The 72089-nt window shown below is 39.7% G+C and overlaps 2 protein-coding genes across 2 annotated transcripts in view; one reads left to right on the forward strand and one right to left on the reverse strand.

Moving 5' to 3' along the window:
* The first annotated feature begins 10827 nt into the window (after positions 1 to 10827).
* On the forward strand, positions 10828 to 45754 carry DCBLD1 (discoidin, CUB and LCCL domain containing 1). The gene is made up of 15 exons (XM_010005242.1): positions 10828 to 10849; positions 12600 to 12812; positions 24067 to 24204; positions 24779 to 24830; positions 25574 to 25646; positions 27360 to 27493; positions 32076 to 32116; positions 33395 to 33610; positions 34713 to 34843; positions 36613 to 36760; positions 36842 to 36958; positions 38696 to 38786; positions 41053 to 41102; positions 42592 to 42711; positions 45237 to 45754. Exons 1-15 carry the CDS (start codon positions 10828 to 10830, stop codon positions 45752 to 45754), a joined length of 2064 nt encoding a protein of 687 aa, XP_010003544.1.
* A 14499-nt stretch (positions 45755 to 60253) lies between these two features.
* Positions 60254 to 72089, reverse strand: part of GOPC (golgi-associated PDZ and coiled-coil motif containing) — a 20509-nt gene continuing 8673 nt past the window's right edge. The window contains exons 3-10 of the mRNA XM_010005253.1: positions 70865 to 71029; positions 68128 to 68151; positions 64876 to 65051; positions 64417 to 64582; positions 63011 to 63106; positions 62064 to 62228; positions 61221 to 61401; positions 60254 to 60700 (exon numbers count right to left, since the gene is read on the reverse strand). Coding sequence (XP_010003555.1) covers positions 60582 to 60700; positions 61221 to 61401; positions 62064 to 62228; positions 63011 to 63106; positions 64417 to 64582; positions 64876 to 65051; positions 68128 to 68151; positions 70865 to 71029 — 1092 coding nt within the window. The 3' untranslated portion in view covers positions 60254 to 60581. The remainder of the gene's footprint in view (positions 60701 to 61220; positions 61402 to 62063; positions 62229 to 63010; positions 63107 to 64416; positions 64583 to 64875; positions 65052 to 68127; positions 68152 to 70864; positions 71030 to 72089) is intronic.

Raw genomic sequence — 72089 nt, forward strand, 5'->3', positions numbered from 1 at the left:
TGGGATTTCTGCTGCTTTTAGTGCATAAAGTGACATTAAGCAGTAAGTGTGAATCCTATACCTTGTCTGTGTTCCCAAAGCACTTCTGTTGTATTTATATTCAAAATATTTCTACCATTATACCAAGAGCATGGAAACAAAAAGGAATATTTTACCTGCTTCTCTTTGGACCAAATTAAAATTTACAAGATAGCCTGTCCAGCATCTAGAAGGCAGAAGAGATTTTGACTGACTTTTCTTTCTCCTTAGGGGGTAGTTATTATGTTTGTTTGTTTATTGATATCACCCTATAAATTAGGGGCTAAGTGTTCTAAAGTCACACCAGTCAAAAAAAGGAGATAAGGATAAGTGGATACCAACTTCCTGTCACACAAGCTTCTTGACTTAAAAGTTGCAATGGAGCACAAGAAGTGCCAGGACTAACTGGGCTGAGTTTCAACAAATTCTGTAGGTTGTAACTACTGGTGTCTCCCACCAGCTGGTTCAAAGAAAGATGTACTGGTTTAAATATATTATTTTTAAAAAGAAAGTGGTACATTTTCTTGGCTTCTCATGAACTGGCTTCATTACCTGCTTTTTTCATAACCAACTCACCTTCCTCTTTGGTTTTTTCCTGAGAGATGCTACAGAACAAGGATGAAGCTGCTGTTACAGCTTCTGTGCTCACAAGTTTTAAACTAAGGAAAGGCCTCTTTTTATTCACCGTGGTATGGTTACTGAATAACCTGGTTCATATGCAGAGCCCAGCTGTCAGCTCTTTTTCTGCTCTTGAAAATAGATTAAACATGTGTTATACGGGGGCATCTATTAAACACGGAATTTTGTTGTTCACAGAATGATGATGGGAAAGGTTGAGGTCTTGGGGAACTGATATTAATTAAAACATATTTACAAGCTTAGTAGGTCTCACCTGGGGACAAATATCACATCTATGACTGTGCATGAGTAATAAATAGCTTTGGGATTTATAATAAAAAGTTCTTCTTTTCCCCTTTTTATTTTGCTAATCTTAACTACTCTTGTGGTTTTTTGGTTGCTAGTTCTTTGCTGACAACTACAAAATATACTTTGTTCCCTACCTGCCAACCTCACACAACCGTGCCTGACCTGTTATCTCTTCTCAAAATCTCCTTCCAACTGTTCAAACCCAAGGCAGAAGGGAGGCAAACCTGGACACATTATCTTTGCCTGTCATCATTCTGTTTCTTCTTCTGGTCTCATTGAGCAAGACCTTGAACCATGTAATTGTGGGCAGCAGATACCTAAATTAGAGTTGAATCTGAGTCTTCTCAGAGTTTTGAGTCATCTTCTACTATGTTTCTGGCCAGTAGGATTTCAAACTGACACAAGTGTTGGTTGTTTGTAGAAGGCATATCAGAAATGGAGATTTAGCTCTATTAAGGACAAGTGAAGTGCAGCAATAAGACTAGTGTGGGATTTGCAGATCAGCATCCGAATGTGAACTTTGCTTGCAGTATTTCTGAGTCTGTTGTGTGTGGAAGAACTGATAGGCAGTAGAATTTTGAACATTTTGAGGTGAGGCTGTTATTTAATGTGACAATGGCATGTGCAGTAATTGTGAGAGATTATTCAGGCTCTCAGGGGCTTGTACAAAACCTCTACCAAAGAATAGTGGTGTGATCATGCTAATCCACTTTGAATGCCCATTTCCAGCAGTTTGAAATGTAGATAGAGATGGATGTTTCTTCTACTCGATCCCCCCTGGTTTCTGAATATAAGTGATTGGTAAATTTTCAGTTTGTTTGCATTTTGTCCTTATGTCTGCTTTTCCTTGGCTCCTTCTGTCTTGCCTTGTGAATGCTGACTAGAATCGCTAAAGAGGGAGGGAACAGTTTTCCAGTTGCAGTTCAAAAGCAACGAGTGCACCCACCACCATGAAAACAGCAATGTTTTCAGTCACACAGACTTAGCTATAAATAGCTCTAAGCCCTTTCTATGTACTTCTCTTTAGGTTATCAGGGGACATAATTCAAACAGAATCAGAGACAGGGAGGCCACTGGGAGTCACACTGACAGAGAAGGGAGAAAAAGATGCCTTGGGAAAGTTGTTACCAGCATATGCACATAACATGCATGGCTATTGATTAATATGTTATGCAAATTACTTGTTGATTTGCATACACATAATACATTATTTATATTTATCTAAACTGTGCCACCTTAGTCTACTGAAGCTACACGCGTAGCACAGCAAAAAATGGGTTTGAAAACACCAATTTCGAGGATGCTTTTGCTACGGTATAGAGATGCCTCAAAGCTGTTTTAGGTACCAAAAGCAGAATAGTTTTGAAAGCCCTTCTGAGCTAACACACCATGCTCTGAAGTGTGGTTGAGGGTGGTGGTGGGCACCAAAGTCCTCAGCATAGACATCACCATAGGTTTGGGGCTGGCTGTATCACACTGGATGCTCTCCTGTGACATGTACTCATCAACACATGGGTTTGCACCATCTGCTAAGAATAAAACAAGCCAGACAAAATCAAAATAAAATCCTTCTGACTGGATCCTATGGACTGGTGTTGGATCCCAACTACTTGCAATAAAAAAATGTTAATAGCAATGCATAAGAATGAGCACACAACTTCCCCAAAAGGTTTAATTAGCTTTACAGCTGAAAGCAGGAAACTTCAAACTGGGACAATCTAATAGTGATGTTTAAATAAAAAAGGATAGTGGTTTAACTAGTTTTAAAAGTATACAGATATCTTAATTTTTGCTTTCAGAATAAATTATGAACTATCTAATTAAACTGATTTCTGTCTGTGAAAATTGTCTGAGTGCTAAAGACACATTTTTGAGGTTGGCTGGATGCTTGCACATGGGAAGGCTGCCAGTGGTTATGGTTGGGGTTGTTGATCCTGTTTAATTAAGCCTGGGAGCTGAGTGTTACAAGGAGGAAACACTTTAGTCTTGCATTCCCTCTCTTCCTGTCTCTTCCTTCAACAGAACCAGGATCTGCCTCTCTGGAGCTTTCTTCCAACATGCAAGGGCTTAATTTGGTGGTGGTGGTACTTTGTCATCCTCCCTGAGCAGGCTTTCCAGTCCCAGTGTATCCTTACTTGTGATTTCTGTTCCTCTGATGGGACAGGGTTGCTGCCTGCAAAGCAACTCCTTGCTGCTTCTCCGTGTAGGTAGAAGGAAGGACAAGTGCATCCAGGCAGTGCTCTATCTTTGCCTGTCTCCAAGGACCTTCAGTAAAGGTGTTTTCAAGCACCATGAAGAGGGACAGGAGAATAAATAAGAAAAGCATAGCAGGGCAAGGCTAGAAATCTGGACCTAAGGCCTCCTACAAGACCAAGATCTTAATTTTAGTATTTGGTATCACACATTCAGGCTCAAGTTGCTACTGTAATTACAGTAATGTTTATCAGGCTTTTCCTAAAGCTCTAAAACATTGTCTCTTCCCTCAGCTGCTGCAGAAACCTTGTTTCCATTGCAGTTTGAATCTGTGATGTTCAAGTTTCTGGCACTTCCACCACAAATTGTTCAGCAATATTGGATTTCAGTCTAAGGCTTTGACATTAAAGTTGAAGTCATGTTGATGTCATCTTCCAGATGTTCGTGTCTACTGAATTAAAATTGTGTTTATTTGGTTTATTTCAAATTACAAAAACAGTTGGGGAATTCTGGATGCGGTCCCTCATGTTATACAAAGGCCCATGTGTCTTGTCAGAAATCAAACAAAACTTTTCTTCATGGTGTAGTAAGAGAGACCTCAAAACACTGGAAACGTAGGTGGGCTTCTTCACCCACCCAAACAGAATGGCTTTGTTACTTCCCTGAACCTTGCTGTTGCAGCTGCAGTAACTGTGAATAATGGGCATGTGTGGCTTCTGCCCCAAACTACTCGTATTTTGTTCTGGTGCCACACCAGCTCTGTCTTGGTGGGTTGCTTTGACTTAATAGTCAGCTACACTTCATTTGTAAAATGAGCTCATAGCAAAAAAAAATTTTTTAAAAATTCTTTTGTTCTTCAGGTATGAAAAAATAGATTTTAACCTGTAAAATATATTCAAGGATCTTTTGGGTCCCCCTCAACTGGGAAGCTTTGACATTAAGGTGCATTGCTTAACAATGGGGTTGTTGCCCTCCCTGTTGTCTCAGCTTGCTTCCAAAGCCAGAGGTCTGTACAATCCCATGTTTCTTTTGTCAGCGTGGTACAGAGGAATTGAAGTTGAAATGCCTGGGAGCCACAGAGCTGAAAGTTTTCGGAGTTGTAATAGATAAGCTGCAATATGAAGTATTGTGCTATTTGTAACAAGTGCTTGGGTGATCGTGTTAATTTTTTCAAATCCAGGAGGGATCAGCACTTCTGATCTGTTAGTGTTTTGTCATAGACAGAAGTGGCATAGTTAAACTCGTGGTCCTTAAAACAGGTACCTGAGAATATTCTGATTTTCAAGAAGTGCTGATGCTTTTGCTTTGAAAATGAACTTTCTGGGGTTTTTTTAGGTGAAATTCAGTCCCTGTGTTCTTTAGGCAGAAAGCTAGTAATATTGTATCAAAATTAATGTAACAGTTACACTGAGGTATTCATTCACACTTGAGTGAACAATTGTTCAGAACTTTCTGCTGTGCTGTTTCAAAACTTGAGAACTGCTAATGAAAAAATCCAGTCAAATAAAACAAAATTATGGAGTTTCAGTATAGGAGTACACAAGGTGGCATAAAAAGTTCTTTTCCGTGTTGTTTTTCGCATCCATTTGCAAATACTTTGTATGCAGCCTCATAACAGTGTGTCACAGAAGACACAGAAGTGGTGCTCTCGATCATACACGGCATCACAACCAACACTGTAGTACTTAAGTAATGATGTCACTGTGTTCCTTTCTATTTTTTGTTTTGTTTTGTTTTCATTTCAAAGATCTTTCACAGCAACTGAATGTAACTACAATGAACCATAGAAGTTGCAAAGCTTTCTGGTTTATGGAGCTTCTGAGCATAGTGTTCCAGTTAATACCTTGATGATGAGTATCAGGCAGGCCAGCAGTGTGAAAATATTGAAAAAAGGCATTTCTTGCACTCAGTACTGCAGGTCAGAAGCCTGATGTAGCTTTTTGACCATATTTTCATCTTCCTTTAGTTAGTTTTTTCTTCCATTTCTGTTGGAGTTGTAAGGAGCCACTTGTCAGATTGCAATAACTGTGGAGGAAATACCTGTTTTCCTTGAAGTTAGGTTGACCGAGTCAAAAAGCAAAAGAGAAAATTGAGTCTTGCTCATAAATGGCAATTATTATTATTTCCATCACAAAGAATTAATTTGCTCTTGAGGTATTTATTCCTTTATACCTTGGGCATAATGGGGGGAGGGAGGATGTGCATAGTTTGCTTTGAGAAAAGTGATGTGTTCTTTGTTGTTGTTTCTTAATAACAAATCACATATTCCATCTAGGCGTACACACACAAAAAAAGTGAATGTGTGATTTTTCAAGGAAGGTGGGACAGGTTTCATTTCAAGAAAGCAGACCACCCTTACTTGTTGGAAACTGCCAATCTTGCCTGACTTGTACCACACTAACAGGGGAATTGCCTATTTAAAAAAGAAGGCTGGTGGTTTCATTCTATCATGTTCAGCCATTTCCTCTTACCCGAATTTAAGCTATTTTGAAACCTTGCCTTCCCACCTGCTACTGTAACTGGAACAGCTCTACTTCAGCCTCTCCTTACCCTGATGTCTCTGAATTTCCTGTCCCGGTGGGTTTGTCAGTCCTTAGCACTGCTGTGAATATTCCTATTCCTGTGCAACCCAATATTTGAGTCTGGCCCTGAGCTTACAACATATGTTTCCCACACAGTCCAAATTCAGTGCTATATATTGTAAGTTAATCTCCAGTAAAGCAGAGCTAAGAGAAAAACCTAGGAAAAAAACAGATGGAGAAAGTAGAGCAAACAATTTGCATATATATATTATATGTCTCTCAGTTCAGATTAGCATTTCTTACTTTGCCTGAAAAGTCCTTAATAAAAATGCAACTGCATGTTTGCCCCAAATCAGCAGAATCAGAGCAGATGACCCAGTGACACAATGTCCCTCCAGCCCAGGAGAAGCCCACCAAGGGGTGGGAGTGGGCTTCATCTCCTGCTGTGGCTCCTCCACGTGCCTGCCACATTGCTGGGATGCTGTGGGCAGAGAGACAGGGAGGACACTCATATCTGTGGGGTATTTGTTCCCTCTAGCCTTAACAGCCTTGAAGCTTCACCAGGACCCTGCCTTTCCCTGCGTGGGTGGCTGGTGGAAGTGCTTGTCTGTCTTGCCATTTGTTTACAGTCCTTCAAGGCTCCTCTGAGTGCACAGTTACAAGCACTTAGGCAATGAACTTCTCAGTGCCTTCGCAGTACCTCAGCACTTGGGGTATGTAATGTGGATGAGCATCTAAAAGTAGGCACATGTTTGTTAGAAAACAAAAAATCAACTTTCTCTTTGCAAAAAGGGGACCCTAATCTTAAGATTCTTCTGAAAATTCCACAAATGTGTAATTCCAGTCGTGTTTCTGTTCCCAGAAGCACACAGGCTAATAAAATGTTGAGGTGGTCAATCACAGCAGTATTCTATCTCCATAAAAGAAAGCATTAACAAATATTAAATTCAGTTATGCAGGGAATAAATACATAAATACAAATCTCTTTTGTTGCAGCAGTTAAAAAGGCATAGAATTTTTCTCACACCCACAAGCTTGAGAGTACTGTATTTAGAGTGCTGAAAAATGAATTCCAGTGCTGAAACTTGCTTCTCTGGAGGACTACATTTGAGTATACTGCTTAAGTCCTGAAAGCAGTGACTAAAACATACTTATTTTTGACATGTACTCTGGTACCGTCTGTCTTTCACAGATTGTGATGGAACCAGAAAGTGATCCTGAAAAGCAAAGGCAAACCTAGTTTGCTACTATTTGTGTATTTAATACAAGCAAAGCAAGAAAATTGTATGATGCTATTTACATTTTTGAGTAAACCTTGTCCCTTATGTGTTCCAGGATTTTGTTCTTTACAGAAAGCAGCAACTTCTTTATCCTGTGTCCTCATAAATAATTCATAGAAAGGGACTAGCAAGCTGTAGCTGCCGTTTTCTCTTGCCACCGTGATTTCTGCAGTCATCTGGATCATCTTGTTAGTGAGGTCTCATGTAAATGTAGTGCTAGGCTTCATCGTGACACAATTCCTTGAGAGGCATGTACAGATGAGATGGTTGCTCTCCAGAAAATTATTTCATTAAGCAAAGAAGTTTATCAAGTCTTTATGGAAAAGTCTCAAGGTGAGAATTTCTGGTTCATGTTTGTATTAGTTGAAGTAAGACTTCCTCTAATACCTGTTTTCAAAACGGAATGCTGAATGCACTGTCCTCTCTTCAGCAGAATGTGGCTTTTTGTTGATGGAAGAAGTTGTTCATAGGGAGATTTCTCATTTCTTTTGACATTTTAACAGCTAAATAAATAAAATCTCAGGTCCCACCAGGTTTTTTGTCTTTGCAAACTTCTATAAGGATGAGATATTTCTGGACTAGTAAAGGCTGCCCAGGGTGTTCGTGGCAATCCAGCAAAGTCACTCCCATGTAGGTCAGAACAGCTGTAAATATTTCCCTGGCACATGGATGTGCCTGCAATTCCCAAAAAAACTCTTTAACTTTGAAAAACAATAGTGTAGTTGAAAGCTACATTCTAAGGCACTTAGGATGGTTGTCAGGGAATTTTTTCGTGTACTTGATGGTGACAAACCAACTGGTTACCAAAAAACTTGGTGTATGTTTGAGGTAGAGCATCTCCTGAGGGTGGCTGCAGGGGACACCTGGAGGAAAGCCAGCCCCCAGCTGCAGCCCCAACAGAGCAATTGCAGCTGGGCTTGTGGTGGGAATTTGTGATTTATGGAACCACTGCGGAACCAATTGGAGATCATTTGCTACCTCTCATTCCTACTTTAAGAGGGACATTACAGTAAATAATGGCTGTGAAGAGGGAGAAAACACACTGTGGTTTGTTTGACCTCCTTCTCCTTTTGCATCCCTTTGAAGTTGGTAAGTAAATAATTTGGGCAATGAAATCAGCACTCCACAATGTTCCTTTGTTTCTCCTGCTGCTCTACCTTCCCTTCCTTCTCTCAGCCCTCCTCCCAGCCACTTCTTGGTTAGCTTGGGCAGCAAAATGGGTGTCCTGAGGAATTGCTGCAGCACAGGGGTTCAATTGTTTCCTGAGAACCTAATGGAGTCAAATTAAGAGACAATTCAAAGAAGAAGTTTAACTGGAAATGTTTGATTTCTTTTTTAGATATGTATCTGTTCTTATGCATAACTTGAATCTTCTTTCAAACACAGACACAAGTCCTTCCTGACTCAGTTATTATTGTATCACTTAATAAGCCAGAGTTATTACTTCAGGGAAAGCAACATGGAAGATGAGACAAATCTCATTTCTCCTCATGGGGATTCTCATCAGAGCTTGCAAAGCCATACCCTCAACTCAGTGCTGTTTTCTTCCCTTTGGCTGTGTCTGTTTGCAGCTGTGGCTCTTCAGAAAACACTGATTTTTAGCTGAATCAAAAATTTAGGTATAAAACCTCAGTTTTCTGCTCTCTTCTATCAAGGGAAGAGGAGTGTGAAGGAAGAAGGACAGGCTGGCAGCCCGCTGCTGGCACTGCCCCCTGGCTGCCAGGTAAGTGTGGGGAGCACAACTTGTCACAAGCCCCACCATGAAGGTGGGCATCCAGAGGGATGTCAAACTAGGGGAGAAGAGGCAGCAGTGAAAATAAGATTACTTTGGGGTCTTTGTCCTGGTGGGAAGAGACCTGTTGGCAAGAGGTGGCAGGTAGCTAGAATCTGTAGCCAAAGAGGCTGAGAAAGAAATGCTGGTGCCTGAAGGAGCTCATGCAGTGGGTGGAAGAGGGCAGGGAGCCACTTGACTGTGTGCATGAGCATGCCTGAGTGTAACATGTATTTAGCACTGGAGTGAGTCCAAGTCGGTTATTATTTGCTTAGTGAGGGTGAATCAGAAGGATGAAAAAGGCAGCTGTTAGCTGCCAGGATATCGTAGCGATGCTTCTGAAGGTGCACTTTGATACCAAGCTATGTAACTGTTCTGTAGTTGGTGGAAGAAACATGTCCAGTGAAAGGTGCAGCACATGGAAAGCTTTTATATCAGTTATGTAAAAACCTGCAGCCTTTTTGCTAACTCATAGGGTGATATGCTGAATGCTTGGGTGAAGGTGCCACGCACATTCAGTCATGCATGTCAGCCAGGGGTGTAGAAGCTCAGGGAGTGCAGGAGTGAGAGGCCAGTGCTTGGCTTGTGCATTGGGCTTGGGAAGAGATGGGAGAAGAGAGCCCAGACAGGTGGGTTTGGGTGGCAGGAGGCTACCTCAGAGAACCAGCATATTTTTCAGAGATCTCCAACTCCGCTGCTTCTGGAACCACCATCGTTTTGCTAACGCCACAGTATCTGTCAGGGGCTGTGTCCAGAGCAGCTCATGGTATGGGGCCAGAGCTTGTTCGTGGGCATTGATTTTATGACCTACATCCTTCTTGGGCAGGTCAGATCCTGGAGTGAACCCATCTGCCCATGACCCAGCAGCTGTGGTCAGACCCAGCCCAGATGCAGCTGCCTGGAGATACTCCTTCGATTTGTCCCATGCACATCCATCACGCATGTGTCTGAGGATGGGGAGTGGTGCTACCTGCCAGCCATCTGGTCCCTCCTCTCGGCCTCTCCGCAGAGCCATGGCCTAGTGTCCTCCAGAGGGGTCTCGGGTTGTTCTTTCTGCTCTCAGTGAACACCACGCAAGAAAGGGCAAGGTGCAAGCACAGAGCCTGCTGCTGCAGCAGAAGGTGCTGATCATGTTTCTCACTTCTTGGAGAGTTATTTCCATCGTCTGCCACAGGAGACTATTTTTATCTGTGGTAAACAGCCTTAATTCCAGTGCTGTGTGATCTTTGGTACAACCTGAGTGCAGGGCAGTGGGCAGGTGCCTGCAATCCAGAGACCACAATCTTGATCTTGATTCAAATGCCTCTGGGAATTTGGATTACAAAGCATGTTTGATGTATTTTTAGTAACTCCTGGTGCTAAAGAGAGATTTTATTAAATCTAAGCTTGTTTACACTTTCTGGCTGCTGCGTATCTTGTGCTCAAATATTTTGCTTTGCTCCTGTCCAGTGAGAAATGCCCTGGATGTCTGAGGCAATGCTGCCAACTTCTTGCCAATTGGAGTGATATAAAGCAGTTCTCTGATAATGCTAAGTGATAATGTAGTATTAGCAAGAAGTCCAGTGTCAAACTGCTGGCTAGTTGAATACCCAGATTTCCACCCAGAAGAGCCTGTAGAAGGCCTGTAGAGAGCAACATATCAGGTATTTAAACCACAGTTTTAATAAGGACAAGCAGTTGTGATTTAATCTTGGTGTATTTGAGGTTTGGCCAAGATATTTCTGCTGAAAAATCAAAATTTCATGTGGAAAAAAATAACTTTTTTTTTTTTTAATGTGATCAGGGACACGTTTTGAATTCCTTACAAATTTGCTTCAATTTCTGAGCCCTCTGTGTACAGTGTGGTAATATTTATTCTTCATTTAACCATTAAATCACTCTTTGAATTAGTTAGATCCTGAGTTTTATTCTACCTTCACTATACCTTCAGTCTTCTTCCCTAGGATGCATTTTCCAGCAAATTTCAGTGTAAGATTTTTCTTTGGTCTTGTAATTTTGCTGAGAAACTCAAAACTTAGAGCTGCCTTTGGGCTTCTCTGTAAGAAGTGATAGTTACTAGGACTTGGTCTGATTTTTTGGACATTGCTTCGGTTCTTGTGGTGAACAAGCTTTTGTCATGACCTTTTCCTTTGAGGCAGGTGGGCAAGAACAGAGGCAGCAAGGGACATTACAGGTGCAGGGTGATGCTGTGCTTGCCTTCTATCAGCTGGAGTGTTTGAATGACCACGCTACACCATTGAAAAAGCTGGAAAATAGCATTATGCTTTCTTACCTCAGAAGATATTCAGGTGCTAATATGTTTCAATGCTCACTCAAAGGCAGATTTGAAAAAAAAGGATTTCCATGGGAACAAGACCTTGTATAACCTCAACAGAAGAGAATGGCAGGCTGAGGTCTTTGGTGCATAGTTTTGCCTGTACACTTTCTGCAGAAATATAGTGCTCTGTGGCTTGGACAGTTGTCAGGGCCTTACCACGTCTTTTCAGCTTTTTGAGGAGAGTTATGTACAACAAAGGATCTTTGGGATTGTACCAAGGTGACAAAAGCCAGAACATAGCTCAGAGAAATGAAGACTAGATAAACAGTCAACTTTCATTTTAAGGAGTTTATCCCTATGACATCTTGTTGTGGTTGTGTTTTTCTTTTGTTTTCCCTTTTCTTTTCCAATAAGGGAAAGTTGTAAACGAAGTTCCAGATTATAGTTACTACTTTAGAGTAGTTAAAGTGAACATTGTTGACTCCCAGCTCTGCAGGAGTCTTTATTTTATGAATACTTGTAGGATTAACTTCAATTTTACAGTGATAAATATGACAGTATACAAGACTCATAAATAAAGAGTGACAATGTCCTAGCTAACCTAAAAGTGAGGACTGCCTATTACATGCATCTACATAGGGCACTAGTTCCTCTATTGCAACAGCTGCTGTTATTTGGAAGATTCAGCAGAACAGAATAGCTTAAGCTTTAATATATAAATTTTAATTTACTAGTACACTTTTAAATAGTTCACTAAAAATTGCTTCCTTTAGTAGTCAAGGTCTCTTATCTGATACCTGCTTCCTTTCTCTTCATGGATGCTTCCTGTTTTCCATCTCAGTCCCCACATCCCCCCATGCATTTCCATGTGCCTTTTCCTGTTGTCACATATTCTGCTGCAGCTGCTCCTCAGATGCCTCTCCACCAAGGAAAGGCTCCAAAGGTGATCTGGTTCCTGCACAGTTCCATGAAAAAAAACACTTTATGTGTGCCTACCCTCCCCCCTTGAGCAAGGAGGTGGCAGCACTTCTGTCTCCAGGCATGCCACCATGAAGTAGCCTATGTACCCCTAGTGTTGCACATCCCACTTCTGAAGCTTCTCTTGTGTCATTATCTTGTCCCCTGAGCTTTTTGTGTTGTGTAAGTGGCACAAGAAAACCAGCAGGAAAGTAAGATGAGTCAGGTCTGTGATAGTAGTTAAATCATGTCTGTGCTTTCATGCATGATTCAGTTACCTTCTCTCTGGCAGCTCTTTCTATGGAAATAAAAGGTGGAGAGTTATTTGGGAGAAAAATGTTTAAGGAAGGATCATAACTATTACTTGTGGAATTGCATCTTCAGGCTTTCAGTAGGGTTTCACTGTAAAACAGAAAGCCAGAGAGACTCTGTTGCTACAGGACTGTCAAATACATCTTCATGGGTGTTTTCGACCCTTCTTTCTACTGATTTACGAGAGAAATGTGACTGCATTTATTTTAGTTACCTATGTTTCAGCAACAACATAACTGATGTGGAGTACTACAAAATACTTTTTTCAAGGGTGGAAGTGCACCTAAGACATGTGGCCAACACACAATTTTTTATTGAGGAATATATTTTGTTTCTCTTCCTTGTTTCTTCTCCTACTGCAGGGGATGGATGTGGGCACATGGTGATTTACCAAGACAGTGGGACCCTGGCATCCAAGAACTATCCTGGGACATACCCAAACTACACTCTTTGTGAAAAGAAAATCCAAGTGCCTCCAGGAAAACGTCTGATCTTAAAAATTGGAGACCTAGATATTGAATCACAGAAATGTGAATCCAGCTACCTTACCATCCAGAGCTCTTCAACATTTCATGGTATGTAAGAGATAAGACAATGGTCAATGCATGAACTGGTGAAAGTGTGGATAAAAGACAGCTCAGCAAAATGCAAGAAATATTAGCCTGTGTTCTTTCTTCTTCCTTTTTATAATCAAGCGTTTCAATTCTCAGTACAAGAGGCCATTGCCCCTTGCACTGGCTGTTGTTCTGTCAAGGCTGGGGCTGCTGCCACGCTGCAGAGGGGCCGTGGGGGCTTCTGAGCAGCTCTGGCACATCCACTGCAAGGGCTCTGCCCTCAGCCCGGTGGAGTTGTGCTGTCACAGCTTTGGTACAGAAACTATGCGGACCTGTATTGGCCCTGTACCCTTCTAAGGTAGGGGAAGAGCTACCTCACAAAATAGAGATGAGAAACTGGAGTCAATGATCCTGCATGTCTCTATTTCCTGGGTAGTTCAGGGCTCAGAGAGGAGATAATCGGTATTGTTGCGAGCTGTTAGTCACTGATAACCTTTTTTAATGGACAGGGCTTTAATACTTGCAGATATTAAATGTGTGCAGCCAGTCTGCATTCCTGTAAGAGTTTTGCATGGGAAGATAAGTGAGTAACAGGCTATAGACGTGTGCTTAAAACAATCATAACAACAACAGGATCCTCCCCAGGGAGAACCTGAGGCCTTCCTCAAATTGGTTTTCCCAACCAGTTGTTGCTGAAACTTTTGATCTGCTCTTTCTAGAAGAGGCAAACTGATTTTCGAGTCAGTGCATCTTCCTTTCAGAAGCCCAATTCAAATGTAGTGCTGCAAGGAGTTCCACAGTGCAGGAATAAACTCATGAATCAACGGTTCATAGAATTTTGCCCACTAGGAGTGGGCTGTAGCCCTCCAGTGAGCTGAGGCTGAAGGTGCTGTACTGAGCTTAACAGGCAGAATAGATGCAATGGGAAAAGATGATGAAGAGATGAGTTATGTGGTGCCTGTGCAGGTTTTTCAAGTCATCCAGCTCATTGCTTGGCTCAGTCAAGTGTGTGGTTCTTCTAAGCTGAGGACTCATGAGATATCTTAGTAGTTAGGAGGGAATGATTCCTTTAATTCATGAACATGCTAGGCCTGTCACTCCTCTGGTAAGATAAGATCAAGTGAGGTTTTAAAGCCTTGCTCAAAAATGAAGGGAAAGGCAAACATTGTTCTCCAAGGGGAGGTATTACATTTTGAAAGAGCCTTCACCAAGAGTGGGCAGTGACATGTTGATATCTAAGCCTTGTTTAGAGCTTGATTTGAGGCATAAGGAATGTTTCTGTTCATGTGTGCTGGGATTTTTTCATATTGTTTACCTTATTTCAGAACTATAACTAATGAGTTTGTTCACTTGCAGGAGTCTGTCTGTACTTGGACTTAAGAGATAGGTGTTTAGTATTACATTATCATATCTTTGAATAATTCTTATTGATGCTATCTTGACATTTCTAATCAAAGGGTTTTCTAAGAAACAAAGATAAATCAGTATCATGTTTTCTAAAGTGAAAATGAAGCTTAGATGTAGATTGAAATTCTGGCTCCTTACACATCAGCCTGAAGACATCTTCACATAGTCCTGCACTTATTCACCATATAGACACAAAATACCTGTGTTATGCAATCAAATCCATAGAATTAATTTCTTTAAAGTATTCCCACACCCATTTTCAGACCTGATTGGTAACATCTGATGCATATGGATTGTAATTTGCATTCTCACTAATAAACTGTACAATTAGCATATTTTGCTCATATCTGATTAAACAAGTTTTGTAGCTTAGGCACACATGCCATCTGTAATGGTTTTTGTGGTCTCCAGCTCTCTGTAGACTTTCCCACTAGTGCACCTCCAGAGTCTCTGCTCTACATTCAGGTAAATCAGTGCAGAACAACAGTGTTGACATAGTGCTATATGCATAAATTCTTTATTTTGCTTGTGGTTTAAAATGCATGGGAATTCATGGATGATATTAGAGCTTCTATAAGTCAGATATTTCAATAGCTTTACTATAGCTCTGGGTTTTAATATGCATTTGTGTAAACAAAAGAAGCTCTCTGAGAGGACACTGCTAAGTCAATTCGGTCTATTAGGCAGCTATTTCTGAACCCAGATTTCCTCTTCACAGCTCTCCCCACTTCATGAACATCTACAGTCAGGTCAACATCTTTGCTTTGGATGAGAAGGTACTGACTTTTGCCATCAAAATTCTTTCATATGCTGGTGGAGAGTTGAAAGGATTTTGTAGGCGTAGAAAATGTCTGAGCAATTAAAAATCAATCTTTGCACGTTTTGGGTATTTGGTCTGGGTTTAAAAAGAAAAATCTAAAAAGCTAAATGTGAATATTACTCATGTTTCAAATTAGCCCAGAAGCCTTTAAAAGATTTGCATTTATAAGACCATAAGGTCTGAAGGGCAATATGTTTTAAATGCCATGCAGATCTCCTCAGCTCTGCAGAAAACAACAGAATGAACGTCAGTATCTGTACAAATGTCTATTGAGGGGTATATCTGAAGCTTAGGAAATTGGTCAGGGGCAAAACACTTAAGTCTTCAGATGATTAAGTGTTATTTTCCTTTCCAGTTTCTCCCGGGTGGTATCTTTACATTTAACTGTAAGTCACTCATTGCTATAACCTTCTCCTGGGGTTCATGAAGTATTAGCTAGGAGTAACGCAAGTCATGTTTGGGGTACTTGTGTTTCAAACAGTAAGAGGAAGCTGTTATATACAAAGGACTGGATTCATCGATTTCTGTTAGCCTAACATTGATTTCTTAATTTTGTAAATCAGTGACTACAGATTAGATCACTTACATGCAAGTTCTAATTACATTCAGGGCATTCCTCAAGCTTTGTGGCTTTGCGTATTCCAATCGACTGGAGCCTCCCTGCTCAACTGGGACACGAACGTAATGTTACAGTTCTCACCTTTGATACTTGTCAGTTTTGATGGACCTATGAAGGGAGCAATTGTAGTTAGATTTCTCTAATATTGCCATCCAAAGGTCATCTTAATGAAGCTCTAAAATCAGAGACATAAAGTGTCTGAACACTATATGTCTGGGTTATTACTCTTCGCACTATTTTTTTTCTGTTTACTGTAGGAAGGATCCTGTAACAAGCCTTTTTTTTCAAACCATTAGCTTTGTATCCAGGCTTTGTGAAAATATCAATCATCAGTCAGCACAGGTAGTGTAACACCAGTTTTGGTGAAACTGAGTCACCTTTGACAAACCTTTAAATATTAGTACAGCTTTGCACATGTTGTATCTAGGAGAAATAAATAGAAGATCGTGTTCTGTTTCGAAGGCAAAGCTTTGCACTGGATGAAAATACACGGGGTCTTTTTGTGCCACAAAAAGAATCTAGAATAAAAATTAATATGAAGAATGATCTCACAGTGTAGGCAAGGTGCAGCTTTTACTGAAATGCTTTTCTTCTTAAGTTAATTGCATTATCTGAGCATATTAAAAATACTGAGCTCTGAATAAGAGCTTCTTTTTTTGATTAGTTAAAGGGGTATGTGAAAAAAAGATTAACCATGTGGTCCCTGTAGTTCTCAAGAACACATATTGCACTCCTTATGAAGGTGTAACATAAATGTTCTAAAAGTTGAACTGGAACTGCTTTTAGTCAGCTTCTTTTCAGGTCTTTTATCAGATTTCTGTACCACTTTTGACTTTTTTTTTTTTTTCTTCTTCTGTTATTTTCCCCTCTCTCCAACTAATGGCTTAGTATTTTTTCCCTTAATTTTGAGACGATCATTAGTCTTGACTGGAGAGAGATTCAGGAAGAGATAAGAGCCTACTTACTTCTCCATTCACTTGCAGTCAGTAGGAAGTTGATGTGTTCCTCTGGGGTGGATGTCAGATCTGCTGAGTGACTAGTAATAATTTGGGGAGTTAGTGCATTTAACTTGTTCTTGCATAATTTACAGCCAGTAACTAGTGTGAAATAGGTAGAGAAATTACTGAAAGTGCTCTTTCCTCCCCATGCTCCGTCACTAAGGGTTGTTAGACAAATGGAGCATTTACTGATGCACAAGTGTCTGATGGCTGTGGAGAGATGGGGCGTGCACGTGTGTGCACACCTACTCATGCGGGTGTGCAGGAGAATCCAGCACCTTTGGATGCCTCCTACCTGGCATTATGACTTGAGGGGATTCATCAAACCAGTCTCACCTTATTGTGTATTGTAATTAATATCTTGCTTGAATAAAGGGTGTGCCCAAGTTTCTTTTTTGCCCCTCAAAGGAAACTTGTTATTGCAGTATCGTTTCTGGTATTTCAGGAAATCCAGTGAAATGCCCAGACTAGTTCTCACTGAAGATCACGTTGAGCAGTCTCTTAAGAGTCAGAACTCTTCTAACAGTTGGGTTTCGCCTGAGTGGTTGTAGTATTCTGAGCTTTCAGCTCTAGACAGACATGCAATAAAGAATATCTGCTTCTGTTTTATCAAATTAACTCATTTTTTTCCCTCTTAGCTGCATGAAGTGTATTGTGTGTCTTCCTGTGGCTTTTGTTAAACAGCTACAGCTCTCTACTAATGATACTTTACGGTTGCTGCACTTCTGTCTTTGGGTTTGGCTGAAACCACAGATATGTTTGAAGTGGGGGAATCTCACCTGAGGTTAAGCAGGCAGACCTACAACCACTGCTGTTGGCCCTTTTAAAATTGTAATTACTTCTCCAACCTGACTCTGCTTGGATGCCTTTTTCTTTCCTTTATTACAGTTTTTGCCATTTCCCCTTTGGAAATGCTAACTAACAGTTGTATTTGGTTTTCCTAAAATGAGAAATGCTTACCAGTCAGACTTTGTTGCACAGAGTTAAATGTTGAATAACAGCTGTCTCATCCTGACTAACAAATGTGACTATTCTGTCAACTCTTGAGTTACTAAACACCACCTTCCCCATGTCCTGCAAAGACTGACACAGAGCAGCCCTTTTTTGTACCCTGCTGTATCCCTGCAGAGTGATGCTGGTTATCCCTGCACATGCGTGTGGCAGCATTTGAACAAAGAGGAGGCCTCTCTCCTCACTCCTTTGCTCCTTGGTAGGGGAAGAGGAGTTATTGCTTATGAAAATGGAGCATTTGTGTGAATGTGGGTTGGAGATGAATTTCAAGAATGCAGATGTTTTTATACAACAGATCCTTGCTGGTTTTGTGAGCTGTTAGTGAAAGACTTGCACTCTGGCTGGGTTTCTAGCTCTGAAGTGAAGCATCATCCATGTTCATCACAGCCCCTGTCCTTCCACAGCTATTGAGGTACTTCCAAACTTTATTTGAGAAGAGGCTTCTAAATATAAGGATCACAATTGAAACTGTTTTCCCCAAACAAACTCCTGAGGAAATTACAATCCTGGAGCGGCAGATCCATGGGATCATTGCTACGCATTGCTCACCAGCCATGCCCTACCCTGCCAGACAGACGCTAAAGAAAAGGGAGAAGATCCCCCACTGAAGAGGGGATGTTGTGAGCTAATATCTAAACTGGGTTTCTTAAAGACCTCTGCAGATGTCAAGCTCCAGACTTCAAAGTAAGTTGAGGAATTTGAGAGCAGAACAAGCAGAATGAACCGGACATGCAATAGCTAAAGGGGGCCAGAATTACATTTAAAAGGCAGTAATCTTACAGAAAAGGCAGAAAATATTAAGAACTACAGAAACAAACAGCCTGTAGAATTGCCAGCTGGTGTGAGAGAAGAGTCCTCTAGGCACAGCGCTTCATAAGGGAAGTAAGAAAAATAAAGAAGCATAATTCAACAAAGCAATCTCTGGAAGTATGCCAGAGCCTGGTTGACAGTAGCAGTAAACTAGACTTCATAAATCCAGACAATGCTGTAAAGATAATCAGATTTGCAAAACAACACTATTATGAGAAAGACAAAAGCAGCAGACTACTGCTAACATTTAAAAAATAAACAACATGTAAAAGAATATCTTCAGTCTCCAGAAGAGCCAGCCAAAGGATATCCATGAGACATTTTGCCATTTATCTTGCAGGATGTTAATACTGCTTAGGCACAGTGATTCCAAAATAAAAGTATTACATTTAAGCCACTTTAACCATTCAAATAGATCAGGAGTTCTGGACGAAGGTATTAAATGTTACCTTAATTATAGAGAATATAATATTAGGTATATTCAAAATCTCTAGGCCTACAAAAGTTCTCCTGCAGAATTAAAATAAAAATAAATTATAGATATCTATATCTCAAAGAATCTGGAGCAAACAGACGGAACCACAGCTAGGTCAACTGGTTAATGAGACACAGAAAGAAGAAAAGGCCCTGCATCTAGATGTAGTAATGCTGAAATATGGAGAACACCTACTCAGTTTCATGACATGTTATAGATCTGCTTATTAAATCAAGCTCTTTTCTTTGTTCTTAGTAAACAAACCAAACACTCCTACCTACTTACCCTAGCAGAGCTCTAGTCTAGTCACTTCAACAGGAAACAAGGAGAGAGATCAGCATTTATTACTAGTTTTTCAAGCCAAAATTGCAAAACAACTCACCTCATAGCTAAGATTAGAAGATGAAAAACTGATAACGTGATCTGGCAGTTCTCAAAAGGGATCTTAAAAAACTTTTGGCTTAGTCCCAAGTTTAGGAATTAAATATTTATCCAGAGTCAAGTCCAAATGCTGCAGTAAAAGTTAGTATGACTATAAACAAGTGTCTCCTTTTCATACCAGAAAAGAACCAAGGCTTTCTCCATCATCCTGCCTCTCCACTATGGTTGCACAGCATTTGTATAGACAGCCTGGAGAAATCAGTAAATCCTAGGTGGAATGAAGGCAGGAAGCACTTATGAGTTTTAAAAGTAAATTATAAAGTAGTATTTTTGCCACCTCAGTTGCAAGTGGAAAATACTGACTAATAAATACAGTTTTCAGATGAAGTCTAGTGTCTGAAGACGCCAATTGGTTTTAATCTTTTAATGTCTATAAAATCTCACAATGTATGTATTGAAGGTACAAGTCAATGAAGAGCAAATCTGCTGGGTGTTACTCTGTGTAGAAAAACTGCATCTAATTCAGGGGTACCACAAGGCGAAATGTAGGGAGCCTGGAAGACTATCCTTTTGCTTTTGCCTTTACAACATTAAAGTAAATGGAGGGTTGCTGTATGGAAGTGCATAGGAAGGAGTCTATAATCCATTATTTTTCTAAAGAAAGTTGGAAGACAGGTGAAAGCATAAAATTCCAGTCAAAACTGAAACCAGAAAAGTGTCTTGGCCCTGAATCAGTTTTATTTTCTAATAAAAAGTTCTCTCCCTGGGAAATTTCTTGGAAGACTGTCAGTGTAAAATAAATTGGTTAGGGGAAAATGAGAATCTGAAGTTAAAAGCGGAGGCAAGTGAGGAGCGGCGTTCCCCAGGGATCAGTACTGGGACCAGTGCTGTTCAACATCTTTGTTGGAGACATGAACAGTGGGATTGCGTGTATCCCCAGAAAGTTTGCTGATGATACCAAGCTGTGTGGAGTCATTGACACACTAGAGGGAAGGGACACCATCCAGAGGGAGCTTGAAAGGCTTGAGAAGTGGGACAATGCCAACCTTATGAAGTTCAAGAAGGCCAAGTGCAAGGTCCTGCACCTGGATTAGTTCAACCCCAGACAGAAATACAGGCTGGGGGGAGAATGGCTAGAGACCAGCCCTGAGGAGAAGGACTTGGGGGTGGTAGTAGATGAGAAGCTCGTCATGAGCCACCAGTGTGTGCTCAAAGCCCAGAGAGCAACTGCATCCTGGGCTGCATCAAAAGAAGTGTGGCCAGCAGGGCCAAGGAGGTGATTCTGCCCTTCTGCTCTACTCTGGTCAAACCCCACTGGGAGTGCTGTGGGCAGCTCTGGAAACAAGAAAGATATGGACCTGTTGGAGAGGGTCCAGAGAAGGTCCACTAAGATGATCAAAGGCCTGGAGCACCTCTTCTATGAAGACAGGCTGAGATAGTTGGAGCTGTTCAACCTGGAGAAGAGAAGGCTCTGGAGAGATCTTATAGCGGCCTTCCAGTACCTAAAGGGGCTACAGGAAAGATGGGAGGGGCTTTTCACCAGAGAAGGTAGTGATAGGACAGGGGGTAATGGTTTTAAACTGAAACAGAATAGATTTAGGTTAGACATCAGGAAGAAATTCTTCACAGTGAAGGTAGTAAGAAGCTGGAATAGGTTGCCCAGGGAGGTTGTTGATGCCCTTCCCTGGAGGTGTTCAGGGTCGGGTTGGATGGGTCTTGTGCAACCTGGTCCTAGTGGAAGGTGTCCCTGCTCGTATCAGGGAGATTGGAACTTGATTATCTTTAAGGTCACTTCCAACCTTAACCATTCTATGATTCTATGAAAAATTCCACTCTGCAAAAACTTGGCAAAATGGAGAGAGGTGTTGCCAAACATAAAACAGTATTATTAACAGCATCAGAAAGATGCTTGTATTGGTCACTTGAAACACAACAAACACTGAAAAGTGCAGAATAACACCTCTCTCTAAAAACAGACTGCAGGTATCTTTCAGGGAGTAAAGAACCCCTCAGCTAAACTGGTATCTGATCAGTTTCTGTACAGACAGCAATAGAGGACTGAGGTAATGCTTAAACTTTTTACTAAACCCTACCTTTCAGTGCTCATTTCTGTATTTGATAGCACAGAAATAAACTCTGCTAGATCTCAGGAGACTCTGAAGACCTGGCAGTGTAGGGCTGATATATTACCTGAATTCCTTAGAACTGTGTTGCAATGTTTTGAAAGGCATTCTCAGATCACAAAAAAAGAAGTGAGTGTTCTGTAGTATTAATAACACCTTTTTTTTTTCTCCCAATCTATGCAGAAAATGGATACAATTTTGGAAAATATTCCTTCTTTCAGTGGATACTGTTTCTTGCTTCTATATCCTTTAAAGAATTAGTCCTAGGCCCCCTTAGTTTTGAGCTACCTACAGGAGTCTCTTGGTACACCAGAACTGCTCTTGACAGACAATAACTGTAACTTGGTAACCCTTCTTGGATTTGTTACTTAACAGTAGAAACTTGTCCTTAGGCATTGCATGCTGATTTCTTAATCCAATTGTTTCTGAATTTTTTGGGTTTTTTTGTTTTTTTTAAATTTGTTATACAACTCCATGTGTCTAGATTTTATTATTTGTTATATTTATTTTATTGCTTTGCTTATGACATGCATGATTTGTTTGTATAATTGGCTGGAATGTATGTAGACTTGCTACTGGAGGACAGACACATAGACCTGATCCAGCTGGTGTGTGGCTGAGTGAATCAGCCATCTAAATCATACCTACAGAGCAGACAGGTCAGTGCCAGTTGCTGCGAGGGAGGAAGCCAAAGAGCACTTGTGAGAAAATATGTAGAGACAGTCCTCGAGAGAAGAAAAAGACTAAGGCTTTCTTAGGTGTTCTCAGAAGAAATGCAATGCCTCCCTGTCTTCTTCCCCTTTCTCTTGAAAAAGAAAAGAAAAGAAAAGAAAAGAAAAGAAAAGAAAAGAAAAGAAAAGAAAAGAAAAGAAAAGAAAAGAGAAAAGAAAAAAAGAAAAGAAAAGAAAAGAAAAGAAAAGAAAAGAAAAGAAAAGAAAAGAAAAGAAAAGAGAAAAGAAAAATATCTAAGTTAGCACTTTATATCTCCCACTCCAATCTGACACAAAAGACCTTCTCAAATAAATCACTCATGCAGTTGTCTGGTATGACACAGTGTCAGATGCTGTCTTTTTGATAAGTTCATTTCCTAAGCAATTTGTTTAACCCTTTTTCTAGACATTGTTTACTCTGACTAAGTCATGAGTCATTTTCAATGCTAGTACTCCAGGGAAATGTCACACTCATTGCTTGTTTCTTTGCCTGCCTGGCTTCGCTGCATGATTTTTGTAAGCCAAAAGACAGAGTTTTGCCTTTGCTTTGTCCCATTCTGGCTGTCATTGGCTCAAATTTGACTACTCTATAGGCTGATCTCAATAGTTGTTTTAAGGTTGGTGAAGTATTTAGGAAAGACTCTCCCAAGATTATCAAGCAAAATGAAGAGGCTCTTAGGAGCCCTCTAGGAAAGGCAGCATTCATCAAATTTGTGCTGTGATTGTAATTTCTTTTATCTCTGCTCTAAGTTGCCCTGAAGTAGCCACCACCAATAAAATGAGGTTGCCTAGGAAAAATCAAAGTGGTCCTTTTTCCTCCCAAGGACTTGCTTTAGGATCTAAAAGCTGTCAGTCACCTGAACAAATGGGCTGAGGGCTTGTAAAGAGTCTTTTTCTGTTTTTTCTCTTGGGGAAAAACCCTGCTATTTTACAAAACCCTCTTCTAAGCAGTTTCTAATGTAAGCATTCTCATAAATTCAAAAAAGGGTCCCCAAACTGCTTTGGTTATGCTTTGTCATCTGTGCCTGGGGGCAGCCAGGGACAAGTGTTTGCACCCAGGTGCTGTGCCAGAAGGCAAGAGCAAAGACTGTGGCAATCTCAACAGAAAGAAAGCTCCCCTCAGGAACTTACTTTTGAAGAAGCAAATATAATTATTAAGAGTCTTAGGCACACCTGCTGTCACAAGAAAGGAGTGTTCCAAAGACTGTTCCAAGATACTGCAGTTGGTAGCTGTAACGCCCTTATCTAATTCTCTGTAAGCACAAGGCTCTCGTCTCCCTGTCCCTCTCCCTTCTTCCCCTTTCTGTCCCAATCTGTTTTGTTAAAAACTCCAGAGACTTTAACTGCATATTTCAGTGGTCTAACAATGTTTTTAAAACAAAAATGAATTAAGACATTTTCTGAGCAAAGCAGCACTGCCATGTAGTACAATTTTGGCTCGTGGCCCACATGTCCTTGAAAATCAGGTACCCTCTTTTTGATCCTAACCTTTCCCAAGTGGCTGCTGTGCCACAGTAGGGTGACCTGTACGTGTTTGGAGAGTTTATCCAGGGGATGCTGTGTAGATCCCCTGGATTGCCTTTGAATGTTCTGTTCTTTGCTCTGCTGAGTTACTGCTGTAACTCAGGCTTGTAAGCATGCTGTACTTCAAAGGCCAAAGGGCATTAATCATTCTCTTAAGGCTTATGTGATGAAAGACGTGGGTGCTGGAGTTGCTGCCATGGAGAGACAATTGGATCCTGGCCACTCCTTGTCAGTGTAACTTTGGAGCTCAGTGCCCATAAAGGACTGGAGCCAAAACCCTTTTGTCAACATTTGGGTTGGAGGAGAATAGTGTGTTACAAAACCTAGCTAATCATGGGAATATTCCAGTCTAATCATGTCATCTAAACTTTTGAAATCTTTTTTGTTTGGTCTGTAGGGCCATACTGTGGTAATGTGAAGCCCATCCTCAAAGAAATCATTCTGGATAGCAATGAAGCAACTATTCACTTTGAGAGTGGATCCCACGTGTCTGGACGAGGCTTTCTGTTGTCCTATGCCAGTAGTGATCATCCAGGTAAAGTGAACTCCAAAAGCACTTATTTATAAAGGATTGGTAGCATAGCCCCTCCTATTTCATTATCTTCTTTATACACATAGACTTTAGTCCAAATGTTTGGTCCTAAATATTTCCAGATTAGCATGAATCATGATCATTTTAATAGCATGTGTGCAAGAAGTAGCTGTAATGTTAACCAGATAAAATAGCTGCTGAAATCCTACCCATGCAAGTTGCAATACATGCCCAGTGACAGAGAAAATTAGTACCTTCTCCTTGGAGCTCAGCTGGTATTTCACTCCTGTGTCTACAACAGTGATAGGATGAAGGGACAGGAGAGATTAAGGTTTGATTTCTACATTTAATATTCTGGGGGTCTGTGCAACTTTGTTGAAGGTGTAAAACCTCGGAAGAGGAAAAGAGGGAGATGAAAAAAAAGAAGGGAAAAACAGCTGTTTCTTTCTATCTAATTTCTAACTGGTTTTTAAGTATTATACAGAGAGATCTTTAAATGTAATCTCATGTTTAGCCAAATATTTGTCTTTACTTCCACATCCTGCAATGGGGATTGACGTTTGTAAACTTTTCACAGATCTAATAACATGTTTGGAGCGAGGGAACCACTACACACACAACGAATACAGGTAAAGAGAGTTTGCAGCTCCCTGTGCTGTGGCTTGCTTTGCTGTAGCTGTCATCTGGGCCAGTTCTTAGAAAATGCCATGTAAGGGAGATACCATCTTGGTTTCTTGGAGAAATGGATTTTTTTGAGCTCCAATGCTGTAATAGTCCAAGGCCCAGTTGTGAGAAGCAGTAGTGCAGAATGAAAGTCTGTGGCCCAGAAAAAAAGAGGGAATAGAGTTACAAAACAAGCGTCATTTGGGCATACATATACATGGTATATGTAAAAAGAGTTTCCACTTTGAAATTCAAAGTAGCCTCAATTTCCAGTGCTTCTCCTGTGAACAGATCATGCCCTAGCTGATACAAGATTATCTGAGAACATACTATAATTTCTTGGTTCCTTGAACCTTGTGATAGGATTTAAAAGGGTAATAAATTGTGCCCTTCTGGCTGCTGTCTGGATGTGCATGTAGGCTTCTTATCTGGGCTGTGCTGAAAATTCAAGTGGTAGCATTTCTAGAACAAGAGAATTAAACAGAAATACCTTTGCAGAACTGCTTTGCTGGGTCTTTGTGTGCTGCTGTATGCAGTCTGCCCATGAACTCAAGGTCCCATTTATCTCTTAGACTCACTAAGAGACCATCAGCCAGAACTTAATGCTAAAATATTTATTTGTTTGAGAGCATATCTTTTGTATAAGTTTGTTTCTGTGTATTGTCACTACTGCTCATATTTTAAACAAGCCTCTCTTCTCCCACTACAGCAGATACTGTCCTGCTGGCTGCAGAGACATAGCAGGTGACATCTCTGGGAATATCGGAGAAGGATACAGAGATGTAAGTACAAAGGATAGTAAGAGGACATTTATAAAGACAGAAGAGGGCAACACAGCACAACTTGGTTTCGACTTTTGCTGCTTGACTTTTGTCAGTAATTCTTCCCAGCTGTGTTAGATATAGATACACCTTTTATTATCAGTATATGAGTGTGTTATCAGTATATAAGCACACAGAGATGCTTTTCAAACAGACCAATCAATTGTGTGAGAACAAAGTCCACTGATTCTCAAATTCACCTACTGACTTGTGGTTTCTGGCTTTCTGGAAAAACCCTGCATCGGGTTTGTCTCTCTCGAGGCAGTGCTCATCCATCTACTAAATATTCCTATGATTTCACATTTTACTTTCTTGTGTCTTTCTTTTCTAAAATGATAGGAAAATCTCTTGTAGGAAAAAAATACATTTCAGTAACGTGGGTTTTCTTTAAGATTATGCCTGCAATATCCCAACAATCTGCTCTGATATGAAATAAATATTAAACACTGCCTAATCACTTCCCACTGATAACTACCAACATCTTGGGTTGTTTTAACTGCTCCTTCTTCAAAACAAAACAGTTGCCTGAGTGGTTGGGTTTATCCACAGTTCCAATCACACGGTGCTCTCCCCTCTCTGTGCCCCTCACTGTGGACTTCCCTCATGTCATGCCTGTGAAATTTTGTCTTTCATGGTGGAGTAAGTTGAATGATACCACTGATGTAAAATCAGTTGCTGAGTTTCCAGAAAGTCAGTGTTCGTGTTTAACCTGTTCATCCAGTTATTCAAGCAGGCTGCTCCAGCCTGGGAAGTAGCAGAGCTGAAGCAACAAAGAAATGCCAACTTACATTCTCATTAGCTGGAATTATTCCTGCCCTTCGTTAGTTAGTTCGGGTGATTAAGAAAGAAAAGCAGCAAATGGTGTGACCTCATGCAGATCTTATCTGTGCAGAGGAATTTTTAAAAGAAATTTTCCCTTCGATGTTAAGGGCAATTCAGCTTTTCTGCTGGGAAGAACCTGAGGGGCTCCCCTGGAGCCCTGCTGCGTGTTCCCAGCCTTCCCCGGAGGGGACAGCTGGGACCCCAGCTGTGCCAGTACCCTAGCCCAAGCTGGGCCTGTGTGAGCGATATCAATCTCTGCCAGTAACCCTGGGAATGTCTCCTTTGCACCTTCCTGCTGGCCCCTCTGCTCTGTCCTAGCCCAGTGGCACATTATTGCCACCTAGTTGGCACCGAAGTTGTCCTGCTTGTATTTTTCAGTGTTATCCCAGCCAAGATTCTGGCAAATGGGCTATACTTAAAACCCAGCAGCAGCTAGTGAAGACATAGCCAAACACCCTAACGTGTGCCATGACTCAAATCTAAGGCACAGTAATAGATGGGCCTGCCTTAGTCCCTTGAGTAACTGTTCTCTTGGCAGAGTTGCCCTGCCTTTGACTTTGTTTTGCTGAGGAATGCCACAACACTTATTAGGTTAAAATCTTTCAGCACCTACTCAGAAGTAGGATTATTGGCTTTTGCATTTTAAAAAATAAATAAATAAATAAATAAAATTTGAAATTGAGGTATTTTTTTCCAAGATTACTGGTCTTTCTTCCCCCTGCCTTCCCTGCCCACCTCTCATTGGTCTGGAGCCTTTGCCAGATGTTGTGTGCTGTAGCACTTAGCATCCAAGTGAGAGCACTGTCAGATGGGTGCTCTGAGCTTCAGCTTCTGGCTGGTTCTGCCTTTCAGACCTCGCTGCTGTGCAAGTCGGCGATCCACGCGGGCGTGATCGCGGACGAGCTGGGCGGCCAGATCAGCGTCACCCAGCAGAAGGGCGCCAGCCGCTACGAAGGCGTCGTGGCCAACGGGGTCCCCTCGCTCGAGTGAGTACTGCTGGCAGGGCACAGTGCGCTGCCCAGAGCAGCACAAGCAGGTGGGGATGCTCTTCTGGGGAGTAAAAGGTGTTAGTTGTGGGTCTAGGGTTTTTTCGACTTTGTTTCTACAGCTGTATTAAAATGGTGTTGGCATTGGATATAGGCAAATATTTCAAGTTTTCAGTGGTCCATGCCCATGTGGGGCAGTATTTTCTTCTTTTCTTTCCTTTTTCTTTTTTTCCTTCTTTTCCTTCCAAAATGTATTTTCAAATTACTCTGTTAGCAGATACATGAAAGTAGAATTTTCTGCAACAAACACCTTTAATCGATATGTTAAGAAATAATGCTAAATTCATGTTAAAGTTTAAAAATTTTAGGAAGAATGAATAAATAAAAAGTGCTGTTGAGCAATAGGGGGTTTAATGAGCAACTTCTTATATATTGTGCTTTTGACATGTTTAGAGTTTTTCTCTTTTAGAATATTTATAGCAAAGGTGTTGTATTTACCACTTAGCTTCTGACTTTTAACTGTACTGTTGTTGAAGTAGAAAGAAATCCTCTAATCTCTTTCCAGCACAGTAAGCCCTTCCAGCAATTGCCTCTGTTGCTCCTTCTGGTTTATATTTTTTAATTTTCAGACATTATCTGGATTTTACATGAAGTTTTTGGTTGTTTGTAGGAAGGGAAATCTCCTCAGTCCCATAGTCTACAAGAGCTAAGGAATTAAGGCTTTTTACACTTCTTTCCTGGTTTCCCTATGATTTCTCCACACAATCCTGATGATTTTACAATCATGATGGTTAATTTAAAAAAAAACAACAAAAGAAGCATTAATTTCATTTGTTGCTTAAACTTCAGCACAGTTTGCTGAATATAGAGATGCTTTATATGCATTGGAGTATATAAAGCTGGGCAGCATGTAAACCACTGGTGGAAGGCATACAAAGACTAAATATTTTCTATTTGTCTTACACGTTGCTTGAAAGTTATTTGACTTAGAAAATGAATATAAATTTGTCTCAAGCAAAGCAGGACTGAGAGCTCAGCTGAGACACCAAGCCCTTCCTTAAAATAAATAACACAAATTCTTTCCCTTACACATACCAGCTTAGTGAAACCCTAACTTAAATATTTTGTGCAATAAGTAAAGATGTTACAGAACCACTTACATATATTCGTATGTTCACGATCCTTGAGAAAGCCACAAGGACTAAGTCAGACATAAAATGTTATAAGGCAGCCAGGATTTCCATTTGCACTTTTTTTCACAGTACAAGTTCTAGTGGGCAATGAATGAAGAAGGCAGCAAACATACGTACTGGGTGAAAACACAGTTTCCGTAATCAACCCACCACCTTAACTGCCAAGCATCCTTTTAATATTGCTATTCACAACATAATCAATACCTTTCATGGTAGTAATAGAAGTACCCACAGAGATTCCAAGTTGTCCCTGTGACATGAAGTGGGAAAATTCCAACTTGAAGGAGAGCTGAAACCTGTGCTTCCAGGCTGGTGCCAGCCTCCAGGGCTCTGATTTAGTTAGCGCGAGGCCCCTGAGGGAACTCCCTAAGGAGGAGTGCAGCCCCCTTCGCTCTCCTGAGTACCAAGGGCAGACAGAATCACTCCTTGAGGATGATGCACATCTCAAAGGGACTAAATTGCCCTGAGGACACAATCCTCTCTTTCTACAGATTATACAGGGAGCCATAGGCAAATAGGCTCAAACTGTGTCAGCTGCCTGCAAGCTACAGGGCACAGATTTTGAGAAACATGGGCATGTCAGGAGAGTGCTTCCCCAGGATGCTTCTGGTGCTCCTGGCAGCTGGGACAACTGCTGGCATGAGCCCATTTTCCCAGGAGAGGAAAATTGGAGGACGCAGGGAAATCCTTTTCTTTCAAAACGTGAAAATGTTCCTAGAAACAGAGAGTCTGTTTACTAAGAAAATGAACCAGGGCATTTCATGCTTTAGCAAGGCTTTTGTAAGATGTATTTCCAAAGCTGCATGGCTTTCCTGTCCTCAGGATACCTACACGCTGCAAGAAATTCCTGTGGAGCAGCCTGTGTTAACAAGAAAAAAATGGTGCTTAGATAGCAGTGCTGTAAGAGCTTTTCAGACGCCTTTAAATAAAAGCTTACTCAAGTTTTTAAAATCTCATTTATAGTGGATTTCAGTATTAAGTATTTAAATTATATAGCAGCTTGAGCTGAAATTGACCTCATCCAAAGCTGCTGCTGAAGTACATCGAGCTGTTAAATATCTGTGTTGTAATGTGAGGGTGAAGCCAGAGCTCACTGGCTCACCAGCCACAAGTAGTGACCTTGGCCTCCCTGCCTCTGGTCTTCAGCGACTCGTTACACTCTGGCATCTGTGAGGTGATCCATGCATAAGCCTGCACCCACAAATGATATAATGAAGATCAAGTGGCTGGATTTATTTGGCAGTCCTAATGCTCCAGGACAAATATATGAGAGGTTGTGGAGTCTCCTCTGGAGACATTCATAAACTGTCTGGACATGCTCCTGTGTGATCCACTGTAGATGATCCTGCTCTGGCAGGGGGTTGGACTAGATGATCCTGAGAGGTCCCTTCCAACCCTAACCACTCCGTGACTGTAACATTGTGGTGTGAGTTGGCCTGTGACTGTACGTCCATGCACGTGTAATAATTCATCTTCGAATCTCTGAAAATGCAAGAGACCACATGTGAATTGTGATAGAGGAGATTCAGGGTTAAGCTGCACTGTTTATAAAGAAGTTGGCTTGAGACTGACTGGAAAAAAGAAAGGAAAAAAAAAAAAAAAAGAGAGAAAAAAAAGGATTTTATGCTAACAGAAATTTATTATGGGAAGCAGCATCTTTATTAAGCAGAGCTACCAGCACAGGTCTCCCTTGTAGTCCTGCTCCAGTACTGTTACTGAGGCAGGATCCTAAAGGCTGTCAGAAAAATGAGGACCATGGGGCAATACCATCCCTTAAAGGACAAAGTGAGATTTGTGTGACAAATGCCACCTGTCACAGGAGGAAACTGATGACTTACCACTTAGTGAGTTTGTCCTCTTCAGTGACTTGCAGAATTATAGCAAAAATATTTCAGCTTGATTTCATAGCTTTATAGATCTCTCTTTGCTAAAATTGAAGCCATCTGTTTGGAAGGGACGTGAGTGACTTTTTTATTACAAAGCTTTACCTCATAAGTATTTGAGGACCGCTGTGATTTCTGTTTTGGGCAGGTTTTACTGATCACGATCAGTGTTTGTTTGCTTCTTTTCTCTTGAAATGGACTGCTTTGTATTAACTAAGAAAGCTAAAATAGTTTCAGCTGTCATGTCAAACTGGTTTGAAGCAAGCAGAGCACATCTGATCCTGATCACCCCTGAGGACTGCCTGAGGGGGGAAGATGTGGGAGGGAGGGCTTGGAGTTTCTCCTTCTAGCTACTTTACTGCCTACATGCCCAAATAAATCAGCTCCCTCCCATGTTCTTCATCATCTCTGAAGGGCTTCACTTGCCTGTAGTCATTAGTTTTCCCTCAGTGACAAAAAGAGGCAGTGTTTTTATTGACCTTGACATGGGGCCACTTTGCTATTCTCCGTTTGCAGTGCTCTCAAAACATCCAGCCCTGCACACTGCTGTTAGCCCACAGACAGAACCTCGGGGGAAATTTTCCTGGCCAACAAAAAAGGGCAGCCTGAAAGGGAGCTGTCTTGATGCTTAAGTGCAGAAGTTGTTTTACTGCTCAGTCATGCCAGCCAAGGCTTTTCGAAAGGGGCAAGTGATGCGTGCAGCTAATCGGAGTGATGTGGAAGGGGTCAGGTTTTCAAGAAATCCAAACTAATTTCACGTTCAAACCCCAGCTTTGATTTTTATTAGGCATCCATTCACAGTCATCACTTTTGGAAAAAAGCCTCCGGATCATCTCGTTGGAAATCAGCAAGTGGCTCCACAGGAGGCCAAGGAAAGCACATCTTTCCTTTACAGCGTGACTTTATCTTGTCTTGCATTGTGCAGGGTTGCGTGGAATGGCTTAAGAAATGGCTTTTCTCCTGAAGCAAAGCAGTCCACAACAGAAGGAGGAAAAGGGGAGCCATAAATGTTCCCACACAGATTAAACAAAGGGGTAGTTTTCATTCCATCTGGCTTAGTCACCATCCAATATAATTCTTTCACAGTGCTTAAGGCTGGATTTTCTTCAAACTAGATGTGCACTTAGACTAATAGAAAGTCATTGAGAGCTTTCCCATTCCAGGCTCTTTTGAATAGTCTCAAGTCGCCGGCCTGAGGAGCAGTAAAAAGCTTTCCCACAGCAGTACAGGGCCTGTGCAGAGGAGAAAAGCAAAAGTATGCATCAAGAGTAACAGGGTGATGGGCTGGGGAGTCACTCTAAAGCATAACAAATGGTCAAAAAAATTGATCTGAATTCAGTTACAGTGAGAGATGCACAAGAGTGCTCTCACTGGCGTCAGTAACCGGCCAGCAGAGCAAGTGGCTACATGGCCAGAGATATTTTGTTAGATAAACAGTGAAATTGTACCTCAGTGATCCTGGGACTGCCACCTGAAAGGCTGATTTACCTTTTTCTTTTCTTACAGAGGTTCTCTCTCAGATAAGCGGTTTATATTTACTTCAAATGGTAAGAATAATGGCTTTATTTCTAGCTGCTCAATTTTTACCTTTTTCTTTCAGTATTTTCTATTAAAGTTTTGTAAAGTGATCAGGGGGAATATCAGGCTGTGTCTAGGAAGGATATTTTAGGGCAGCAATTATTTTAAAGTGGCAAGTTGAATAAAAAAATGTAAGGGATGTTAAGTAAGCTAGAATGAAAACACAATAGGAATAGGTCATAAGCACATAGACAAGAAGGAGAAATAGTATTCTGCTGTTACATTTCTAGTGCCAACATATGAAAAATGGCAATCTGATAATCCTATTTTTATGCACTTTAGGTAGCAGAAAATTAAAGCAGTTTCTCCCCAGATATTTATAAATTTCATCTTTGTTATACAAGACAAGAATGAAAACATAGAGAGGAATGAAAATATATTTACATTGCACTGATACAGAATGAGTTTTTCTTTATGACTTTCCAAGATGCAAAAGCATCTTTAATCTGTCAAGCTGCTCATTTGCATAAAACATAGCAAAGAGAGGGGAAAAGTTCATGCTCATTCTTCTGAATTACGTTTCAGTCATCCGAGATAGAATCATTTACTCTTCCACTGAAAATTTGTAGAGCATGTATAGGCCTTTGAAACTGCCAGGCAAATATTTTTAACTTCATTGAAACCTTATTCCTCTGGCCCGTTTTCTCTGAAGAACCTTGAAGTGCAGAAATTTTGTGGGTTCTGTAGTGGAGTTTACAATACTTACCTACAGCTATTATCTTCATGATATCACCTCTTGGCAGCAGTATCAAGGATTTGCTCTAATGAGTAACTTTCCTAGCCCTAACTGCAGGTGAGAATTATGAAATATTTACAGTAAAGTGTTCCTTTCAGTTTAGCACCTTCATCTGAGAAATGTTTTGTACAGCAAAATTAGTTAATGCCAATCTCAAAACATAAATATGTTTCAGAAGGGAAATTTTAAAACATAAGAAGTCTCCACAGGAATGAGACAAAACTACAGAGATTAAAAAACCAACATGGCAAAAATAACAGATGGATTCAGAAGGTGTCATGTGTGTAGGAGGTAAAATGGTAAAAGAGAGGGACTGCAGCACTCTGGTACTGGATCATCCACTACAAGTTGACTGGCAAACACCACAGCTAATAGACAGCATCAGGCTAGCACTAGATTAAGCAACATCTGACTTTGCTGTTGTGGGTGGTCTTCATATGTTGCTAGCCTAATATAAAAATATGCTGTGAAAATGCAAAATAACTCCTTCTGTCTGTCTGGGGACTTCTAGGCTGCAACAAATCTCTCAGCTTGGAAGAGGGATTCCTCTCCAAGAGTCAGGTTACTGCATCTTCCTACTGGGAAGAGACCAATGAATTTGGGCAACTCTTCCAGTGGTCTCCTGACAAGGTTTGGCTTCAAGTCTCAGGATTGGCTTGGGCCTCTAACCACAGCAACAGTCGTGAATGGTTGGAGATAGACCTGGGAGAGAAGAAGAGAATAACAGGTATGTCGCTGCCTGGTTATTAGAAGCTGGGGTTTCACCTAGAGAAGAAACTGAAACCTAATAATTCACTAATGCAATGTTTCTTCCCTTAAATCTAAGGAAATATTCTGCACTGAGGAATATTATTTTCCTATTATAATATCATGGCTATTTACAAGACTGGCCTTCCTATAGGGAATATAGGGTTGAATTCAACTGTTGTTTATGCCTGATCTGTAAACATGTTTGTAGGCTTAGAACAAAATGCTTACATGGAGGCCAGTAGGGTCTGGATGGATGATAAACAGTTGGTTTGGATCTATTAATGGTGCAGTTCTGGAGTTAGTAACAAACATTAAAGTCATGGCATTTGAAATAATGGTGCAGGTAAAAGAAAGCACCTCTCCTACAAAGAAAAGCTGAGACAGTTGAGATTGTTCAGCCTGGAGAACAGGAGACTCTGGGAAGACCTCACAGTGGCCTTTGAGCACCTGAAGGGGCACACAGGAAAGCTGGGGAGGGGCTTTATACAAGGGCTGTATTTTGTTTTCCAGCTTCCTGTTCATCCTTTTTGTATCTACTTCACAGATTTAGGCTTGGAGAGGTTGCCCAGGGAAGTTGAGGAAGCCCCATACCTCGAAGTGCTCAAGACCAGGTTGGATGGGGCCCTGAGCAACCTGGTCAAGTGGAAGGTGTTCCTGCCTATGGAGGAGGATTGGAACTAGACTATTCTTAAGGTCCATTCCAACCCAAACCATTCTATGATTCCATTAAATTCATGATTTCAGCTCTTGGTTTAGTTGTACAAATGTAAATTACAGTTGCAGCTAAAGATGTAGAGACTGCTGATATAAACCATGCATGATGTCAAAGAGCAATTACCATTTTTAGAGTCATTAATTTGGGCTCTGTTAAAAATTCCATTGCTCTAAATTAACAATTCAAAACTGATTTCCATTATTCACCTAAATTTTAAACTCAACTCCAACACAGTTTGAAAAACAAATCAAGACTTTGAAGGCAAAATCCTCCAAACTGTTTTGTCTTCTGTGTTTGCATTCTAAAATGTTCCTTTAAAACAGACACCTAACAAGTGAAAATGTATTTTGCATTTTGTTAAAAGGGATTAAGACCACTGGTTCTGGATCCACAATGCTGAATTTCAACTTTTATGTAAAGACATTTAAAATTAACTACAAAAATAACAACTCAAAATGGAGAACTTACAAAGGGATTCTGAGCAACGAAGAAAAGGTAAGGAAAAGTGGGAGAGATAGGAAAACACAGAGCAATAATGTGCATGCTGTTTTGACGTTAATGGGCAGGTTTCACTGTCAAGAAAGATCAGGAGTTTAGGCATATCTAGACTTGGGATAGCTTCACCAGTGTAATTTATGGCCATGGACTAGATAGCAAGCTTGTGGAAACAAGGAACCCAGGGCTTACTGAAGTTGTGAGACACACACAGGATGGCAAGTGTATACGTGTGTCCTTTCAAAAAAGCCACAGTGTAATTTAATTAAAGCTGTACAACTGGCTGTATGGGAAAGGCTTCAGCTCAGCTCAGTGTTTGCCCATGCTAGGAACACTGTACCAGTGCAGAAGCATTGGCTGGTATGGCACCAGCAAAGCTGAGATTCACCTTGGATGTACTGACATATCAACTCATCCCTCCACAAGCAAAACAACCAACTTGGGTGAAGGTACAGTGCTGCTGGTGGGGCTGTGCACGAGGACCCAGCTTCTGCTCAGACTGTACACACCAGGGACTGCACCACTGTTAGGAATTGATCTAATTTCAACATAAAATAAATGCTCTTACACCAAAATACCTGTCCACACAACAGCTTTCACAGACTCTGAGCAACTTTAACAATTAATAGATAGAAGTAGTGGAACTAGTTCTTGCAGACAAAGGATGTGCTGCCCAGGTTTGTCTGGTAACATTTTCCCCTGAAAATCTGATGTTTCTCTTCAAACAAACGGAAACCAAAACAACCCTCTCTACCCTCAACAGCGTTCAAAGCCAGACCTTGACTCATCATTTCTGAGGGAGCTCAGTTTGCCTCGGGGTAAGGCTCTACTTTGTCCTCAGTCTTCATGCCAGTTTGAAAAACCTTGGTAGAGCTGTGGAGAAATTGCCTGCTAGCGCTGATTTTCTTAGCTTGTACGGAAAGGAATTACTATGCAGCATTAACTGGTTTAGTATTTTTTAAAGGTTAAATTGAGGGGCTGTTGGCCCACAAAGTAACAAATCAAGCTAATAGGGGCTGAACTGTGAAGGCTACCTATTCAAAATCTGCAGGTTTAAAGTTTTCCAAAATGACTTGTTGTATACAAATTATCTTAAAGAAATATCAAATATGATCTTAGTTTCAGCAAAGGTGCATGACAAAACTTGTCCCATCAGAACCCCATGTGACCTGGCATTTTGTCTAAGATATGCTGAGCTCATTTCCCTGTCCCATCAGGCTTTTAGTTTTCCTAGATCAGGCTGAAGCCTCTCCAAGAATTAGTTTTGCAAGGACTATAGTTCTGTACGTGGGGTGAACTGATTCTGGAAAATACTCTGTAAGTATTAAAGGCAAGTATAAGGGAAAAGGAGACACAACTAATAGTCACTCTTTGAGCTTGATACAGAGAACGGATCATTTTACTAAAATGTCTAGAAATATTTCACTTCCATTTTTTTTAATATATTTTTATTCCCTGTTGCCCAAGCAAGGGTGTTGCAGCTCTACTAAATCAAAAATGAAAGCATTACACCAGCATACATCAACTAGAAATTACACAGAATTGAAAGACAGTGATAATCTTCCTTCTCTGAGCTAACAGAAAAATGTGTTCATCTGTCAGATTATTTCTTTTCAGAACTCTCAATTCTAAAAATCTCGTGGCTGCATCCCAGATTATCAGTATATTAGTTTTAGAATAATGAAAATCTTTGAAGTTGGATATCAGGAGCACTCTGAAGAAAGAGATTGTTCAAACAGAGCAAACAACACACTTACATTTCGTTGCAGGTATTCCAAGGCAACTCCAACTCTGGTGACATAGTACGCAACAACTTCATCCCTCCGATTGTGGCCCGTTATCTGCGAATCATCCCTCAGACTTGGAACCAAAGAATAGCATTGAAGCTGGAGCTGATGGGCTGTCGAATAATGCAAGGTATGGGGTAAGCAATGCTCCCTGGACATGCTGCCTCCAAAGCCCCCCGTGCCCCCACTGATGGCCCCTTCTCTTTTGCAGCTAATAGTTCATTTACGCACTCAATGTGGCAGAAACCAAGTCAGAGCACAGAAACCTCCCTTGGGAAAGAAGACAGGACTGTTACGGAGCCCATCCCATCAGAAGAAACAAACTTGGGTAACACTACCTAGCGTGGCATTTTGTCTAGAATGCACCATCTCTTCAGCCCGGCCTGAATTAACCTCCAACTTTCTCACAAATTAAAAGTTGTGTTTTCCCTTCAGACTTTTTTAAAGATTAGTGACAGACAGAAGAAGGAAGAGCATAGCTTCTTTTTGTCTTAAGACATAGTAAGAGACTGAAAGCCTTATCTTTCCTTGATGTGTGAAACATCAGGCTTTGGTTTCTCTGTCATACTGATTTATTAGCCATGTTTGGTAGGTGGCTCATGGGATGATAACAGAGCAGTCATCAGTATTTTTTTGAGATGCTCTTCCTCACTCTCTTCCTATATTTTGTATTTTTTGTAATAAATGAGGCAGTGGTCTCACAAAAATGTCACCTTCTTTCTACACAACCATGACTCTTCCCAGAGCAGGTCCCCAGCTATAAGCAACCTACAGTAGTAGTGCATGGCTAGGTAATTAAACACCTTTTCATAATGCCTATGTTCATGGGGGCTCAGAAAACTTTATTTCTCATACTTGTCTCTGAATATGCAATCTTTATCCTTTAGTGTTGTGGAACTGATTTCTTAGACCTTAAAAAGCAGGCAAACAAAATTTGTTGCTAATACTGACTGTTTGGTGGACCCATAGCTAGGCAGGAATTACTGAACTCACCACACCAAACACTGCTACCCATTAGGTAGCTGGTAGTTATAGAAATGCCTCTGTAAAAAAAACCAAAAACACGTTTTTAAGAAGCAATCACTTAAAGAAAAATTAAGCTCTTCTGAAACTGCACTGCTCTTGCCAGGAGCAAGCCAAGTTCATCTGTGCAGTGGTATGGATAAATTGTATCCACGTTCACTGAAAATGAATCTACTTAGATTTCACCTGCTAAATTGTAAATACCCTGGAGACTTAAGGGTAGTGATAGGACATGGGGTAATGGTTTTACACTGAAAGAGGGTAGATTTAGGTTAGACATCAGGAAGAAATTCTTCACCATGAAGGTAGTAAGGCACTGAAATAGGTTGCCCAGGGATGTTATGGATGCCCCTCCCTGGAGGTGTTTTAAGGCCAGGTTGAGGCTTTGTGCAGCCTGGTCTAGTGTGAGGTGTCCCTGCTCATAGCATGGAGGTTGGAACTTGATGATCTTTAAGATCCTTTCCAACCTTAGCCATTCTATGATTCTATGACTCATACACTGCATTATATGCTACTTCTGCAGCCTGGCAAGTGTCTGTAGGAATAGCAAATGGTGCACTCCTGACTCAAGAGCCACCTCACTGCTAATTTCCAAACCCAGCTCTAAACCCTGTTCTGTTAGAATTTAACAGGGACTAAACGGGTTTTTCCCTAACCCCACTCCTGACTGAAATGTTCAGCATGAGCCAGATACTCAGCACGTAAAATTGCAGTCTCATTTGGCAGTTTTATAAGCAACAGAAAGCAGAGTTGTTTGAAGTGGCTTTTAAACATCACCAAGAGTGCAAAAAGAAAGAACTACTCTTTGTAAGGATGCATACGGATATTAAGCCAAGTGTCAGCCTTGAGAAAATATATTTAACTCTCTCATCTCAACACTGTTCCACATAGGTATATTAGCAACTAAGTACAGCTGAGGACCGGACTTGCAAGGAGCGCTCCTGCAAGATTATCTGCTTTTTGCAGAGTTCTCTCCAGTAAAAAAGATCAGCCTCAGAGTAATTTGCCTTTTTAACTTTTCTCCTTTTTTTTCATCATGCAGGCTTAAAGCTTACAGCTATAATTGTCCCTGTCCTCATCGTGCTGTGTCTGATCCTGTTCTCTGGAATTTGTATCTGTGCAGCCATAAGAAAGTAAGACACTGTCTTTTGTCATAGTAGGCATTTGCGGCTACCTAGATGGCACATCCAACTACATGCCCCTCTACCGGAGAGCTGGGAATCTATACACTGTTTGGCAGTAGAGCTCATGTCTTCTCTTTGTAAATTGTATTCCTCGTTGTACATCTCCCCTAGTAGGAAAAAAATTAAGGTGAAGGACGTCAGAGCTGCACACTCCAATTGACAGTCCAGTGTAACCAGCTGTTCATTTCAGCCTACATATACCACAAATACTAAGGTGTAAAGCAATTAAAGAAGGAATAGTTTCTCCACCAAAGCCAAACCAAAATTCAGTGAAGGGAGGATTTCAGCTATCTATCTGGATCATTTTCTTTCATTTCTCTGCTGTTGTGTTTCTGCTTCCCAGTCCCTTAAGAAAGAGCACTTAAGCTAGCAGGCTGAAAGCAGCTGTAAGGAGTTGCAGGCATACACTGGTGAGCAGCTAAAACAGCCACTAGGTTTCACAAATCAGAGGACTAGAAGCAGCAGTGCTAGCTGTGTTTCCCACTAGATGGTCTAGTGTGAGGTGTCCCTGCTCATAGCATGGAGGTTGGAACTTGATGATCTTTAAGATCCTTTCCAACCTTAGCCATTCTATGATTCTATGACTCATACACTGCATTATATGCTACTTCTGCAGCCTGGCAAGTGTCTGTAGGAATAGCAAATGGTGCACTCCTGACTCAAGAGCCACCTCACTGCTAATTTCCAAACCCAGCTCTAAACCCTGTTCTGTTAGAATTTAACAGGGACTAAACGGGTTTTTCCCTAACCCCACTCCTGACTGAAATGTTCAGCATGAGCCAGATACTCAGCACGTAAAATTGCAGTCTCATTTGGCAGTTTTATAAGCAACAGAAAGCAGAGTTGTTTGAAGTGGCTTTTAAACATCACCAAGAGTGCAAAAAGAAAGAACTACTCTTTGTAAGGATGCATACGGATATTAAGCCAAGTGTCAGCCTTGAGAAAATATATTTAACTCTCTCATCTCAACACTGTTCCACATAGGTATATTAGCAACTAAGTACAGCTGAGGACCGGACTTGCAAGGAGCGCTCCTGCAAGATTATCTGCTTTTTGCAGAGTTCTCTCCAGTAAAAAAGATCAGCCTCAGAGTAATTTGCCTTTTTAACTTTTCTCCTTTTTTTTCATCATGCAGGCTTAAAGCTTACAGCTATAATTGTCCCTGTCCTCATCGTGCTGTGTCTGATCCTGTTCTCTGGAATTTGTATCTGTGCAGCCATAAGAAAGTAAGACACTGTCTTTTGTCATAGTAGGCATTTGCGGCTACCTAGATGGCACATCCAACTACATGCCCCTCTACCGGAGAGCTGGGAATCTATACACTGTTTGGCAGTAGAGCTCATGTCTTCTCTTTGTAAATTGTATTCCTCGTTGTACATCTCCCCTAGTAGGAAAAAAATTAAGGTGAAGGACGTCAGAGCTGCACACTCCAATTGACAGTCCAGTGTAACCAGCTGTTCATTTCAGCCTACATATACCACAAATACTAAGGTGTAAAGCAATTAAAGAAGGAATAGTTTCTCCACCAAAGCCAAACCAAAATTCAGTGAAGGGAGGATTTCAGCTATCTATCTGGATCATTTTCTTTCATTTCTCTGCTGTTGTGTTTCTGCTTCCCAGTCCCTTAAGAAAGAGCACTTAAGCTAGCAGGCTGAAAGCAGCTGTAAGGAGTTGCAGGCATACACTGGTGAGCAGCTAAAACAGCCACTAGGTTTCACAAATCAGAGGACTAGAAGCAGCAGTGCTAGCTGTGTTTCCCACTAGATGACCATTCATATGAACCTGCCCTTGGAAATGCATCCATCTGAAGATGGGGATTTGGAAGTATAAATGATGCTTTGCTGACTTTGCTTCATCACTAGTGGTACTCAGCTCTGCCCTTGATTCCCAGTAAATCTATGAACTAGCCAAAGAATTCAGAGGAGCAGACCCAAAGCATAACCTGGAGTGACACATATGGACATGGACATATTAAATTGATGAGAGCCAGACACAAGAAATTTGAACTCTCACAACTCGCATACAGATGGGGGAAAATGAAAAGTAGAAACCTTGGGTTGCATCCCTTTTGTTCTAGTAAATGCTGGTCTCCACAAACTCCAAGGGAAGTGTTATCCTCAGCCACTTAACATGAGGGCTCTTTCTGCTGGAGTTAAGGCATGAAGCTGAAATGCTGTGAGTGCAGATGTTTATACATACTTTCCTCTCCTTGCAGGCGAGAAGCCAAAGGATTTTCTTATGGATTATCGAGTGCTCAGAAATCAGGTTAGTGGAGAACCAGGCACTTTGTCCTGTCTTTTGGGCCAATGGGAAGGGGTTTATGCAACTAAGCATGAAATGCTTATGAAATAGCATCCACGTTTCCTAATTCAAATTCACCTCTTCATACAAGGGAAGAGGCAAGTGATAGTCCCACTTGTGCCATCCTTGCACAGTGCCCTCAGAAACAATTTAATTTGGTTTCTATGACAGAAAGGCAATTAGCAAAAGATCTATTATACATAGCGCATAAATTAGCATGTAAGAGTGCTCCCAGGTGCCCTCCCTTTCCTTCACTCCTCCAAAATACCTACTTCGCAGAAAATGGCTGCTTTCCTTTTCTTTTCCCCACAGCAGAGGATTGCCTTTCTCCAAGAGAGCAAAGGCTAATAATTTTTTATGGCTTTAATATTTTCATTCACTCTCCTCCCTGGTTGGGATGGTATTTATAAAGCCTAACAATACTGAATTGTACTTAATGTGTAAAATTCACATAGGGATTGGCTTGAGGACTCTGCTTTAGTAGATGCCTGCAAAACCCCCATCAAGTACATTCTTTGTCTTCCTCAATAATGCTTTCTAGAGTGGGGTCTCCCATCAGCTTGGAAGTTGGGGCTCAGCTGTTTTTCCTGGCCAGCCAACTCTATAGAGGAATATCTTTCTGAATCTCAGCTTACCATAAAAAAAGAAACCACTAAGCAATTCACATGTCTCTTGACATGTGCCTTGCAATAGGTCAGCTCCGAAATTTCATCCCTCAGCAGGTGCTGACGTCAGTGAAAGGAATGCTGTTACCCACTGCAGCTTGCCCTCATTAAAAAATTAATTTGTACTTAACATCATGTTTGCTAATATGATTTTTCAAGGTCACATCATAATCCCTTCTCACTTGTTAATGAGGACAAGTCCCAAGAAATTGGAGATAGCCTCTTACCCCGTCAGTTAATTTGTTGTGTGTGTTTCATAAATCAAGCTCCAAACCCACCTTGCCACAGACTCCTGTTGCAGGCTCCAGGCAAGTGCCTGACACTGTGGATTTTTTCTTTTCTGTCTCACAAGGATGTTGTGAGAACAAATTAATTGATGAATTCGAGTGGTCAGATACCAAGGAAATGGAACCCATACTAGTCTACAAAAAAAGACATTTTAAGCATTATTTTTGCCATATAAGCAATGGCAAAACATGTAACTGGTTTAAACCTGCTGTTTTACTGAAATACTTTGTGAAGGCATTGGTGCAGAAACCTACAGAGTTTAAGTCCTTCTTTCCAATAAAAAGTTTTGTTTTCACTTGGAAATCCCAGCTGATGATTCACTTTTTCCCTTTCACACTCTAAATTTAGGGGGCTCTTTTTACAAATATCCCATTTTAGTCTTTAACTACTTTAATACATTGACAGCTATGAGTACACCAGAAATAAAACTTTCTGATAGATCTTTTGATTGTAAGAATAAAGTTGCTAATAAGCTTTCTATTTTTATTTCTTTACCATAGGTTGCTGGAAACAAATCAAGCAGCCCTTCACCAGGCATCAGTCAACTGAATTTACCATCAGCTATAATAATGAGAAGGAGACACCACAAAAACTAGATCTGGTCACCAGTGACATGGCAGGTAACAATTGTTCCCCTTGCAATGCCCTCATTTTGCTCTGTGTGCAGAGCAGGTGACAGGCAGAAGGATGGGCCTGCAATGTTAGAAGCTCCAGCTCTCACACAAGCTGAGGCCGAGGAATAGATATAACTGCTCATCCCAGAAGGAGAGTGAAGCAGCTAAATAGATCAGGGGAAAACATAACAAAACAAATAAACCAAACATGACCACTGTTTGTAAAATTTTCTTGAGTTTTTGGGAAACGTGTCCTGACTCTGACATAGTTACAGCTGATGGCAGCCATGGAAGGCAGTCAGGTGTGGATGCAGTGCAAGAATGGGCCTCAGATAGGAGCGTCTGGCTTTGCCGACTCATTTTTGTGTTTCTTTTTAAACACAAATGTCTCTGGAAATGAAACAAAAGGTAATGGCCCTTGTTCCTCAGCAAATAGAAAAATAATTTAGTTGGTCTGCAGTGGGATTTCATGCCCAGCTGGAAGTTGTGCTGACATCCCTGTGCAGCTTTCCTGGTGTCTGAACTATTTTGGAGATGAGGCCCCATGATGTGGAAGCAGGTAGATGAGAGAGAAGATACAAAACAATCACAGTGCTTCTCTTCTGTGCTGCCTTGGCTCCAGGTCACTGTTTGGATAGAGCAAATCCCTGCATCAGTACTATTTGTATCCCAAAGGGATGTTTTTTTTTAATTCATCCTCTTAGCACATCTTATCCTTGCCTAGTTTAGTCTGTCTGGAAAGGCTAGTGACACCAGCCATTTCATGGGATCAGTGATCACCGGTCTTCCAGAAAGACTAATTTGTTGTTTCCAGCTTCCAGAACTTCAAAATTCCTTAGAATTTTTCCAATGCATTTGGCAGAGAAATATATTCAAAAAAACAAATTAATGGTTATAGTAATTCCATATGGTGCTACCTTGGCTATCTTTCAAAAATGGTTTAAATCTTTTTCAGAAACTTCCAATATAAATATGCAGAGACCTATAAAGCAGTTTTATTTCATGAAGGAAAGGGAGTGCATTAAGGTTGCTAACAAATCATGGTTACCTGGCTCTCCTGGCCACGTCTCAGGAGCTTCTGCTCTCTCCATCCTCCCCTCCTGCCATGTGTGGAAGTTTAACCTCTCAGTTTGCCCAAGCATCTCCCCAGCCTTAGCATTTCACCTACAGACTCCTTAAAAATAAGAAACACGAAACAAAAATGTAAATACAGGCCAGAGATTTGCCATTTAATAATTTAATGGCAGAGGGTGTGCAACATGCATAGAGGTTTACAGGCTACACAAAAATCCCCCCCCTTCAAGTCCCTGGCTGCCTGCTGGTTCTCCAAGGCAGCTGGGAGTGAGTCGAGGCGCTTAATCCTGAGTGAGGGTGATTGCTGGGGATGGTGGCAGTGATGCTGGGAAGAGCTGCACCACTTACTCAGTGGAGTATCATAACGCCTTCAACCCTACATGCTGAAGTTTGGGAAGCAGCCAGAAGCTGCCAAAAAGATTCACAGGACATATGGGATGGAATTTGACGCTCATGTCAGATGAATCATGATGCCAGAAGATAAACTGAGCTAACTTCTTTGCGCCTGCGTCAAAACACGATACTTTAGCAGTGTCATTTACCAGAGAAGTTCAGGCCACTGTATGTAACCATGAGAGATTGTCACTAGCACCAAAGCAAGAAAGTCAGAACACTGAAATTTCTCATAATAGTTTTAGTGGATTTTTTAAGAAACCTTTTTAGTCCAGATCTCTTTCCTAATGGCAGCCTGGCCTCCGCCTAGACTAGAGGTACGAACACATGTTTCTCGAGGCCGTATTGCCTCCATCTTGCTTCTTGCTTCTCCTTGGGCTGTTTGCTCATCCCCAGCTCTACCCCGTGACCAGGGTGACTGCCCAGTTCCTCTGGCAGTGCTAGTCCTGCTTCTCCTCCCACAGCTTGTCCCTCCCTCGCATGCCCGCAGCAGTGCTGAGCTGGCTTAGCACATTTCACACTTCTCTTGACACTCTTGGCTGCTGTTCCACTTAACTTCATCCTTCTTGTCAGTCAGCTACTGCAAGATGCCTTTTAAATAAAGCCAGCACTTGGTCAGGCTTGTTAAGAATCCTCTGGGCATTTTAATTATTCCACAAGTGGGACTTGAGTTTTTAAGAGCTTCTTGTTTGTGTATCTTCATGCAACATGCTTTGTCCAGTTCACTGCTAATATTTTGTTGACTTCTCTCTCTTTCAGGGATTTTGAGTATACTCCAGTAATGATGTTGATTTGTTTGGGTGGGTAGGTGGGGAAAGGGAGGGAGGAAGTGGGAAAAGAGGTGGCAGATTGGAGCTCCTCCATGGAACAGCTTCTGTCATGTTCTGCAATGCTTGAAGGAGATTACAGGACTGCTGCTTGGGCAAGGCTTCCTCACATTCCTGATAACCACGTGTTTGATATGATAACTGAATCAATTTTTCACACAAATTACATATCAATGCATAAGTACTGAATAAAATAATTAATCTGTGCCTTATTAAGCAGTTCATGCTTCCTTTTAGATTATCAGCAGCCTCTCATGATCGGGACTGGAACGGTAACACGGAAAGGATCTACTTTTAGACCCATGGACACCAAAGACGATGCAAGAAGGGGAAGTACAGAATTTGAAAACCACTATCACTGTCCACACAGAGCTAATCGGCACGAATACGCTCTGCCCCTGACCAGCCAAGAGCCTGAATATGCCACCCCCATCATAGAGCGTCACATAGCAAGAGAAAGCAATTTCCCCTCTGAAAATGGCTACAACGTTCCTGCTGCCTCATCCCAGAAACACTCCCTTTCTGCCAGCAGCTTCTCCAGCTCCTGTAAGACCGACACCAGGAACGGAGACTATCAGACACCCCAGAGTGTCATAAACTACGACAAACCCAAAGTTAATGGTGTTCTGACCTCTGTGAGCTACAGCACGGACTACCAGAAACCTCAGCCCAATGCCTTTGGGAGCGAGGGCTACTCCACGCCCAGGGACTGCCTAAAGCCAATAAGTCAGACAGCAATGACAGCTCTTTTGTGATCTGCCGAGCAGGAGAGACGTGGTGCGCAGGAACGTCGCTGCACAGCTTTCTGAAGTGAAAACAGAGTTTGGAGGGACTCTGCCGCAGGAGGCAGAAGGCAAACAAGCCCTGTGTACATAATATTGCAGTCTTGCTGGGTTTTGACATCTGAAGAAAGCATATGCTGTTTATCACTGTTTATACCAAGAGAGATGTTATCAGTGAAGACTGTACATCTTATTTTCTGTAACTGATCTCAGTGCTCCATTTGCAATGTGTGCAATTTGTACATAGCTTTTATTTAAGGAGAATTTCTTAAGTTACGTTTTCACCTGGGGAATTGAAAGGATTGCAGAAATGCCTATTTAAGAAAAAAAAATGTCTCTTTTTCTGTCTTTATTTACCTGCTGTTCTGCTGGCAGCTGTAAATTGTGTATCTTACAGTTGCAGTGAGTCATCTCCTTTCCTATGATAACTGAAAATAGGGCATCAGTGTAGTTCTTATTGAGAGGGTAGAAGCAGCAAAACTACTTGAAGCATAACGTGCACAAGAGAAGGCAGCTGAGCACTTAAATACTATGTTCAAACCCACCTTCCTGGCTGCTTATTAGCAGCAATTCTTACATGCTTGAATTTGATCTAGCATATGAGCTGAGCCTGTTGAACTTGCTATTTGTGTTACTAACAGGTAGAAAGGCTGAAATGAGTTTTGGGTTCAAGCCACGGGAATCACTTGGCAATAGAAAAATAACCTAAACAAGCCCAACATCTGTCAATCTATTTTATTTTTTTTTCAGGAAGTGTGGGTGGAATCAAGATGTGAATTTACACCTGAGAATTAAATCCTGTTCAAGCCCTAGCTCATGCTTTTGTTGCTGAACTACAAGGAAATTTGTTCCTTGGCACAAAGCAGCAAACTTCCTGAACTCTTCATTGCTACACTAGCAGATGTTAGTCTTGCAAACATTTCTATTTGAAACACCTTGACTAAGTAAAACACAGTGTATATATGGTTTACTGTTGCAGTTACATTTGCAAGACAGCAGATCAGCAGAGTTGTTTTCCAATTGTTTTTCTTTTGCAGCTAACGTTACCCTTTATTTTGGTTTTAGATGAACTTGAAAAAGCATGGGGTTGGGTGCAATGTATTGCACAGTAGCTGGCTCCTCTGTCAGCAGAGGCCTCCTTGAAGTGAAACAACTTCTGGTAGCGACTGGGACCATCCGCTGCCTTTCTGCCTGCTGTGCTTGGAGCCTTACTTTGAATTTGAAAGTTTGTCCTAAAATGGCAGAAGCAATATACTTCTGGGAAGGAAGAATGGTGCTATATTTAAAGCATAAGGTTGGGAAATGAGACCAGTAAAACTCATGCTCTGTGAAAGTCACTATCCGAAGGCCCTCTATTTCCTTGTGTGTAAATGGGATAATTTACAAAGGATGCATCAAAGATTCGTGGGCTATTTGCAAAGTGCTTTCAGATCCTTGTCTGGAAAGTGCTGTCAAGAGCACAGACTTGTTGCAGTGATACTACTCACAGATACTGCTAACTTGAGCTATATCCAACCTTAAGGCAAGCTCTTAGAGGGTTCTTTGCATACACTTGTTCTGTGGCCTCAGTGGTGCTGTTCCCTCATGCTGCTGCACCCTGCATGCGATTCTGGTGCAAAGCAGAAAGAGTCAAGGTAACCTTGTAGCCTTCCCGTGTTTGCTGTCAATACTGTTTCTGTGAAATGTCTAAAACACCTCAGGTCCTGAAGTGAAACAGCAGCAGCCTGTTTGTTAGACCGAGCAGGGTGGTGTTGTTTACCTTCTGTTGTTTACATGTCTGTGTAAATAAAGAACACTGGTATTTGTAAATCAGTCACACAGGCCTGCAACTTAACTGGGTGAGTTGACCATCACTGCACGCTCACTCTCAGCACATATGCTGCAGGGTGAGAAAGAAGCATTCCTGACACCCTGCAAAAGTGCCAGTTGCGCTGCTGCAATTCACAGTCCCAGTGTGACAGGCTAAAAAAAGATTCTCTCAGTGCCCCATTTAGTCTGGATTTTCTCTCCATAAGCTCTAGAGAAGAAGCACCCACAAGCAAACTTCTGTGCCTAACCCTGCTGCTGGATGCATATAATTGAGGAGAGGATGAGGATGCCCTCCTGATGAGCCTGAAACCAACACTCCACCCACACAGCTAATTAGCCTGACTTGTCACTTTACAAACAAGCAGAGTTCAGTAATCAGGGTTATTCTGCACCTAATGAGGCACCAAGATAATGCAGCAGTGCAATGGGACCAGGCAGAAGATGACACAGCTTGTGTTATAATAATCTTCATGTATGCCTCTGTCACATGCTTTGTGCATCTGCATCGTGATCCAAGCGTCAAAAGGTTCTTGGTACCACATGGCCTTTTCTGTTGTCATTAAATCCCATCTCAACACAGTTGTTCGAGCCTAAGAAAAAGGGGTCAATTTGCACCTTGCCTTCATTCTCACCCCCCCTCCCAAAAAAAAACCCCACAAAAACAAACAAACAAACAAACTTCACAAAACTATAAAAAGATGGTTTAAAATAAATCCCCAAATATCTTCTTCCCTGTGTTATGGTAGCTTGGTGCTGATGGGGATGGAAGCAGCACAGCAGCTCTAGTTGCTCATATCTCACAGTGACTTCTGTGGTGCTTTTTCATGTCTCAGTGACAGTTGAGGGTGGTTAACACATGGAAAGCCTTGGAATTCTCCACCTCAATCTGAGAAATAGGAAGTTTGTAGTGACCCTAGCAGCAGATATGCAAGGGGTCTTCCTACCTCTGCAGTCTATGCTGTTGGTGGTAGAGAAAGTAAATTCTGGTGTAGGAAGGAAAGTGGACTGCCTAAATCTTCTCATCCTCATATTCCTCCTCTGAATGACTTCTCACATACTGCTACATCAGACTTCAACTCATCTGCATCAGCCTGTTCTCGCTGCCAAACCTAGTCACAGGTATAAGACAGGCACCTTATCAAACATCACACTTTAAAAAATCTTCCTTCTGCAGCACAGATTAGAGTGTGCCCCATTTTGAAACATCTACACACTTGGAAGGGCTGCATTAGCTCTGGGTCTCTCCAATATCTCTAGAGACTGTGTGAGAGCAGAGTCTGACCCTCTGGTCAATAGAGACTTTAAATAGCATTTCTGTACTGAACTTCTTTCTTGAGCAGGCACTCCCAGTAGGCTGGAACCATAAAACCAGGCCAGAGTTCATGAGAAGGTTAAATATTAACTAATCATAGAACTAAGAGCCTGCTTGTCCCAGCTGCAGTTTGATGGCAAGCTGTTGACTTTGCCAGGAAGAGGGTCACACGCTGTAACTGCATGTGTCTCCAACCAAGGGAACTGAGGAAGGCTCTTCAAGTAAGAAAGTGTAAAAGGTGACATACACTACCTACAACTGAAAACCAGAAATGACAGCTTATTGTGCACTTAGCCAGTGCCTTATATTTAAAAAAAAACCAAACAAACAACAAAATAACCAACAAAAATACTCCCACAGAAAACAAAAAAGTTCCCGAAACACAAAAGCAAAATACAAATGTTCTTTGCTCTCACCTCCTTAGACCAGGAAATAGATTGTGAATTCTTATTTCTTCTGTCAAGTACCTTTCCAACACTCAATACAAAAGCATTTCCCCCCTATCAAGTGTAATTCTAAATAGTATTTCCTTATTTCTTTTAGTTTCTACAGTTTCAATGCTACATATTAAACCCTACCTTAGTACCTACCAGAATCTTTACATCTAACAGTCAATGGATTAAAATTGGTTCTTGACCTGCAGACTGGAACTAAGATTTCCCCAGTTCCATGAACATCCTCCTCACTCACTCATAGCAACCTCCTCTTGCCTTTACTATCTTTCTCTGGATCAAGCACTTGGCCTCATCTCCTTCGCCATATACCATTCACACAATGGGTTTAACCAGCTCAGTAGCCCACTGGCTACAGCAGTGTCTCATAGATGGGGAAGGCAGGAAAAGCCCCAAGGCCAACCTGCATCCCCTGCTTCGATGAGTGTGGTAACCATTGAACTATCATGGCAGCAGTCAGAGCAGTGCCTCTAGCATCTCTGCATTTTAAAATGAGGGATCCCTGCTTCCTTCTTTTAAAAAAGAACACCATCAGGAGGTTGGATTCCAGCCATTAGAAGCAGGTTGTAAATCCTATGGCTTGTCTGCATTGTTGGCGTGGCTAAACCTCAGGAAGACCAAGTTTTTAATGCAGACTTTCTTCAGACTTTTCCCTACTGTAATTTGGCAGCCCTCCATTCCGTGGGCAGAATTTAGTGAAGCCCCATCTGAGGCACCAAATATTCCCTACAGATTGCTGCACCCTCCCTTGCTCTATAGTTGCAAGACCCTCTGGACACACTACCAGAAGCTGAACTGCCCCAGGACTCATCTCCATTGCACTGGAGGAAAATGGTCTTGTGGCCATACAGAAAACTGCACAAGGCACCAGAGGTCTTTCAGTGCTCAGGTCATCTAACCTGCACCTGCAACACAGAGCAAACCTATGCCACTGTTGAATGGGAGAAGTAGTAAGGGAAACCATCAGGGTCAGCTTTGTTGTGACATCCCCAGTAAACCCCAATTTTGTATCTGTATAATACAGGTAGCAATTTCTGCCATTATCTGGCATGAGGACTCACTCACTATTTCTGATGGATCTAAAAACCACAGGAAGGCAGTGCCTTTTTGTAACAAATTACACTGTTCACACCAAATCACACCAACATAATTTGACATTAAAAACAGTCATGTTGCGTTTCAGCAACACCTCCAAAAATGTGCATATAAATTCACCACTGAGGTAATGAATAAAAACTAACTGAAGTGCAATTATTTGTCTGTGTTCCGGTTTTTGCCAAAGGCAATGCAAGTAGGTGTTTTTTTTTCAGGACATTCTAATTCAGTTCAGAAGGCAAGCAACAAAAAGTAAAAGAATGAACAGGAGTTTTCTGACCTCTAAGAAAGGAGTCACTGGTCTCACACACATCCTGTGAAGTCAGGCACCCACTGAAAAGTAACCTCAGGGAAACATACCAGCATTCTTCTCTTCACCCTTCCACTAAAACCACAGAATCACCAAGGCTAGAAAAGACCTGTAAGATCATCAAGTCCAGCCTAAGATCTAACACCACCACAATGGCTAGACCATGGCACTAAGTGCCACAGCCAGCCTTTCCTTGAACACATCCAGCGACATTGCCTCCACCACTTCCCTGGGAAGTCCATTCCAATGTTTAACCTAATCAGGTTGCATTTGCTTATCAAGTGTGTGTCTTAAGAGCTCCCTTAGCCTGTAATAAGTCCAGACTCCAGGAATTACAAGGTTATGTTGTTGCATTCCTTTTTTTCCTTATTATTTTCCATAACAAAAATTCTATACTGCCCTTTCCTTTTCAATGTCAGTTATGCTGTAAGCTTGTACTGACCTCCAACCTCTGCTGTGATAGTTCAGCATGGGATAAATCAAAACAAAATTTAATATTTCCTTTGAAATTCATCGGTATTATTGATACTTATATTGAAAATTACCCTGCCAAAGCTGTGTGGGGTTAACAAGACTAAGAAGGTTATGAAGAAGCAGTAGCAATGCCTATGAATTATTGAAGACTGAGTAAGTTTCAAGGAAGATAGTTATTTAAAGGAAAGGTGCCATTTTTACACTGTCACTTTCAAACTTAAAATAGAAACTTCTGAGGGCTTATTTTTCTGAAGCCCCCTGGTACCGTTCTGTCAACTACAAAGGACATGTGGGAAGGGGTCAGATAAGGTATTTCTAAACTAGATAAAGACAAGAGGGAAGACTCCCTTAGTTGGGGAAAACTCATGTTTTCCATGATAAGAAGGACATCTAGCTCTAATTTTCTGTGCTATCTCATTGTATAGTCTAGACATGAGATCTTGGAGACTGTTTCATTGAAACTTCACTGTATTTGATTAGGCTTGGCCTCCCATTACAGGTCTGCAAGTCCTGAAAAATATTTACCATCTACAGTAAGCAGAGGTTATTCAGTAACCTCTTGTGCTGGGGTTATGAGTTAATTAATTATTTATTCAGACACTTGCAACACAGCTATTGAGCTGCTATGAGACACGCAAGAGATTATAATCCCATTTTTTATACAGTCACTGGTAATTAGAAAGAGAAATCCTGGAAGGAGATAACTTGATTAAGTTAAAGCACATCATTTTTCCGCATAACAAAAAATATAAGCCAACATATATGACACAGTACTGTTTCTAAGGCTTTTGTGTCCTGATTAATCACTCCGAATCCATCTCAGGAATCCATAATTTTGACTACACAGAACATTTTTAACAGACCTTATTGGAAAAGCTCCCCTAATGATTTGCAGTATTTGCTCATCTGAAGAGGAACAGTATTCCTGAATATCCAGCATTTCCTCCTATAAGTCTGAGCTATTAGAAGAAGAAAACTTACAACATAAGAAATTATTAAAACCTGTGATGTTCTCTCAGCCAAGTCAGATGACAACAGAAAACAATAGACTTCAAAAACACATATATTATGCCCACTAGGAGGCAGGTCAAAAAGCAATGTCAACATCCTAGGCTTAAAAGAAGCACCAAGAACTATTTTAAACAAACAATAAAGAGACATGAGCCACAACAAGGAGCTTATCAAAAGTTCTCTTCCATAAAAGGGGAGAAAAGACAGCAGAAGGACAGTTACATTAGCCCCCACCTACCCTCCTGCCTGAAAAATGTAATGCCTCGAGCATGTACTAGAAGCTTCAGTCTTTACAAACACATTTTATACATTTAATTTCTGTGGCCCAGGCAATCCTTTCATAGATGGGCAAACTGAGACAGACAGATACACTGCCACTTGTCCAGAGCTGTAGCAACAAATCAAGCCCACCCAAAAACGTAAAAGCTTCTGAAAACCTCAATTGCAAACCTGTCAAAAGTCCTCTGTTGCGCAGGGACAGGAGACAGGGGTGATAAAGACTAAGACTAAGAGCTAGCAGACCTCACTTGAAGAGGCAGCTTTTCTTCACATCTATGGCTAAGCTTTTTATCCTTAAGTGACACCATCTGTTCCAACAGACAGTTTTATAAAATTTGAATAAGGTGACCTGGATAAAGCATGGATGTTACATGGAAATGCCAGAGTCATATGTAGATGTGGAAAGGTTGCAGACAGCTCATGCAACTTCTCTTCCACAGATACTGAAGAGCTTTCAGCGTCTCATTATAAAAGGCAGCACAAGTCTTTTTCGACATTTCACAACACAAAGGGAGCCATGCTTTTGGTAACAATGCTGCAGGAAGTTCTCTACTATCTTATAAAAGCCTGACAGGTGGCATTCATAAAAGATACCCCTGTATGGTATGCATTTCACTTATATAGATAACTTCGACAGATGAAGTCATACTCCTCACTTTTATAGTACAATTGCATCACTGCATAAGGGCCATAAGTATTTTATGCCACAAAACATCTGACTGGCAACTTGACTCGTCACCTGGTTAATGACCGCAAGCAAGGTTTGGAGACTGCACTATCATTTGGTGGTCACTGGAAAGCAACAGCAGTAAAGATGACAGTGGGTCAATGTGAACTGAGCACCCTCTTCCCTCTGTCTGTGAAGCTTCTGTCTGACACCAAGCAAAATGTAACATCATCTCCCTTTTTTTCACTTCTCCTCCCCACAGTCTGGCAGCCTCTGTTCCAGCAAAGATCCCAGGAATGCAACAAGGCTGGTTGCATATCATGATTGAAGGGCACTGGAAAAGTGCAAGCAGGAGACTTACAAACTTACCCCACATCTCATTTCATGTTATATTGGTGCATTTGGTCCCTTTTTTTGGAAAGATTTAAATCAGCCCACAGAGAGAAATACATTCACTCCTTTGTTGTGAGCTTGTGAGAGAGCAGAGCACTCATTTTTAAAGTAATTGATGGGGATATTTAAGCATTCATAACAAGCCAGGAATCCATGAAATTATAACCGTGTGTGTGCTCATGTATTCTCGTACATAAGCTACACAGACAGAGAGTACAACTTTTACCATAAGATGTGTCACCTGCAAAATACATGATACAGGATGTGAACTAGACTGGATGCTTGTTATCTTAACAGTATATGTTACTAGAAATAGCTCTCACGAATAAAGTTTTTTCTATTTTTTTAAATTTAAAAAATAATCAAAACAAAACACTAACAAAAAACAAATAACCCACAGCAATCAAACAAGTCAAAACCCAATAGGTTCTTTTTTTCGAAGGGCAGAAAACGCTGAAGATTTGAAGGAAGCTGCTGCCCCCTTTTGGCACTAAATACAAATGCAAATACCCAGCACGACAGTAGGATTCTGATCACAAGTAGCAATTACAAAGAGACAAGTTTTGATTCTGAAAATAGCCTAAAACTGAGATAGCTCGAAATAGACTTGGTATTTAACCAGATCACTCAAGACAACCACATTAACTTATTGTAATATATAGCAGTCTTGCTAACACAGAATTGCAGTGTCCTTCAATTTAACATAAAAACAGTTTCAAAGCAATACATGATCTGGATTTAGAATAATCATCTCAGGAGCACAGCTGATCTCAGATCTGAAACATTTCTTTTAGCTCCCTGAACTTGCTTTATGACACCCCACATCTGTCACAAACTAACAGAATACCTGAACTCTCACACTGGACCAAAAAAAAGCCAAAAAGATCAAATAAACAGGAAACTATGCAGTAGCACTTGACAGCTATAGAAAAATCCTCATTTATCATATATAAAGAGTCCATGTCTTAGTTCCAAGCCCAATGTTCAGCAGCTGAAGTGTGTACCCAATAAAAGGTTTAAGTGAATTTGGAATCCCTTCCCACAGAACCACAAATAATCATGGAAACTGTAAATGAAACCAAGAGGATGTGGTGCTTCTGTGGTTGTAACCCAAAAGGTCTGGTCTTGTAAGAGGATCGGAAACCTTCTTCACCCACCCTTAGCTGATACGGGTCAACAGCAGCAAACTCACCACGTGTTCATTCAATTTCTTGTTGGAAAGAAAAGCATTCAGGGAAAGCATGTTTTCAGTAGTGTAAGCTCAGTTGACTGAACACGTAACTACTTCAGTTAAGCAGCTGACCATTCATGCTCTCATTCCCCTAAAGAAATTGATAACAAACATTAACATTTGGACAACAGCAAATAGGAGACCTTTAGAAAAATATTATTTCATGTCATTCAGGTTTATTCCATTTTACAGAAGTAACAGCTGTGCAAATATTTAGGCAGTTAATAGGAAAATGAAGATTTAATCAACAGGACTTATGGAGATGTACAGATATGTTTGTTAACACTATGAAGACTTGCAATCTAACATAAGTTATCAGAAGTCTCCCAAGCACCTCTGACTACCAGCACCTATGGGTAATCAAAACTTCTCCATGAATGCCTGCACTTCTGCTCTGCTTGTTTTTACATTTTCCAGACCTCCTATTTGAGAACCAGCCATTAAAAACCAGACAGCAGAGAGCCAATAGCACTGCAACACATGAAGGGGAAGCTGGGGAGATGGCTCAGCCTGCAGTTCAATGTAGCAGTCAGTGCTTTTGCATTTCAGAAAGGAAATTTGAAGAAATACAGACTGTCAAAAACTTGATAGGGGAAACCTAATAATTATCTCCAGTTGAAAGTTACAAAGGAAAAACAGCACCATTTTAACAAGTTCTCCTGGATTATTTTTTAGGGATCAATGCACTTCTGACATACCTCTCATGGGGGACTAGAAGAGCCATCTTCCTGCAGAGCCTTCTAAATACTGGGAGCTCCAGTGCTCCTTCTCAGTAGAGCTGGCAGAGACAAGTCTCCACGTGCTAGGCAGAAGGCTGACAAAGAAACACCAAGTAATTTTGGCAGCTGATGGAATTAAACACTTTTAAAGTGTGTGGAAACTTTACCCCAGAAACTTAAGCTTTCTCTTATAAAGAGAAAACCCTCAAAAAATGTTGCTTGCCCTTATTCAGCCATTTGGCCTAGAAGCCCAAAGCATATGAAGCAACAACTGTTTTGTTAAGAAAAAAAAAAAAGAACTAGAAAAACTTACTGCTTTTCTTCAAAGCCAGCAAAAACATTTGCCACTTCTCAACTCCTGGGCTCCCCTCCAACTGTGAAAATTCTGAAGAACTGCAAATTACGCTGTAGTGGAAAAGACATATTCTGGACAAAAGGCAAGCTTGAAATATTTTAAGTCATTTTCTTTTGAAGTTGTTGAACGGAGGTTTTAACCAGCAAAAATGGCATCCATACACACAACCCAAGTCAGGACATGTTCCTCTTCTTTTCTGTCATGTGACAGGAAAGTGTGTCACACTCTGTGGATCTCTGGAAAACAATGCAGAGGACTATTCAGTGACTCTGATCACTGAGAAGCAGCTTCCGACGCCCTTCAGTCAGGCACTGGGACACAAATTTTGACCAATCTTCCTTGACCCCACCTGACAAATAATTGGGTTTTTTTCTCCTCTTTCCATCTGTTTCTGTCTTAATTCATGGCTGCCTCTAACCCTCTGCTTGTTTCATGACAGCTCAAGTAAGTGCAAGTTTTCCCTCCTTTTCCTCTTCCTTCCATCTGTTGAAATCATCCCTATCTAAATCCTTCTACAAATTTGATAGAGCTAAAAACTACTTGCAGTTCTAGCTCTCACCAATTGTGCATTATACATCTTTTCATCCAGTGTGACTCAGTCTTGTCTATTGAGACAGTTCCTGCCCTGTCTTCTACTCTCTTCTTACATACTCTCAATAAATCCTTAAGTCCCACCATAATTACAATACTACAACAGTTACCATGCCATTACCTTGCATCTGAGCTCTCTGTTCATCCAGATGAACTTGACACTTCAGGTCAAGATAAGCACTCAAGTACATGTAAGAGATGATTAAAAAAAAATAATAAAGCAGACACTTAGTCTGAACAAAAATACTTTAATATCAGGACTAAAAGTTGTATCTTAAAGGTTAGTGTTTTGTAACTTGAGTAGAAAAATCAGAATATAGCTATTATTACTAATGCATGGAAAACAAACAAGACAGAAAAAAACCCAACAAAACAAAACAATTTTACCCATATTACTTAATCCTTTCACAGATTTGGGTCTGAATAGCTCTTCTTAGCCAGAGTGTTTATGGTATTATTACTGAGACAGACACTGGAAATATTTCCTTTTTTTCTGTTATTGAAAAACATTCAACAGAAAATGCATCTCAAATACTGAAGTTTGAGACACATCCTATACCCGTCTTTTTAAAAACCTAATTTGCCCTTAACTATTGCTGGGCAAGATTAGTGTCTTGGTAGTGGATTTATGTCAAACTTCGTGTTATGTAGTTTTGGTTTTCCTCATATCAACGTTTTGCCTGGGTGTGGACTACATGCTTAACAGGTAACATAGAGGGCTAGGTGTCTGCATTTTATATTAAAAAAACCAAACCAAACCAAACCAACAAAAAAACACCACAAAAAACCCCACAGAATTAAATACCAGTCTAAATGAGGTGCTGAAGTCACTGCAATGCAGAAGAGTATATTTATTTACAGGCTAATAAAAATATATTATATTCGGCTTAACTAGACATATACATTTGTTGTAAAATGTTCTGTCTGCTACAGAAATGAGAATCATCCATGATGTAATAATATTTGGACAGATACAATAAATACCTGGATTTTGTTTGATACAACTGTGGATTAATATATATAGAGTCAGATACAAACCCTCTTCACTGCCAAGAATACACATTTATATAAAGGAAATACAACATACAGCCTTGTATCAGAGTCAAATTTATTGCCATAAAGCACTTTCCTTAACTTACATGCTTTTATTTAACATTGGTCCCAGACGCCAACAAACACTGTCCACCTTTAGCTTAAAATACAATTGTCCCACTTAATTTTTTTTTAATAGGCAAGGAATTATCTACCAAAAAAAATTTTCAAAATTTTTTTTAGAATTTTTTTTTAGTAAAAATATATATACACACAAACAAACAGTTCTACACTTTAAAAAATAAAAATGAAGTCTGAATACTGACTTTCCTCAGAAATGCTTCCAAGTCTAATTCATTCAACCTCCAGGAATCAGCAGGACTGAGTTTTCCAGCTACTGACCAAGGGGAGAACACACATTTACCTACTGAATCTGGAAATCTCAACTCGCAAAACTTTTCTTGTTTCAGATATTAATCTCTTAGCATTTCAATATGACTACAATAAACCAGCATATTAAATCAGCTGGTAGGAAGTAAGGAGTACACATAGACAGCCTGTAGTGTCTGAGCAAATCCTCCCATGAAGGGCTTTCTAAACAAAGATTATAAAATCTGCAGGGAAGGAATAATAGAATCTTAGAATGGCTAGGGCTGGAAATCTGGTATTAATTTACTGCTACTGAGACATTCTCCTCAGCAATTATTCCTTCTGTTGATCTTACATATGGGTTAAAAATATGTAAGGTAAGAGCAGAGAAAGAGTCCAGCAACTTCCAGAAGAAAAGAGCACAGCATCATGAAAAACTGGTGGACAAGGAATGTTAGGAAAATAACTCTATAGACATTCTCCGATTTCAGGCTAAAACTGATCAAAAGCATTAAGTGGAAAACAAAGTGTGCCACAAAAGAAGAACAAATAAATTAAAAATTTCACCTTTCCCTCAAATAAAGGGAAACTGTACAGGCAAATTTAATGCCATTTTTAAAAGTTACTAACTGGTTGGATGAGCCTCATTTCTTAAAACTGCAGCAAGATTTCATACAACAATGATTTTCAAAGACAAGAAGATCACTACTTGGCTTTGAACTGACATCTCTGACAGAGAGGACACTGAGTGTCCAGGCCACAGTTTCAGAGTGTACTCTGCTTGAGTAACTGTGGGAAAAACACAAATCTGGATGCAAAGTTATAGCAGTGGATTTATCTGCTAACACACAATGTATCCTCAAGTTTCTGAAGCTTCCAAAAAAGAAACATGCCTGAGGACCTATTTCTTCTTCACACGGCCTTATTTTTAAATACTAGTTTCTGTTTGGTGAAAATCATACAGATTTCACTATTTAAAAAACTTTCAACAGTATGTTGATTGACAAGGACTACTATAAAAAAAATGAACCAAATAATGTAATTCCACTGAGTAAGTGGAACTCATGCGCGCACGCACACACACAAAAGGATCATGTAAATAGCAAAGTTAAGGGATTTATAAATAGCAAAATCTTTGAATAAAGTATATACATTTTTAGGCTTTTTCTATAAACATATATATATATAGTGCTTCTAGGAGAGACAAGTAACTGTGTTCCACATCACAATTTAGAACATAAGATTAATTGATGTTACTCTAAAGGCCTTTGAGGTTTTTTCTTATGTGTGTATAACACACACTGTTAACACTTGCAATGGTCTCTTTTCACATTAGTTCCTCTCTCAGTGTATGAAATCTTATCTTTTCACATTACCATTCAATGGCCTGCAGAGCAGTGAACAGGAAAGCCAGCACTGCCTCCTGAAATAATAAATCCGATTACATGGAAGAGCTTGCATGTGGAGAGTGCTACACTTCACTAAAAAGATCTACAAATGGAGTAGGAGAAACGGGCCAAGAAACCATCCTCAGTGTTCCCATTTGCAGCCCTTCTGTGGGCCTTTAGATGTACACCAGTTAAAAGATATTTGAAGATACATTGCTCTTACAAAAAGAGTAACATTTTGTTTCAACAGTAAGACTATTATAGGTTAATACCACTGCCATAATATAACAAAGATAGGGCCAGACATTGTATGATTCTGAGTACCTCCTGTAACGTACTGTGCACACAACTTTGACTTCTTTGAAGACTATTTTAATGTGAAATGAATATGTTCAGTACCCATCAAAAACACTCAGCACTTCATAAGGTCAAGCTAATGATGACCAACTCAAACCACTCCATGTTAGCAGTAATCATATCCATTCAAGAATGAACACTAAACTGATAACGCTCAGAAAAAAAAAATACCAAGAGACCCACATAATTGTGAGTATTTTTTAAACACATTTTGCTTTTAGAAGCCTGCAATACTCTGTTTAAATATTTTTGTTTCAAATTGAACAACTGGCAATGAATTCATTAAAACAACAATGCCAAAAATCTCACTCATAAAATGATCAAAATTAGTGGAAGGATCACAATTAGCAAGTACTCCACTGTGCCATCTGGGTTTTGACGATTGTTGCTTAAATTAAAAGCCCTGGGTTTTGCTATTCTGATGGGAAGAAAAAAAAATAAAAGAGCAAAATAAGCTTTATTTTTAAAGTTACAGTTCAAAAATCCTAAATAAAAAGTCGGGGATCTAAAGGTACAATTCTCACCCATCCTTCCAGAGTTAAAGATCGTTTTACACCAAACTAAACATAAGTTGTCCCCATCAAAGGGTTAAAATGAAGCTGGCCACTTCTTACTCTACTCCTCTGGGGATAGCAATGAGATTAAAAGTTGAATGTATTGAGGTTATCCTTTCTAAAAATCCCATGCTTTGGTTCTTATTATTGAAAGAAAATTCATTTCACATGCCATGTGTTAGATACCTACTGTGTGTCACGCAAAAGACAGCTTTCCACATTTAGAATTGCTCACAATGAAGCCCTGAGGTAACCGCCTTTTTCTCAGGCAACAGTAATACAGTTCCCTTTGACATTTAATAATCCTTTTAACCTACACTAGTATATGCAACTTGGAGCAGTCAATATTGATTATCAATTGTTCCCAAAGACGGGATCTGTCCAGTTGATTTTTGCTTGTTTTTAGGATAAAGATTCAGCAGAACGGGCTAATTTGGGTGCAGTGTCTTCTAAAGGAGCTTCAACAGAATTCCCCAAGTCTCCATTTTCATGTGCATCAATACTTGGTTTCTTATCAAACACTGCAAGTCAAAAAGAAATTTTATATAAGAGAAGCAATCTTGGGAAGGACAGATGAGTGACCCTGATTAGAGAAACTGAAGAGTTTGCTGAAATGACCACTAAAATAAGAGCTAATAGACTTTTACCAGAACATAGTATGACAGCAAGACAGAAATTGTTTCTATACCTCTCTGATCTAAAAATGTACTTGAAGAAGCCAACAACATAAACAATATAAAGTGTTAAGGAGAATTAACCACTCCTAGCTCACAGTCTGGAAAAATAAGAATAAATTTGAATTTTCAGCCTTTAGGAAAAGGCACAAATGAAAAAAACCAAACCACCATTTAATTCAGCTAGTTCAGTTTTATCTAAGTAAAGCAGGCCAGTAAGAGAGGGACAAACCAACAGTTTACATTTGGGTTAGCCGAAGGAACAAGTTAACTTTATAATTAATGTAAAATCTGTGCTTTCCAGGAATTTGTTTGCACGTTGAGACTTAAGAATTAAACTGCATGTAACACATTATAAAAGGTTTACCTTGTGAGGGTTTCACATCCACATTTGCATCCTTCCTATTAGAACTTGAATTTGCACCTTCTTCCAATTCATCAAGATACAAACGATAGCGGTGTCCACTCTCGTCCTCATATTCTACATTTTCATCATCCGAATCTACTTCTGGAGCAACATACACTACTTCAAATTCAATCTCCCCTCTCTAAAATGCAATAAAAATGGCAAATTTACTTACTACTGCAGAGCTACATAACAATATTACCTAGATAAGCTAGGTTACTAAAACAAATACATTTGATTATTGGAAACACATCTAGTTTGTTGAATATTTCAGATAGGTATCTGAATGAACTGTTTACTGATTAAAGAAGTACAGCTCTGTAACTAAGATTTACCAAAGTTATCTAATTTTCCCAGTATTTCAAACAATTACTTCTTATGGGTAAGTTTTCTGATGCACTAGGTGCACCTGTTAACTGTCCGAAAGTGGGAAGCAAGGCAGGAAGAAAATTCTAGACCACAAATCATATGAGAACCATTGTTTGGCTGGAGCTTCCCAGTCATAAAAGAAGAAAATGTATGTCTCTAAAATATTTATTTCACTGGGGCAATCCAACAAGCTGATTTCCATCAGGCTTTCTAAAGAATCATTAGCCAATACTTGCATTTAACCAAAATAGTGCTGACTCAGCATCTTTATCCTTAAATTGCAAGGGAGAACAGGATTAAGTGTAAGGTGATACAGTTTCACTGTAGTTTAGTGTTAACAAAGTGCTTAAGTGCAAATATTAAAATTCAAGGTAATTCAGTAGGCAGAGCACAGGAAGCACCTAAATGTGCAATGGGTAACAGGTCCCATCTGACCTGTTGGGAAAGAATAGTTACGGCTTCTTTATGCTTGGCATCTCTTAGATTAATTCCATTCACTGCCAGAATAGCATCACCAACGTGCAGTCCTCCACATCGATCAGCAGGTTGTCCAAGATGAATTTCAGAGATCAGTATTGGAACACCATGCTCCTTCCCACCCTATTAAAAAAAAAATAAATAGTAGATTTTAATTAACAGACATGTCCATTAGCAGAAAACCAATATTTGGCTATTTGCTCTTAGGGTGCTTATTTCAAGTTTTATTATAGAAAATTAGAAAGCATGCTTCAGACAAAAAGAATGCTTAAGAAGCCTGCATGAGATGCTTCCCTTAATTCTTTCTCTCCCAAAAGAATGGACAAATTTCAAATACATACTCAAAGAGTCAAGTGAGACAATTCTGAATAATAATAAAAGCATAATATCAAACACAAGCTGATGAGAGGACATAAAAATGTCATTTAAAAAAGCCTATAAGCCACCACATTGACTTATAAGAAACAATATTCATATTTAGAATACAAATATAGTAGTTAGAATTCTGAAAATTTCTTGTTAATACAGCTTTTGTTAGGTATGAGATGCCAATACTGATACTTAAAAATATGTTACAATCACAACAGCTAAGCTTTGGAAGTTCAGGTCTCAGATTGTTTCTTGTCTTCTACAGACTTAACGCACCTGAAATTCACCACTGGTTAATTCACAAAAGTGTCTACACCCTAAACATAATTTGAAATACTAATTTTACATAAATCAGCAGTTACTTATTTCCTAATCTATCAAAATGAGTTTTCAAGTTCTGTGACCATAGCTATGGATTTATGTATGCTTTTTTTGGTTTGTTCTAACAATACATTCACTAATCATATTTTACAGAAGCACAAATAAAAATTTAAATTGCTTCTTCTGTGTCATGGAAAATAAACGCAAGTATTTACTGTGATTGAAATTCCTAGTCCTTCATGGTCTTCTTTAACTAGCAAAACTTTTCTGATTGGACCAACACCTTGACTCTTCTTTAAGGCATCGGGATCCTAGTTTGATAAAAAGAAACATACCATAAATATAAATATAAATATAAATATAAATATAAATATAAATATAAATATAAATATAAATATATGAACCAAAAAGTTATGCATTTCTGCATTTTGTTTTTTTAATTGCATACAGGCAGTAAACTAGCAACAGAGTTTTAGACTAGCTGCAGACAGGACAAACTTGCAGAGCCCCTTTTGAGACAGGATATGAAATCAGAAAACATTCCTCACTGTGCACTTCTGGTAAGAATAATTATTTCAATTATTTCACTGCTTGGTGATGCGTGACACAGAACTAAACTTCAAAAGAAGGAAATCAGCTACATGAAGGAATGCTGATCACTGCTGTAAAGTTACCTGATATAAATAACAATTTAAAACTAATTAAAATATAGAAGAGGTAATACAGTCCAAATGAAGAGGATGCTTGCTCCAGTTTATTATAATAAAAACAAACCATACTTAAAGGCATTCAACTCAAAACTAAAAGACAGACTAAACAAATCAAAGTATTTAATTTGCTGTTCCCATTATGCATACCCTTAATAATACATCCAGCAATATTTTATATGCAATTAGCAACATGGTGGGGCATGGTGGTATTGGGTTGAAGGTTGGACTTGATGATCTTAGATTTCTTTTGCAACCTTTATGATTCTATGGTTCTATAAGCAGAAAGATCCATCTGACCAACTAAGATATTTAAAACAGCTCAAAGCAAAGCACCTTCCTGAAAATGTTTGGGCTTATGCACTGAACTCTGGGTGACTAACAAGTCATGTGCTAAGTCGGGTGAGCTCCAGCACAGCCACCTGTGGTGAAAAATGCTTTTTAAAAGTCTTATTTTTAAAAGTACCTTTTGGAGGAAAAAAACAATAAATCAAGTTTTTACAGTGTGCACATTTATTTGGCCTTTATATTATTTTTTTAAATTAATTTCAGTTCAATCTAATAAAACATGGGTTTTTTTCGGTAAATAAGTTAGCTCCACATTTTGAAACCTAGGTAACAAAATTATGCTGTTAAGTTCATATTTATACACATGTACAACTAACTGAGCATCCATTTTCAAAAAGACTGTTTCTAGGCAAATCACAGGAATTGTATAATTCTTCATTGTCCTTATTGGGACATGTTATTCAGCATGGAACTGTTCTTCAGCATACAAAAGAATTGTATGTTTAAAACTGACATTCAAAGGAATGCAATATTGAAGTGAAAAAAGAAAATAAATGAAGAAATTATGATTCTGTTTTCCACAAATACTGGAAATTATGGAAGAATGGTTAATCTTTTTAACTCACATGTCCTGGTGGTGCTTGCATGGGTCGTTTTAGATCATTCCGACCTCTACAAGCTCTAATAACGGTTTTGTGACGGTGAAGGTGTATTTCTGCTTCAAGCTGATTCCAGAGCTTGTCATGAGCAGGTCCCTTCATATCTCTACCCAGTAACTGAATCTGCTGGACCCTACAAAATGACAAAGTGTAAAATACATGTAATACATGTAATACATGCTGTATTACAACTGAAAAATCAATGCACTGTACAACTCATACACCTCATCTGGCTACAGCACATAGGCATGCAGAAACCACTGGAAGTGCAGTAACTGGGCATCCTTTGTCCCTTCCTTTTGTTCAATTAACTGCAAATGTGAGACTTCTCCTGCCTTACATTTAGACCTGGCTTTGGAAATGCAAATGAAGAAAACAGTAACAAAAAACATAACATGCTAAAGAACACGGATTGACTTTACATACCTTCCAGCCAGTTCCTTATCTAAATACTTGGCTGCCAGTCTTGCTCCATAAACCTCGGCCTGAAGCACAGCTATGTGTCGACGAAGAGCTTCATTTTCCTTTCTCAGCAACTTCACCTCAGCTTCCAGCTGAGCTTCTTTCACTTTTTCTTTCTTGTTAGCTTCAAGTTCTCTCTCCTTATTAAAAAAAAAAAAAAAGTTGAAAGCTTTTATCAAAGTTAATCACGAAACAGCATTTACTGTTTCTACACACACAACGTGAAGTAACTCTTGTGTACAGGACATGCATAGAGGGGAAAAAAAAAAAAGTAAGCAGGACTCTAGCAGTGCAGCAAGGGGTTTGAATACTCGCTTTTGGGAAGAGGAGGCCTTGCATTAAATTTTGTGCTTCTGACATGGTTTTTATCCAGCTTACAATTCCTTATCACAAAATGCATTTACATTGGTTCAAAGTCCAAGGACTGATACTAGCAACAGTGCTTCTTCCTATCACACACAGGTTGTTGGAAAACATAAGTAGCCTGAACATTGTATTTATTCATATGTTCAAATGGAAGATTCATACAAGAGAGAAGACTACTTTAAAAATTCATATCACTAAATATTTCAATTTTATAATATTATTTAACTATTTTAATACAATTTTTAATATAACCAGATGTCAAGGGAATGTTCTGTAAGTCTGTATATCCTTAAAATGACAATTATTTTCATGTAAACAACAAAAAAATGTCCATGTAAGGACACTTTCAAGTCAGACTACGAGAGTGACAAAAATAAAGCCAGAGAATTTACATATGAAGATGCCAGCCCTCACAAAACTTTCAAAAAAAAGTTACTGCAAAATAGCACATAAAAATCAGTCTAGGAAATGTACCTTTCCTTCCCTTCCTATGAAAGGAATTATGGTCCATCACAAACATACAGAAAATACATAGGCATTATCTTTTCTAAGCCCCAGAGTATGGGAGTCAAAGGTATTGGCATGCTCAACTCAGATTGCTATTCTACAAAATCGACTTTAAGAAAAGTACCTTTGATCGCTTGCATACAACTTTTTTTATATACACCTTCTACACAGTGGGGGAAAAAAAACACTTTACATGAACCAGAAAAATAGTAGAGACACAGGATCTATTACTGTTCCCTTTTAAAAACATCTCTCAACCGAAATTGCAATAAAAACTAAGTTTGCCCTGAAAAGTTTTTGAAGACACTTAAGAGTACCTTATCAATGTTCCTTGTACTTGTACCAATAGTGTTATCAAACAAATAAAACCAGGACATGCTACTACAGAAGTGATAGGACAGAAACAAAATTTTACAGAACTGGCAAGGCAAATCTGTTATCAAATTGTGAATATGCTTACTCACTACTCCAAGCCTGGATATGAAATCATGAATATGGCTGATACTGCTACGTTTGAGATACTAAGTAAGGTTAGTTCCTCCCAAGAGAAGTATTTTCACAATAGATTTACATAGGCATTTATAGCTATTTGCCAGAAAGCCAAGACTGAATTTCATGGATTCCACTATCTCCCTCACCTACTAAGTATTTGTATTAGGTTAAATGAATGAAGTACATCACAAGTGACAGGATTTATAACATGCCTGTGGAGTCAATCATGATCTCAAACTGGGTCACCGGGGGAATAAACATAAGTGAAACACCAACTATTTAAAGCAATCTTTGTGCCATCCCTCCTGAGCAGTGTACTACGCCCAATGTTTTGTAAATACCCACTTCTAGAACATCTTTTATTTGACAAATACAGAAAGACAAGACTAGAGTTTAAGACAAACATATGAAGGTACATTATTCACACTTGACAGTCCATTTTTTTCCTCACTGGATACTTTAATTATTTATTTACTGAATAAAAAGTCATAAACTAAAAATTCATATATTTGCCAATCATTTGTCAGAATGTACCAGTTCTGGTTTCTACGCAGAAAAAAGCTTTAGAGATGTACAAAGTGCCTTGATGTATCTGACATGCAACTTGGGAAAGAATTCAAACCTCCCTCAGAAATGTGAATTGCTAAAGTGATCAAAGATATTTGCTTACCCTAGCAAATTCCACATAGCTAATTTTATTGTATTTATAAGACATAGTCAGCTTAAAAACTTTCAAGACTGAAATCTTCCCTTTATTTTTTTCTAAATTTGAGTAATCATTAAATAAAATTTAAATAGAAAGTTAAATGTTATGCTTCCAAGCGGAACCACTTTTAGTCAGCCATTTTAAATGTTATGCCTAAAATATGAGGAAAAATGTAATTCCATAGAATTGGGGTTTTTTCCTCTTTTCTCCATTATTATGATAATTATTCTGTGACTGATGAGGAAAATTACACCCAGAAGCCATTTTTAACACCTGACTGTCTACAATTGAACGCCATCAAGAAAAATCAAAGGTTTGCAAGAACATGTCTTTTTTGGACTGTCATGAGAAGCGGAAAATCTCAAAAAAATGGAGTAAGTTACAGAATTGTTTCATGCTTTCTAGTGTTCATAGTATTGCATGGGTTTTGCAATGTAGAAAAAACTGTTTTCTGTTAGTAATATAAAAAACTATCAGATCAAAGCTTACAGCTATCAGTTATTCTGTGGTTTTTCAAAGAGCAAATATTGAGTAATTGCAATGAGCTACATAAGATAACGAAACTGGAAAAACTCTTTTAAAAAACCCAAAACTTTCAAGTCTATCACTTTAAAAGACTGAAAGATAAAACTTAACTTTGTATCACTTTTTCTCTTTATCTATCTATTAACTTTATATGCTTTGGGCTGTTACACAAGCTAGTACATAATATTAAGTCATGCCCATAAAAAGAAGCAAGGGAAAACACAGAAAAGTTAACAGGATTTTTTTCAAATTACAATATATAAAATACTGCATATTACAGTGATAGATAGGTACAGGGTTTATGCTTTAGAAATTGTGTAACATCTTAAAACCATTTGAGATATGGCCAGAATGACCTTTCAGAATGTCAAATTGTCAGATACAACCCCAAATGAGCTGTAACAATAATAAATAAAATGCACATAGACTTAGCAAAGACGACACCAAAATTAGAAATGGAAAACTCAAATGTAAAGAAAATTCTTCACAGCAGCTTCCTAGTCGACAGGTAGAAAAAGCCAGATCTGTTTTGCCAGTTCCTGAGGCCAACATACAGAAGCTGTTGCAGAAAACAAAAGTACATTTTAAACATAAAGAAACCAGGCAATCAGCATACTTACCATTTCATCCACAGAAAGGACAGACTTAAGACAGAGGAAAAGAGTTCCAGAGTTAAGAGAAATAGGTAACAGGAACTTCAAGAAAATGCAACAATAGTAATTAATTACTACAAACTAAATTTACCAGCAGACTGTGTATTTCATTAGAAGGCATGAAGAAGAAGCACAGTGCTATAATTGTACTTAACAGCAATTCTGGCATTTTGCAGCGCTGGTTACTGAAATTCATATTAAAAAAATGAACTTCACTGTAGTATTGAAAACAATACTTTATCCTAAAATATCAATAATTTCTATAAAGAAAAAGAAGATAATGTGAAATGAGTGAAAGCAGTTTTGAAAGTGTCAGAGAAAACGCATTCTGTAAATGTAACATCTGCTATACAGAGAACAGATTTATTTTTTTTCCTTTCAGAAAGAGTAACAAAATATGTACTACAAGAGGGACATAAGGGACAGGGAGCAGCAGACAAACAAGATCTATCAACTGCAACACTCAGGAAAAAAAAAAAAAATCACTAGGCAACTTCATACTCTCACAAAGGAAGTTTTATTGTGCTTGGACTAAGCAGATACACCACTCCTAAAAAGGGGTTCAGCTTAAACTATGTGATGGCAAAAATTGCTTTGCTATCGAAAACATTTTTAAAGCCTTAGTTCACCGTTATGTACAATTTTACCCTTTGCAGGGCACACATTTATGCTAAGAGCCTACATACAAAAGAGTAGTGGTTGTTGTCAACAAAGAGGGCAGGAAGTTAACTAGTATATCTTCCCGCTTTGCATACCCTTTGGCACAGTCCCTCTCTGCACTCAGAGGCTGATTGCCAGAAGGTCAGCATGACAGTTTTTATTTACCTAAAACTCAGACTTCTCATTTTATTGTAATTTAAGCAGATTCAGTTTTGCTTGTTCAGGCTGCCCAGACATTTATAACTTTCTCTATCTAGAACAGTTTAAAATTGAGTTTCTCTCCATTAGTACCACAAAATCCCTAAAGGCAAAGTAAAGTAAATGCAAAATATTAGCCCTGAGGTTTATAAAAAAGGATGAACTAAACAGAATAGAGGAAAGAATATCAGTCTAGGCTTTTAAAAAATTCAATTTCCACACAGGTAAAATCTGAAACAATGCGAGTAAAATGTATTTCTTGTCATCTCTGGGAAAAAGACTGCTGTCAACAGCGTAGAGATTTAATACATCTTCAGAAAACATTTATAACAAGATAAAGAGAAACAAAAAGGTTAAAAGTATTACTCTCTCTCTCACTTGGAAGTTACACCTCACTAATCAAATGTAGGGACCAAAATCACATAGTGATACATTGGTGTAAAAGAATGTGCTATATGTAGCTGCGCCAGCTAACACTTAAAAAATGCTGGTGATATTTAACTAGTGCTTATTTACAGAGCCATAAAAATTATTAACTGCTCTGAAGAAGCTTTGTCATGCTTAAGGTATAATTCAAGAGAATAAATTATATGCAGACAATCTAGTAAATGTTAATCTTACATTGAATATGCAAATATGTAGACCTAGAAACATAGGTCTAATTCATTTACAGCTTTTGGATCTAAAACAGGAATAATTTGGGTTACTCCTGTTATTTAGTGATTAGCCTAGAAAGCCTTTAAGCCTTATAGCCTATTACAGTGTTTTATTATACATTAATTAACAGGACAGAATAGCAGAGGAGACTAATCTTCCACATATGTTAGGAACAGGTACTTTAAATCAACCTGTGAAGCGATTTTAAACAGTCAGAGAACTAGGCTTTGATTTATGTCAAGTTAGAAACCACATTACTTTACTTTTCTCATTTACAAAGTCTCAGTATTAGACTGAATCTGTGCTGTCAGTCAATGCCAACTAATTGCAAAGATTAATTATTGTTATCTTCTGGTGGGTTTTGCAAAGGTCTAAGTTTCTAAAAAAACTATACAAAATTATTAGTGGTTTATTGCGTTTACATTCTAGGATGAGAGGAAATGGTCTCAAATTGCATAGGGGGAGGTTTAGATTGGGTATTAGGAAAAAAATTCTTTACTGAAAGAGTGGTCAAGCACTGGAACAAGGTGCTCAGGGAACTAGTGAAGTCACCATCCCTGCAGGTGTTGAAAAATGTGTAGATGTGGCACTCTGGCACCTGGCTTAGTGAGCACAGTGGTGTTGGGCTGACGGTTGGACTTTATGATCTTACAGATCTTTTCCAACCTTAATGATTTGATGATTCTATGATTTTAATGAGTTATGACAGTCTGCTGCAGGTAGCAATGGACAGCCATGTAGATGTATCTGCAGCACTGCAAAACAATCCCTTTCTCACTCTCATGAGAGTATAACTTCAATTAAAAAACAGACATCTCACTTCAGGCTTTTTAAGATATGTGAAGCTTTGGCTGTATTTGTATATTGGAAGCTATTATCTTTTGCAACTTCTGTCTCCAGAAAAGCTTTAACAACCACCAAAATATTTTCTCACTCTACTTTAAGAAACCACAAAAAATTATTTACATAAAAACAAATTATTGCATTCTTAATTAATTATTCTGATGTTATTTAAGTTATTTTTAACAGTTGCTAACAATCAGCCATAAATGTTATTTTAAAAAGTCAACTTTCTCTAACATTTTTAATGTGAAAATTGTAACCAGCTTATTTGCATATTCCAAGGAGTAAATTCAGCAAGGAGAGGTAAAAGTATAATATCATCCCTCATTCAAGTCACCATACTCACCAGTTTTGCCTTTATAGCCCCAGAATCAACACTCTGACCAGTTTTGGCATGCAGTTGAAGTTGAACAGCATGGAGTTGCAAAAGCTGATCATGCACTTCCTTTTCCAATACTGCTTTCTCTGCCTGCGTTTCTGTCAGTTCAGATTTCAGATCAACCAACTGTGCCTGTGAGGATACAATCCATTAGAGTAATTAGACCAATGATCAAATGGGACCATCAGAACTGTGGTACACAGATATACAATTTGCTGGTACATACATGCTACACACAGGGCAATACAGGTTAAGAATATTTCTGGTTACAAGTTCCTCTGTAGCCCATCTTATGCATTGGATCAGTTGCAGACTTCCCTCCACCCCAACTGCCACCAAATGCATTCATTCACAGACCCAGCACCAACCAAACACATTGCTGAAAGCAACAGTAGCTGAGTTTTGGGGGTGGCAAGTGATGTTGATGTCCACCCCAAATCAGGACAATGGCATTAAACCTACATAAGACTTACAACCATAGCAACATAAACACAATTTAAAACTTAAAAGTATTATATCTTACTGAAAAAAAATATTTTTTGACATAAAATTACAACTATCAATGCAATGCTGAAACCAAATAACAGATTAGTAGTAAATTGGGTTATCAACAGTTTAACTGAAATAGCAAATAAGGTGGGCAAACCAAAAGCCATGAATTAACATGGCGAAAAAATACCCCTGTAGAAAACCAGTAATAGTTATTAACTCTTCAAGAAGTGAGCATGGAACATTTTAAATATAGTTTACATGTGGTGTGTCCAGCTGGAATAAAAGAACAGGTTCTAACATGTTTAATGGGTTACTTGCGATCCTTAAGTTCAAGTTGCATATTATAAGATAAACACATTTATATAAACTTTAAAGATACTCTTTTCCTAAAAAAAACCCACAGAACATGATCTCAGGGAATGGGAACTTTGATCATACTTAGTATTTCTTGGTAAATTCCCAGCTTACATTTTTGCTTCCAAAAACATGGAACTCAAAAGCAAAACAGAAAAGCCACTGATAGTTAAAAATAAAAATCTCAGATTAAAGTAGGGTAATTTAGATTTTTTATTTATTTGATATTTATTTATTTATTTGAACAATATACTAATGTTCAAATTTGCACTGAATATCAAATTGCAAGCCAACAATCATCCCATTCAACTACATACATCACTGCTTTAAAAGGTCTGCATCAGCT

This window comes from Chaetura pelagica, unplaced genomic scaffold, assembly GCF_000747805.2.
Source record: "Chaetura pelagica isolate M959 unplaced genomic scaffold, ChaPel_1.0 scaffold171, whole genome shotgun sequence".
Lineage (NCBI taxonomy): Eukaryota > Metazoa > Chordata > Aves > Apodiformes > Apodidae > Chaetura > Chaetura pelagica.

Coding starts and splice junctions, on each gene's coding strand:
- DCBLD1 (XM_010005242.1), top strand. CDS start 10,828: ATGACCTTTTCCTTTGAGGCAG. Junction 32,117..33,394: donor GTTTATATTTACTTCAAATG/GTAAGAATAATG, acceptor GGGGACTTCTAG/GCTGCAACAAATCTCTCAGC. Junction 41,103..42,591: donor ATCGAGTGCTCAGAAATCAG/GTTAGTGGAGAA, acceptor TCTTTACCATAG/GTTGCTGGAAACAAATCAAG.